A 62,843-nucleotide genomic window follows, 5' to 3' on the forward strand; every position below is an offset into this window, starting at 1 on the left:
TACAGCTGTGTCTGTCCCGAGCTCATCTGCTGAAATACGGGACTCAAATACAGCTGTGTCTGTCCAGAGCCCATCTGTGTGGGAAACTGTGAGGGCCCAGTTGAAACAATGTTGCAAGTTTGCTGGACCCAGTTGATACTGTTGCAAGTTTGCTGGACCCAGTTGATACTGTTTCAAGTTTGCTTGTGAAAGCTCAAGACAGACAGATAGGGGGAGTAGAAAGATGTGATTGAAAGAACCTGAACCAACTGCCACTTGTTTAAACCATAACATAGGTGTGGGGTGTTGATTTAATTTGGAATAAGCTTTTAATTTCATATTTACCACTGCATCAATACAACATTGCATTTTAAACAAGTAGGAGAGTGGTTAAATTAGAGACCCCCCAAAGTTAGACTTTAATTCGCACACTGTCCAGGCATGTGGGTTGGTGGTGCAGGTGGCTGCATGGCTTGGTAGATCTAAACTGCTGCAGGAGGCTGACCAGGCCTGTAAACTTAAACATAGCCTTGACTGTTATAGAGGCCCGGGATAATTAAGGGCCATTACACTTGGGCCACGTGGGACCCATCCTGTGAAATTGTGCACTTTTTTTGTTAAAGCAATATTTGTATTTTTTTTGTAAGACCTTGAACAAATTTCAAAGTTGTATGGGACTTCATGAGATTTTAAATGTAGCTAGTATTATATACATAAAAAATTGTGATGTGTCTCAAAACTGTGCTGTCAACAGGCTCATATAGTATTTTTGTGTTTTTTTTGTACTGACGAAGGCCATGCAGCCGAAACGCGTCTTTAAAAAAAAAACGTTGTTTCTATTGAACCATGCCATACTAATAAAGGCATTTTAATTAATTATATGAAGAGTGCCTTGGTCCTCCTTTCTTTTTGAGGCTCATATAGTATGTTGTAAAATGTCCGAAGGGCATTTATGGTTTATCAAATGTATGCCCCAAATGAGTTTGTCTTGTGTTTATTTTAGTTTTAAAACTGGGATCACAAAGTGTTCTATAAGTGCCATAAATATTATAAGTTGTATTCTATAAGCATTAGTTTGTGTTTATTCAGGACTCTCTCTCACAGTGTGAACTATGAAAAAAATGTGTAAACAAGTTATTATAGGTAGCAATTAATCCAACCGTTTGTATGATTCATAAAATATTATGTTTGCGTGTCTATCAATCAAATAACTGTTTTTATTAATTCTTTTGTATCGTCCTGCGAAATATCCTTTAAAGCGCTATTGCGCTGCTCTTCGACCACTGCGCCTACTTGGCTGGCTGGGAATGGTGGTAGTGGTGACGGGGGCTGCTGCATTGCTGCTCTTTTATATTTGGAAACTCCGAAAGAATCTCAGCTGGCTTTCATGTGCCGCCTTCGTCCAATAAAACAGAAGAGGGCCTGCCTGCAAGTCGTCTAATCTTGGGCGAGGTGTCAATCATGTTCATTCAGCGGTTGAAGTGCGGGTTTTGGTAACCGCCTCCTTTACGCTTGGAAGCGAGACGAAGGAGGGAGCTTTCTTCGGATCAAAGGCTGGTGTGGCGCTGTTGCCGTAGGATGTGCAGAGTGCAGCCTGCTGCTTTCTTTACGGACGCTTTTTGTATCGTCTGGATATCGCTGATTTCTGGATTATAAATACATTTGATGTTTTTCAATCCCAACTCAATGCAGAGAAATGGGTAAACTTCACTCGAAACATGGTAAGATATGATGTTTTACCGAAAAATGCCACCCCAAATCGTTGATTTGAATGCTCACTTGCGGTAATACTTTTGAGTAATGCCTATCTTTATGTTCTCTGTTTCTCTCGATATTGTCCCGAAAAGCTGCGATTTGTAAACCGAGGGAAAGTCCGGAGGGTGAGTAGCCCATAGGCCTACACTTAAGACAGGCTATACATTTGTTGTCTATATTTTATTATATTTGTTGAAAATATACATTGTTAAAAGTATGTCCAGTCGATCATCCCATTTATCCATGCACCAATAATGACCGACTCGTTGACAACATCAGACGAAGTCAAGAAAATTTATGAAAAAAGCACAATGCTGAAGAAATATGTTACATTGTAACCTAACCGTAACATGTTGTTTACATTGCAATAACGCACCTTTTTATGTTGTTTTCAGGCGACAGTTTTGTAGTTAATGCCTGTTTGGCAAGGAAAGGAATTGACGATTGGCTCGTGAAACAGAAATACTATTGCACGGGTTCGCGGCTTGAGCAACAGGACTGTCACCACACGAATAAGTGCGGCTTGTCTACTCGGGTAAGTTTAAAAAAATAAATGTTTAAATCAATTATTATGATTTCAAAAACAAGATTGTTAATCTCAGTTTGATGCTGATACAATGAAGCCTGGACGGTCCTAACTTTCTTAGCTTCCCTTTCGAGGCTTAGCCAAGGCTGCATTTATTTTTACTAGTCTAAAGTTTAACTGAGTTTATCGGTTGTTTCGAATTAAGTTCATTAAAAAAAATACAATGGTAGATTCTCAGTCACCTTATTGCAATACACCAATGGAACGATAATACCTGATAAATAGCCAACCAAATCTTCAGATGTTGCCTGCTTAATTTTTCTCAATTCTGCTTTTGACATAGACCTATTCAATGACATTCTCAATAAATGTTTCTTATTTCTATTTTTTTCTGTGCATCATGCAGAAGTTGAAAAGAGAACCAGAAATGTTGTAAAAAGAAAGTAGCAGTGTGTTTAGTTATAGGCTAGTTGAGGGAAAGTTATAGGCTAGACTAATAATCTCAATAAAAAAATGGTAAATTATTGATAATATAAAGCTGACATCACACGGATAGTTTGCATATGTATTGTTTTGTTTGTTTAGATAATCGTTATTTGCTTTGTTGGCTAGACAACATAGATAGACATTCTTGACTCTCATCCAGAAACATGGTAATGATTGAATGCAGTGGCACATTAGAAGTCTCATGCAGGTGTGGCAAGATAAAAGCTGCTATTCAAAATTCAGTTTGCACAAACTTCTTCCTCTTCTTTACCTGTGATGTTCTTATCAGTGTGTTCATTTCATTCCATTGCAAACAGTTTGTAAGGATGTTGTGTGTTTTGTGATTCTGGAGAATAAAAGTGTGACATGTTAACACAATGACATGGCTGTTGACAGTACACACTTGGCCCCATATACATGATAGACCAAATATTTAAGAGGGAAAACTTTGTAGAATTGTGTTTAAACCTCTCTATTAACAAATATCTTTACCACAGCACTTTTCAATCTTTCAGCCATTTGTTTGTTTCAACATACAGTACAAAACCGCATATTCTGGTACAACTTTTTACAAAAGGAGCCCTGACTTGCTACACACTGCTTGCGTTGGTAACTGTCTTATCATCAGACACTTTTGGTGCATGGGAACAAATGTCACACCACCAAGAACAGATGCTGCTAAAGTTTATACTCTAGGTAATAGATCACGGCTGAGTTGAAAGCATTGCAGTCTGACAGACCGGTGACAGGGCTGCATTGTAAGGCTAGGATAGAGGTGGTGGAGGTCATGTCTGTTTCAGATTTGTCATCCCGGTAAACACACAGTGGTTGTATCCCAAATGGTACCCGATATCCTATATAGTGCACTACTTTTAACCAGAGCCCTCTGGTCAAAAGTAGTGCACTATATAGGGAATAGGGTGCCATTTGGCACGTAACCTGTGTTGTTGTCGAGAGGAGAAATCCTTTTTTGGAAAAGCTTCAGAGGAGCCGGGTGTAAGCCTCTGGTTAGGGATGCTCACTTTTCAAAGGCAGCATTTTTGAGGATTGAGAGCTCATCAAAAAATCCACCAGGACTTTTCCACTTCTCAGCTACTGAGCTCACTCAGCCCACTGGAACAGAGGGAAGCTAATACACTCTGTCCAGCAAAGTGGCCATCATGTTGTGACCACAGACATACCACCATTAGGATGTTTACATGCTACATTTCGTGCTGCAGTTGCGTTCAATGAGAATCATGTCACACTATTTCATGGACATTGCATTTCTAGTGAGCTGCTCATGCTTGTGTGCATGAAAAGCCTTGTGTTAACTGAATGAGAGGTGTTCTAACCGTTTGCTGTTGTTTCTCTGGTTGGATTATCCCAAGCATGTATTACCTCAGCACTTTGAAGCTTTGGCAATGCACACAAAGCAATGTATCTAAACTGAATCTTTTATGTGATTGCATATGCCTCGTTTTGCATTGCTTCTTATGATTTATCATTATCATGTCATTATCATAAGGAAGTGACCGATAGCAGCGCATACCAGACCAGTCTGGTTCATTTCATTTAAATGTCTCTGGTATGAGGAAGACACAGGGATATGCTGGGGAGGAGCCAAGTCAAGGACTCCTTCAGGGAGTGACAATCATCACGCTGGCAAAATATCTTGATCAAAGTCCAACCTGTGTCTAAAGTACACAGTTGTTGTGAAGGTGAGAGGCTCTGTTAGCCCAGGGAGGTTGACGAGAAAAGCAGCGGGCTGAGATTTTTTTAACTTATGCCCAGTTTGTATTGACGTGCGAGTGATCAAGTGTAGCACTGAGTGCCGTGATGGGGTCAGCCTCAGGTCTGCTTGTTGCATGCACATGGTGTCAAAGCCACTAAGCCTGACATGCTGTCAGGCCTCTAATAAACATCTTCATATTGTAATCGGACCCTCCTTATGACATCATCATTGGGGTAGGAAGTGGTTCGGTGTTCTGTTCCGTGTAGTGTAGCAGCCCTCTGGGCACAGTTCGGGTATCCATGGGCCCTCTTCAGTTCAGTAGACTCACCAGAGGGCATTGTGGGATACATGTGAAAGGGTGGGATTGTTTTGTGGAGCTCTTTTTCATTCCCCAGATGGTGTGAAGTGATATTTGGCCAGGATGGAAAAGGAACCGTGCTGAAAAAGTTGGATGGTTTTGAACAATTTGGGCTCGCAGAGTTTTCTGTTTTATAAATAATTTAATTCTATGTGCCTAATGGCTTTCACAGCGCTGTGGGAAAATTAATAGAATAAGACTAAATGTGTTCCTGACATCAATATTTATTTGGATGCTTTTCCCTTTGTTTTTTCCCCTTCAACAAAGTAGTCTTTCGAACCTGAATATTTCATTGTAAAGTTTTGAATATTTTGTTTGCTTGCTTTGACATGGCAGTTCATATGTTGTTTATTTAGGGACCATTTGGCATTGTAGATTTTTTTTTTTTTTTTAAACGGCTAAGTATGACAATGCTTGAAATTACATTATATTTTTTTAAATAGTGAGATATTTACTAGCATATGTCTTTATAAATTATCTATAACTTAACCTTATCATGAAGCATTAGCATTACATAACTTGACAGGAAGTTTGTGGAAGTTACTGCTTTCCATACGTCGTAGTAAATACCCTAACCCCATAGTATTGTCAAATGAAAAGGGGCTAAAACCTTAGCTAGGTGAGAATGCAATGCAAACAACCCTCTTAGCCTTTTAAAAGCAGCCCATGTTGTATAGGATACATATACTTTATAGGCCGTGTTCTTTTTGCCTCCCGGCTGAACTGGGGTCCCGGAGAATGTGGGTCAGATGGTGGCAGCAGCGGGGAGTCTGAGACTGGAATCCTTTTGATCTGAAACCTCCCAAACTAAACTATCATATTCTTGAAAGGAGAGAGGGGATTACTGCCATAGCCTACCTCCATTAAAATGAAATGCCCATATATGGAACATGTTTGTTTTGTAGAGCTGATTATATTAGCACGGCTGTTATCATTGGTTAAGGTATATATGCATTGAGTTGTGTTATGTGGTAGGGGGAGAGATCGGAAGAGGAGAGACTCCAGAGTCAAGAGAACTTTTCTTGCATGTAGATTTAGTGCATATAGATGATTTTAACTCGTTCATATGTATTATTTGAAATCACAATGTAAGTTAACAGTTATTTTATGTGGAACTGAGCAGTAAGGACAGCTGGTATTGTCATGTGAAGTCCACAACAGGTGAGCTGGGTACATTTTCTCTCCAGACTATGGCCCTTTAAAGATAGAATCCACATTAGGGGAAACAGCGCCACTGTTTGCCCCAGCACCTTTGTTATTGTTTTTGTTTTGTTGACAAACGGAGGTGAGCAGCATCCAAATTAAATGAGCAGTTTGGGGGAAAAAATTGCAGTACTTAATCTGCAGTTCTATCGCGTGTGCAATAATGTCTGAGGGGGAAAAACTGTTTGTTCTTTGCAGTAACTTATTTGTTGTTGTGTTATCCCAAACAGATGTGTCAGTTTCACCACTAAGGATTCCAGCTTTAATTCTGACTCTAAGCACAGTTTGTTTTTTTACTATGCTGTTTTTATATCTCCCGTAACGTTTTGTAATTTAGATGATTAAGAAGTAGAGAAGTCAACAGTTTATGATTTGGCAGTTCCAATGCCTGTCTGGTCTGGTTTGTTGGGTCTTAACAAGTCTCTTAGCCCGGGTGTTGAAGGTCTCCTGCCCTCCCCGGTCTTCTCCTGTCCTCTTCAGGCAGTGTTATGAGTTGTACCCTAAGCCAGCGGTCTGTCTAGGGAATTTGCAATGTGCTGAAAGCAAATTGCAAAGAATTCATTTGATGATTTGTTAAGGCTTTTTCCCCCACACCCTTGCCAAGTAACTTTCCTCCTCCCTAAAGCCCCCTCCCCCATCTCACTCTCTCCTTTCCTATTTTCCCTCTCAGGCTCCATCTGTTTCTTGTGTTTACCCTGTGGCCTTGCCTGGTTGTTGCTGATGAAATTAGACTGCATTTGAAGTGGGCCAGGGAGGTGGATATATAGAGGCCCCCTCTTTGAGACCTAACCCTCTGTGTAGTAAAAGGAAGCCCCCAGTGATGCTACTGCTGGAGTCGCCAAACCCCTGCTCTGGGCTGACAATTCCAAAGCACATTTTCAAAACCTTCCATCTAAGGTTTAGGTTCTAAACCCATACAAAACTGGGACAATATATCTTAAGGTACATCTGACAACTAACAGCACTCCGAAATGAATCTCAGAGTAGAACTTCTGCCCAAATCCCTGTGTTTCTCACTGGGCGCCAGCGCTCTGATTTTTGAAGTAAAGCTTTTAAATGTGCTACCCTCAGCCTCTGAGTCTGATAAAATACATGGCAGTTCTGGGCTTCTTTTCTTACTTCTTCTCCTGTAGTGGTTTTTTATTGTCTTCACAAAAGCACAGGGTCCTTGTCTCAGCGCTGAATGCACCTTTCAAATGCAGACTCCTCTCTTCCTTTCTCGCTTTCTGTCCTCTCGCTTTCTGTCCTCTCGCTTTCTGTCCTCTCGCTTTCTGTCCTCTCTCTCTCGCTTTCTGTCGTCTCTCTCTCTCGCTTTCTGTCCTCTGCCCGTGCTGTTCCCACCAGCTGTCTCCCTGCGTGCTGTGAGTGACAGTGTGTCATATGCCCCTCTCCCACCAGGCCGTACCTCTCCACACCCCCTTGGTGTTGGCCTTTGGAAAGGCTGAGAGAAGTTTGGAGTTGTGGTCTATGAAAAGAAAGTGTTTGCCTTTGGGGAGAGGGCTAGGGAGTAGGGGTACATGCACCTGGCTCTGTGTTATTCCAATGAGAATAGAAGAGGGAAGAGGAAGTCTTCGGTTGTCGTTTACGTATCTGGGGGACTGGGAGGGAGAGGAGATGCAGGTGTCATTAATGTCACTTCCCCGATCGTGTGTCACAGATTATATATCTGGAGGAATTTCACCCTATGTGACAATGTGAAGCAGATAACCCTCATTGGGTGTTGTGAATGGGACTGCCAGAAATGGTTTTGGTGAAAGGAGGAGATGATAATGATATGCTAAATGAGGTAGAAATAATAATACACGATACACAGACATTAGAACTGTTGGCCCTGTTGTTTACAACTTTCTGTTGTGTGTTATGATACATCTCACATGGTTCATTTTAGGTTGAGTATCTTCAGAATATTGTTCCTTTGTCTCAGTTTATTGTTGGGTTCCATGTCTGTGTGATGTTTTGATCTGATTTTTTATATGTGTAAAAATAGTGATTGAGCATGTGAGTTATGGGGGTGTGCAGGGGGGACGGCATGAGACGTGTATGAGGATGCGCGTGTGTCTGGGATGGGCTGTCCGGATGCACTCAGGAGATCAAAGCAGTCCCTGGAATGTGCTCTGAATCCCCAGGTATTAGCAGCTGAGATTTGGGCTTAGTTTCTCCAAATATCTGCTCACTGTGGAGCTACAAATATCCCAGGATCAATTGTAAGTGTTTATCTTCTCCTCTCTGTTCTCTTATGATGCTTGACTTTCAGTAGGAGTTGTTTGTATGTTCAGTATGCCAATAGAGATACTTTTTTTAATGTAATTTTAACACTATGGACCACTGATAGATATTAGTGCTTTTTTCTCTTTGCCTTTTGGTTTGTGACAGAGTTTATAGTTTCCGGTTTTGAGATGGCTTTTCAAATTGATGTGTGTGCATATTAAGTATCAGTGAAAGGCCTAATTAGCAGATTAACCATCTAAATATAGAGCTAATCACGCTGACATCATCACGCTGAGATGCTCGCTTCTCTTTATCCTTTTGATGTGTGGATGCGTCAGACACAGAACAGATCTAGAAAGCAAATGTAGATGTAGGATCTTAATTTGAGCCAGTTTCCTACAGCAGGAAAATAATCCTGCAGAAAAATGAAATGTGGAATATAATTTTTTTTAAGGAGTTGATACATTTTTCATTAGGGATAATCAAGTCAAACTTTTTAGAAGCATTTTAAAAACTCAAATACACTACAAGTTTGCATTTCCTGCTTTGTAAAAGAGTGATCAAATTCAGATCCTACATATATCTATATCCCCATTTTTGTTTTACACTGGCTGATTGAAAAGGGATGCTCACAGAGAGTGTTGGTAGTAATGGATGTTATATGGGACAGGAAGACTTGGTAAAGATGGCGCGTGTGAGGCAGGAACATGTATAGGCTGAGTGGGAGAGAAGGAGAGGGGGAGATTGAGCGGGAAAGAAACTCCTGTAGTGGCGTTGGGTTCCGCTGAGCATTCCATGTGAAGCTCAGTGCCCGTTTTAATCACACACTTAAAAGGCTCTGCTGAAGTGGGCGTTTTTAAGCGTTTAAACCCTGAATAATTCTCTCGTTTGTTTATGTGGTCCCCCAGTGGGTTGCGCTCCGGCCCATGTAGTAAGCACTGAATAATTTGACTGAGCAGTCAAAGTTGCTGCATGTATACAGCTCTTATAAATAGGACAAGATCATCATCTGAATAAAACTGCAAACACACACAGTCAGTCAGGCACACACATAGACAGGCGCATACAGACACACAGTCAAGCACACACTCTCAAAATATTCATTTACTTGTTGATTTAGGATTAGTAACAGGCAAATGTAGAAGTAGACTAAATTGGTATGTTTTCATTAGTAGGATGACACCAATGATGGTCTCCAGTCTACAACTCTTGGAGTCGTTACTCTCTGCTTCAGACACAGGATGACCACTAGAATCCTGTGGTCACTTGAGTGACAGACTGAGATGGAACAGAGGAAGTGGGGCATAGATAAACATTAAACAGCTCTGAGACCATTGTGGCCTCCTCCTGACAGCCAGCGTGGGGGGTAGGCCCTTCCCATGGCGCCTGGGCCCTTCCCATGGCGCCTGGGCCCTTCCCATGGCGCCTGGGACCCAGGGTGTGTATTTGGGCCTGGATTGTCTGTTAGGGGATGTTTTCGGTCTGGGCTGGAGGGAGCTGGCATGGGTTAGAGGTGGCCTGGATTGTATGTTAGGGGATGTTTTCGGTCTGGGCTGGAGGGAGCTGGCATGGGTTAGAGGTGGCCTGGATTGTCTGTTAGGGGAATGTTTTTGGTTGAGAGAAACCCAAACACAGGACAGGAGCAGGGGGACCCAGCTGTAAAGGAAGGCCCTGCTCCCTGATGCTCTCCGGTGTGTTTATGCTCCACAGGTGCCTGAGTGAGGCCCAGAGAGGTGAGGACTTTACCCCACATCACAGCCTGTCACCGGGTCAGGACAACCAGGGAGGAGTCCCTGAAGGCCCATTTGACCTGGCTGTTAACCTTAAACCCATTACTCATGCTCAACACAGGCAGATGAACCTCAACCGGAAGAGTGCTTAACCAGAGATGGAGTTGGTCTGTGTGAACTCTGAATGGAACAATGTAAAGTGGCCACAGGTTGTCAAGCGTTTAACTGTGGCTACTGGTTTGTGGGGGTGCGTGGCTGGTTGGTTCTTCATCCATGGTCTCTGATTATATTGCCCAGATTTGTTTTTGTTGGTTTGTGTATGCATGTGGTGTATCTGTGTGGATGATGAGGGCAGCTGGGGGAATCTCCTGAGGGCTAATGACAGTGCTCAAGGGACAGGGATGAGTGTGTAGGAACATCCAGGGGCCTGAGCTGTAGGCCTCCCCACCAGGCAGATGTTAACACATGCCTCACTGTCTTGCCTCTGCTACCCCATTTCAACTCTAATAGCACAACTGTAATTACTAAACACTGTAACATCTATGGGTCATTTCTGCTCCAGAAGCTTGTGTTCTTCTAGCTTAAGTGTACCCAGCCATTGGACTGTGATGGGCCTAGCTTAAGTGTACCCAGCCATTGGACTGTGATGGGCCTAGCTTAAGTGTACCTAGCCTTTGGACTGTGGTGGGCCTAGCTTAAGTGTACCCAGCCATTGGACTGTGATGGGCCTAGCTTAAGTGTACCCAGCCATTGGACTGTGGTGGGCCTAGCTTAAGTGTACCCAGCCATTGGACTGTGGTGGGCCTAGCTTAGGTGTTCCCAGACATTGGACTGTGGTGGGTCTAGCTTAGGTGTTCCCGGACATTGGAATGTGGTGGGTCTAGCTTAGGTGTTCCCAGACATTGGACTGTGGTGGGCCTAGCTTAAGTGTACCCAGCCATTAGACTGTGGTGGGTCTAGCTTAAGTGTTCCCAGCCATTGGACTGTGGTGGGTCTAGCTTAGGTGTTCCCAGACATTGGACTGTGGTGGGTCTAGCTTAAGTGTTCCCAGCCATTGGACTGTGGTGGGCCTAGCTTAAGTTGTATCCCTCTCTGAGGTACACCTGGGGCAGATGAAAATACTGTTTCAAATGCAGTGTGTCGTTCACCTCCTCCTTCTGAGTGAGCTATCTATGTGAAACGGTTCTGCTTTAACTTTCTGCTGCAGTATCAGTGGAACCTCACAGATTTTGAAATCTGTGAGTGAAATACAGGGGTTGCCTGAAGGGGGTGGAAGTGGAACAAACTGACGGTGCCGATTCATATTTGATGCTTCAAAGCCAATCCGCCTGTAGGCCGTCGGTGTGATACTTTCACTTGAGATTATGAAGCCACTGCTAATGCTACACATTTCCCAAGATCTTTGAAACCAACAAAAGTGAGAGGTTCAATGACAGTTCTGGATTCTGTGAGTGGGGTGCTCAGAGATTTGTTTTGTTCCTTCCTGTTTGAGTGCCCGTTTCCTGATTGGTTTGTCACTGTGTGCTTGCAGGGGATTCAGTCAAGCACGAGCGTGAACAACATGCTCCACCAAAGTTCATTATCATGACTGACAGCTAACCCTGACCACTAGTTCTGGTTAGAGCTATGAATAGAAACCCTTAAACCTGCCACTGGCACCAGAGTGCTCTCTGGAGTTGGAAGTGCTTATTTCTGCCCCTGTGTTTATTTGCTAAGTTGAGAAGTTGTCTGTAATTAGAAATAATGTTTGTGTAAAGTTTTTAAAGTTCAACATGTGAGAGATGGGTTTTTACGTAGTTACACATGACGTGGACTTGGGAGGGTGTCTGTAATTAGAAATAATGTTTGTGTAAAGTTTAAAGCTCAACATGAGAGAGTTACATATGACGTGGACTTGGGAGGGTGTCTGTCTGGACTGGGCTGAAAAAGTCCTCATATAAAGTCCTCTAATAAAGTCTGTGTGCTCTAAGGTGTGGTGACTCTGTCTTCCAGGTCTCTGGGTTCCTTCTCATGTCAACCTTAGAAAGTGTTCACCTAAACCTCAACCCACCTTTGTCCTAGGTTTAAAAACTAGACACCGCTATCTGGAAGTGGCTGTGAATGGTCCCTTTAGATAATGGCTTGGGACATTGAAAGAAGGGCAGTCAGAGCAGATGTAGGCCCAGATGTCATTTCCTGACAAGGTAGAGAACAGAGGTGTGTTTAGCTGGATATCTCCCCAGTGCTCTGTCTGTGGTGAGAGGCTGAAGTGCCTGTCACTTTCTACTTCCCTTGAGGGCTGTAGACCCCCTCCCTCCCTCCCTCCCACATTCTGAACCTGCGTCTGAACCCACACATACCCCTACAGCACCGCCTCCTAAACCAACTCATGATACTTCAACTAATTACCCAGACTTCCTAGACACACTGTGTCAAGCCCTCTGGAACGCATACAGCTCTCACTCTCTGCTGCTGCTTGGCAGTATAGCTAGATGGTTCCAAAGAGCTCCATCATTTCCTGTGTGGAGATGAGAGGTATGTGATTGCAGTTTTATCCCCCAAACGACCTTCAAACAGAGATGAGGTGTAACACTGTCTCTGCTGCCTATACTGCTCCTCTCCCCTCATCTCTTCCATTCTTAAGAAATGTACTCCACTTCACTCTGCATTCAAAGACAAGGGCCATAACATAGTGATTTGCTACTCTTGGCAGACTGGGCCACCTGTAAATCAAGGCCAAGTGACAAGCAGTCTCCATTCCTTTCCAATCCTGGCTCCCCCTGGGAATGGAGGCTTTCTCCCAGAGGGTTCATCATGGCTGGGCTGGCTGGCGGAGAATGTGTTCGAGAGAGTGAAGAACAAACACCATTGTAAATACAACCCATATTTATGTTTATTTATTTTCCCTTTTGTACTATTTGCACATCGTTACAACACTGTACGTATGACATTTGAATTGTCTCTGATCCTTTGAAACGTTTGTGTAATGTTTACTGTTCATCTATTTCACATGCTTTGGCAATGTAAACATATGTTTCCCATGCCAATAAAGCCCATTGAATTGAGAGCGAGAGAGCAGTCCACCTGGAGTTCATATGGTCTATCTACTGTATCTCCATGAACACCTTCTCTGCTGCTGGGCTGGGGGGAACCAACTGCAGAATAACATGAGCTTTAAAGACCCTTGATCAAGCAGCCATTTTCTCCTCTCTATGAGACACTCGTTTGATAAACAGCCTGATAAAAGCTAATTGCTGTGGTTACATATTTTTCAAAGCCCTAATAAATACCTTGCTTTATGCCTTGAGAAACAGGCAGGTTACAGTGGTGTGTGTTGCTGAAGGGGTTAGCAAGCTAGCAGAGCTGTAAAAGATTATCTTTGCAGGTGTAAAGGTTTTGTAAATGGGTTATTAAAGCGTTGGCTAACTTCACACATGAACCACAAAGAGGGAAGGAGGGAGATTAGCTCAAATCAGCATGTTTCTGAAGTACAGAAATGAGGGCTGTAAATCTCCACTAATATTCTACTGAGCCTTTTAGGGGGAAGCCTTTGATGAGGTAATGTGACCAGCAATGTTAATCTGACTTGGTGAAAATGAATGATGGGCAGGTTGTGTACAATCAGACTATAAAAGCCAGAGCCAGTCATTAGGGGAGGAGTCTTCTGGGGGGCTGTCAACAGAGCTGCATTCATGTAGACGGGCACACATGCAAGCAAGCACGCCAATGCTCATGCACACAATTTTCTCTCTCCAGGCCCATGAGTGAAATCTGGGATCCAAAGGCATCACATTTGGCTATGTTATGCAGTTGGTCTGCACAGACACACCAAATGTCACTAAACATACCAGCATGAATCCATGAGGTTGGACACCACAGCTCCTCCAATCACAACTTTTTCCCCCTTCCCAGTGTTGAGAGAGGAGCGAGCTGTCTGTGTGACCTGTCCAGTTAACTAGAGATAAGATGGTAAGCCTGCTGGCATGCATCCTTCCAGGCCCCTCCACCTCTCCTATCCAGCCCAGCGTAGCCATCACCGAGCCCTGGTGCTGCTCACTGCATACCATACGCACCATAAGGCAGCTTCCTCCAACCTGACTGGCTGACTGACTGCTGACGAATCCCCAGCCTGTGGCAATAATTTCCTTCCTGGGTCACAGGCAGGAAGGGAAGACAAGTGGGTGTGCTGTGAGTAAGCAGTGTCGGGCATGGGGCCGCAGAGTCTGCACCGTAACCTCGCCGACTGCAATGAAGGTGCCTGGTCCACTCTGCTCCTTCAGAAGTGTCCAATTAGCCACCGTCATCCTCGGACCGTCTAGCATGGCGTTTCAAACGGGCGACCTGGTGTTCAGTCAGTGAGTTGTAATGGTCCAGTTAGAGTTCAAGGAAACATTCTTTGTTTCCTTGAGGGTTTTATCTGATCAGACTGAACTTGGCTCACAAGTTGAAAAGGACCTCAAGATCAAACCTCGGATTGCCTTGACATGCTTTGATATCAGCAAAAACGTTCAGTTGTGTATCAAATAGCATTGTAAAAGAAAACAGATATCTCTTTTCTTGGCATGTCAAACGGCCTCTCCTCTGCTTTTATGCAGTTATGCATAATAAAGATCTATGATGTTGGAGTCCGTCCAAGTATCTATGATTTTGGAGGGAACCCAAGAAATACCTCAAAGTATCATCAGATGTTTTGGCCCGAGAGGATAGGCTCTTCACAGTTGAACAACAACAGAACAGGTCTCTCTGGTTCTGGCTCATAGTTCTACATGCAGACACCTACATTATGTTTACTCAACACACACACACATGCACACAGAGATGGCTGTTCTAACAGATGTGTCTGCTTTCTCCTCCCTGGTAGATGTGTCTTTGTCTCCTGCCAGGTTCGCTACGGTATATGATTATCTGAGTTCTTAATTTCAGGTGTGCAAACCGATCCTTTTCGAAGCCATGCTTAGAGGCAGTGCTCTGTTCACTACCTCACAACAACACTTTCTATCTTGGAACCATTTCAAAACGTTGTGTTTTGTCGGTACTTGCCGCCCAGTCTGACTGTTAAATGTCGGGTAGAGACAAGTGAGGAGGAGGAGCGGTTCACATTGGGTCGTGTTCATTATGGCAGCAGAAAACACAAATTTGCATTTATTATAGGACAAGTCCATGTAGTTCAACCCCATTTGACTCAGTTTTCAACCTAGTTCGAAGCTGCTGTCTGGTGTCTGATGCCCTCTGTTTTTCCAAACAGTACCACACAATTAAAAGGGTCACTGCACTTTTTAACTCTGATCCAGATCCCCCTTCTCAAGGATATAGTCACAGCACCAGACCCAAACCTTTGAACCAGCCTCCAGAGTGTATCAGCTTACTCTGTTGGGGGCGGAGAGGGGAGGGGCATTTCCTCTCCAGGTCCTGCTTCTGTAACACTACACCTTAAGCTAATGTGCAGCCCTAAAACCAATATACGTTTTGTTGTTTTAGTTCGGCAATGTCTTGGCTTTAAAAACAAGCATTTTTAGTTGATTTCTTTCATTTATGAATTTAATTTATATATTTCAGATGTTCGCAATGGTGTGTTTTTCTTTAGGTTATTCATAACCCTGTCTTGACTCTGACATGTGGCCATGGCTGAGAGGAGCTTAGTTTCTGTAGACCGATATCACCCGGACAATTTTTACACTTAAAACCCCTTTCCTTTTTTAAAACCTGGGCTCCCAAATGGTGCAGCAGTCTAAGGCACTGCATCCCAGTGCTAGAGGTGTCACTACAGACACCCTGGTTCATATTCAGGCTGTATCACAACCGGCCGTGATTTAGAGTCCCATAGGGCGGCTCACAATTTGCCCAGCGTCGTTTGGGTTTGGCTGGTGTAGGCCATCATTGTAAATAAGAATTTGTTCTTAACTGACTTGCATAATTAAATAAAGGTTACATTTCCTCTTGGTTTTGGGTGAGGCCTATGGGCTGTGATCCTCTGTGTCTCTCTGTCAAAAGGACCAAGCAGGCCGAACTGACAGACAACCAGAACGATATGGCTACCAACCATTCCCTCGTTCTCCCCTCTCTCGTCTTCCTCGCTCTGTTTTTCTTCCTCACTCTGTTGTCTTCCTCACGTTCCCTAAATGGCCTTCCATGTGTTGTTTCCCTCCCTGCTCGGCATCGTGGGCCTGTCTTGCTCCAGTCTAAATGTCAGACCTGAAGGTGTTCTCCAGTTCCAGCACTGCCTGGGAGAGCAGAGCAGAGAGCAGCGTGAGGCTCCCAACCCAACGCTTCACTCTCATAATGAGATTTTTCCTGGGTTTTGAAGGATTGCCAGTAACTAGTAACACTGCTCCCGAGGCCTCCGGCTTGCCTCCACCTAACCCTGCGCCCTGGCTGGCTGGTTGGCTGGCGCACGATCAGGGGGAGCTGTCGTCGGCCGCCCGCTTAAATTGTCAGCCGCCTGTGTTGGGTGGAGGCAGACAGCGTTGAGACCAGGACCTTGTAGGACTTTCCACAAACCTACACTTACACACGTAAACACACATGGTAGTTACACACGCACTCATACACTGAATGCGCTCACAACCACACGGTCACACACAAACAAACACACACGCACATGCAATTACACACGCACTTATGCACACACACACAGTCTGTCTGTGAACACAGTGCCTGGGTAAGGCTGGCGGGCCCCCATGGCAACCTCATGCCATAACTTGCCAAACTTCAGTCAGTCTATGATTTGCTCTTCACCCCAGCAGTCAGTGGTTCCTTGGCTCTCTTGGCTCACTTAAACTCTCAATATAACCAATGTTATTTCTTAAATATTATTATTTGTAAATACGCAAATCTGGGTTTTCCTTTATTTTCCCTTTTTCAAATCCATATTAATGTGTCTCATTGACGTGGGTCGGCCATTTTGATTCAAAGGCCAAATCAAACAACCCTAGTAGACGGAGCGGGCAGCCTGTCCAGTACTGATGAAGCTAGCTGGGATGCTGTAATGTCACACTGTGTTCCTGTCTTATGCTGCTCTAGGAATAAATCACTTTCTGTGAAGGGGCTTTAACAACTTTAAAACACACTGGGGCCATACAATCCTCCATCCTCCAAGCCCAGAAGAGAAAATGCTCTGAAGGGTCTGGCTCCTGTTGAAAGCAAAATGCTTTAAACTTTGGATTCCACAGAACATTAAACATCATGTCTGGAAAATTGTTTTTGGTTGTCCCAAGCATTGGAGGAAAGAGGCTTGTTCATTTTGCTTACAGCGTTTCATGATGCTCTGGAGTAGCGCCCAAATACGTTCTGCAGAGCTGGGAAAGTGACACTTCACTGTAGTCTTCGTAAAACCTTCATAAACACTCCATAACACCAGTCGTGAACACACAGAAAAAAAGCCAAAAGACCTTTTACACGTACAGTGTCACGCAATGTTCATCATCTGAGCAATTCATTCTCCTAGACTATTTCTCAAATGAGCAGCTGGGCCTTCACTTTTTTTGTTTTGTATAGAGTTAGACCAGTGAAGCACATTTGATTAGCATATATAGTATGGAAGACGGTTACTGAAGGTATGAAAGATACAGGAAGAGGCAGTGTTCATTGAGATCTACTTGAGATGATCAAAGTGGTGCAGCTCTTGGCCTTGTCCCTGACTCTGTTTGCCTTAAGCTGCACTCCTATTGTGACCCTTGACCCCACATAGGTCACCAGACAGGCCTGTGATTGGCTCATTGGCCTGAGACGACAGGTCAAGATGGATGGCTCTTTTAAGGTCAGCTGATTACCATGCTTAGCCAGTGGAAAACACGGTCATTGAAGATAAAGAATAAAGGTTGGATGAACAAAAGATGCAATCACTGAAAAACATTTTAAGAATAGAATAAATTCTTCTTTGGTAACGTCACTTGTGTATTGAAGCCCACATTGGCCCTGAAGCTGAGAGGATGAAACAACTTTGAAATGTGAATAAAAAAAAATCAGTAAGCATCCTGTGTGAAATCTATCGAGCCAGCCAAGAATCCACCAATGAACAAAAACAAGTCCTAAACCTTTTTTAGAACCCCCTTAAAGAGGACAGAGGTCACTAGTCAGTATCCCCATTCCCTAATCCTCAAACATGGGAGCTGTGGGGTCCCTATGAGCTCCCCAGGAAGAAAAGAGCAGTCAGTCCCACAGAGAGGGGTGCGGGCCTGAGGGGTGCGGGTCTGGGCCAGGTCCTCCATTGATCTAAATGGAGATGCTGAGGTGGCAGGGAGGGGCTGAAGACAATGGAGTGCTCAGTGTGTCACCACCAGAGTCAGAAGTGAGGTTCAGGGGATTAAACTTAATTTTCATAGCGCTGAATAAAGCTGGTCCAGCCCTCTGCCTGCCTGGTGAGGAGGCGAGGACCTGAGCCTCACTGAAAGTGTTATTGTAGCTCCATTAAAGCCTGCTGACTGGACCACAACAGGCCCTGGAGCTGCTGGACAAAGAGAGTGGCCTTATTGTTCCTTTGGGACAAGGACATGAAAGAAAGAACGAGAGACATTGTCACTTCACTGCCAGGACCAGAGGAGTTTAAACATTTTGAGTGTTTGTCGAATTGCCCAGTTCTCCGAACGGCACATTCTAAAAAGTAGGAGAGAAAATAAACTTCAAATGATTCTTTCTGCCTAGTTCTGTTTGTTTCTCTTATCATATTCCTCCTGCCATTTAGCGGTCAGGTCTTTTGATGGGGCGAGGGAGTGGGAGGGAGATGTGGGGGGGAGGGAGATGTGGGAGGGAGACGAGGGAGACGTGGGGGGGAGGGAGATGTGGGAGGGAGACGAGGGAGACGTGGGGGGGAGGGAGATGTGGGAGGGAGACGAGGGAGACGTGGGGGGGAGGGAGATGTGGGAGGGAGACGAGGGAGACGTGGGGGGGAGGGAGACGTGCGAGGGAAACGTGGGGGGGAGGGAGACGTGGGAGACGTGCGAGGGAGACGAGGGGGGGAGGGAGACGTGGGAGGGAGACGAGGGAGACGTACGAGGGAGACGTGGGGGGGAGGGAGACGTGGGGGGGAGGGAGACGTACGAGGGAGACGTGGGGGGGAGGGAGACGTGGGAGGGAGACGTGGGGGGGAGGGAGACGTGGGAGGGAGACGTGGGGGGGAGGGAGACGTGGGGGGGAGGGAGACGTGGGAGGGAGACGTGGGTGGGAGGGAGACGTGGGGGGGAGGGAGACGTGGGAGGGAGACGTGGGGGGGAGGGAGGTGGGGGGAGACGAGGGAGACGTGGGGGGGAGGGAGACGTGGGGTGGAGGGAGACGTGGGGTGGAGGGAGACGTGGGGTGGAGGGAGACGTGGGGTGGAGGGAGACGTGGGGGGGGAGGGAGACATGGAGGGAGACGTGGGGGGGGAGGGAGACGTGGGGGGGGAGGGAGACGTGGAGGGAGACGTGGGGGGGAGGGAGACGTGGGGGGGAGGGAGACGTGGAGGGAGACGTGGGGGGGGAGGGAGACGTTGGGGGGGAGGGAGGGAGACGGACGTGGGGGGAGGGAGACGAGGGAGATGTGGGGGGGGGAGGGAGACGAGGACAGAGGGAGAGAGAAACAAGGGAGCGAGAGTGAGAGAAACAAGGGAGCGAGAGAGAGCGAGAAACAAGGGAGCTAGAAACAAGGGAGCGAGAGAGAGCGAGAAACAAGGGACCTAGAAACAAGGGACCGAGAGGGAGCGAGAAACAAGGGAGCGAGAGGGAGAGAGAAACAAGGGAGCGAGAGTGAGAGAGAAACAAGGGAGCGAGAGTGAGAGAGAAACAAGGGAGCGAGAGAGAGAGAGAAACAAGGGAGCTAGAAACAAGGGAGCGAGAGAGAGCGAGAAACAAGGGAGCGAGAAACAAGGGAGCGAGAAACAAGGGAGCGAGAGTGAGAGAGAAACAAGGGAGCGAGAGTGAGAGAGAAACAAGGGAGCGAGAGAGAGAGAGAAACAAGGGAGCTAGAAACAAGGGAGCGAGAGAGAGCGAGAAACAAGGGAGCGAGAAACAAGGGAGCGAGAAACAAGGGCCCGAGAGGGAGCGAGAAACAAGGGACCGAGAGAGAGCGAGAAACAAGGGACCGAGAGAGAGCGAGAAACAAGGGAGCGAGAAACAAGGGACCGAGAGAGAGCGAGAAACAAGGGACCGAGAGAGAGCGAGAAACAAGGGACCGAGAGAGAGAGAGAAACAAGGGACAGAGAGAGAGAGAGAGAGAGCGAGAAACAAGGGACAGAGAGAGAGCGAGAAACAAGGGACAGAGAGAGAGCGAGAAACAAGGGACAGAGAGAGAGCGAGAAACAAGGGACAGAGAGAGAGCGAGAAACAAGGGACAGAGAGAGAGCGAGAAACAAGGGACAGAGAGAGAGCGAGAAACAAGGGACAGAGAGAGAGCGAGAAACAAGGGACAGAGAGAGAGCGAGAAACAAGGGACAGAGAGAGCGAGAAACAAGGGAGCGAGAGAGAGCGAGAAACCCAGGGACCGAGAGAGAGCGAGAAACAAGGGAGCGAGAAACAAGGGACCGAGAGAGAGCGAGAAACAAGGGACCGAGAGAGAGCGAGAAACAAGGGTCCGAGAGAGAGCGAGAAACAAGGGTCCGAGAGAGAGCGAGAAACAAGGGTCCGAGAGAGAGCGAGAAACAAGGGTCCGAGAGAGAGCGAGAAACAAGGGTCCGAGAGAGAGCGAGAAACAAGGGACCGAGAGAGAGCGAAAAACAAGGGAGCGAGAGAGAGCGAGAAACAAGGGAGCGAGAAACAAGGGAGCGAGAAACAAGGGAGCGAGAAACAAGGGACCAAGAGGGAGCGAGAAACCCAGGGACCGAGAGAGAGCGAGAAACAAGGGAGCGAGAAACAAGGGACCGAGAGAGAGCGAGAAACAAGGGACAGAGAGAGAGAGAGCGAGAAACAAGGGACAGAGAGAGAGAGCGAGAATCAAGGGACAGAGAGAGAGCGAGAAACAAGGGACCGAGAGAGAGAGCGAGAAACAAGGGACCGAGAGAGAGAGAGAGAGAAACAAGGGACCGAGAGAGAGAGAGAGAGAAACAAGGGACAGAGAGAGAGAGAGAGAGAGGGCGAGAAACAAGGGACAGAGAGAGAGCGAGAAACAAGGGACAGAGAGAGAGCGAGAAACAAGGGACAGAGAGAGAGCGAGAAACAAGGGACAGAGAGAGAGCGAGAAACAAGGGACAGAGAGAGAGCGAGAAACAAGGGACAGAGAGAGAGCGAGAAACAAGGGACAGAGAGAGAGCGAGAAACAAGGGACAGAGAGAGAGCGAGAAACAAGGGACAGAGAGAGAGCGAGAAACAAGGGACAGAGAGAGAGCGAGAAACAAGGGACAGAGAGAGAGCGAGAAACAAGGGACAGAGAGAGAGCGAGAAACAAGGGACCGAGAGAGAGCGAGAAACAAGGGACCGAGAGAGAGCGAGAAACAAGGGACAGAGAGAGAGCGAGAAACAAGGGACAGAGAGAGAGCGAGAAACAAGGGACAGAGAGAGAGCGAGAAACAAGGGACAGAGAGAGCGAGAAACAAGGGACAGAGAGAGAGCGAGAAACAAGGGACAGAGAGAGAGCGAGAAACAAGGGACAGAGAGAGAGCGAGAAACAAGGGACCGAGAGAGAGCGAGAAACAAGGGACCGAGAGAGAGCGAGAAACAAGGGACCGAGAGAAAGCGAGAAACAAGGGACAGAGAGAGAGAGCGAGAAACAAGAGAGCGAGAGAGAGTGAGAAACAAGGGATTAAGTGAGTGACCCCTGTAGAGGAAAGGCTGTGCAACCACAGCAGACCCTGAGACGGAACTGCATTTCCTGACAAAATGTCAATAATATAAAACAATTTGAGTGTAATTTCCCCAAATTTGAAACCCTTATTCAAGGTTTCTAAGACCTCTTTGGTGAGAGTAGGCTACCCGTCCTCTCTCTCTGTGTAGATCAATCCCCCCTCTCTGTATCACTCTCTGTGTCTCTCCCCTCTCTCTGTGTAGATCTCTCCCCCCTCTGTATCGCTCTCTCAGTGGGAGAGAGAGAAACGAGAGAGAGAGAAACGAGAGAGAGAGCTGAAAAAAATAATCCGTTTTTTTTACTGAATGTATAAAAACATTAAGCAGAGATGCCAAGAGCAGATCCTGGAGTAACCCCAGCATACTAATAATACTGCTGTCATCCATCATCACAGACAACAACCAATTAGCACATTCCTCTTTCCCCTGTTCTCATGTTCTTGGCTAATCCCTTCATTTTGTGTCATTCATCAAAAACAGAAAATGTGCTGGACTCAATACCACATGTGCGTGTGATAGAGAGAGTGTGTACTTTGAGAGTTTGGTTGGAGGGATGTTGCTCATTGTATCTAAAACCCAGCCACCTTCGTTGTTTAATTTCAGAGCACAAACCCTGGTGAGAGAGAGGCTGGAGGAATGTTGATTGAGGGGTGATTTTTCTGGGGGTTTATAGGAGGCTGGGTCCTGGGCTGGGGTTACTGTACAGGCCTGGACCTTAATTGTGAAGAGTACTGTAGACCTGGAGCTCTGTGGCTGTGGTGCCAATGCTGGCTGCAGTACTGCTGACAATTAAGTTGTCAGCTGACGCTCCAGAGCCCTCCTCCTCTGACCTGAAGAACTCTGCCTGACCTGCAGAGACAGCCCTGACGCCACTCAGGGACAGCCATCCGACTGCAGCTCTCTCTCTCTTTGTCTCCGTCTCTCTCTCACACTCGCACACACACGTGCTACACAGTACAGCTAAATCTGTACAAGATTCAGAGCCCCCTGCTGAGGACCTGTAAGTACGAGGCATTCAGAAATGCGCTACAGATGTGTGCTGGCAGCAGGATTTCAGCAGTGTTGCGATATTGAGGTCTCCGAGTGTGTTCTTGTGTTGGCCAGGGATATCTTTTAAAGCAGCGTACACATGGAGAGCCTCTCCTGTTACTTACCCTGTCTGCTGCAGACTGCTCTGCTGGCTGCCTCGCAAAGGCAAAGCAGGGCCTGAGTGCTTAAGCAGCAACACAACACTACTTCATATAACTCTCGCCCCACTCTCGCCCCACCGCCCACTCCCTCCTATCTCCATCTCTACTCTCAATTCTTCCACACACTCAGTGTCTGATTTTTATCTCCTGGGCTGGCTTCTTTTGGGCCTGACCATATTAGTTTGGGCCTAGTTTAAATAGCAGGCTGGTAAGGTTTCAGCTCCATGGGGGAGAGAGGAACCTGGCTACATCTTGAGGAGGTTTTAATGATTCAGACAACCTCTGTCAAGCTGTGTCCCAAATGGCACCCTACTCCATATTTAGTGCACTATAGTTAGTCAGTCAGTCAGCCAGTGATGTGGTGTATACTCCTCCTGAGGTGCCACCCCACTGGGTACACTGCAGAGCTGCTCTACTAGGCTGACTGGGCTAGGATCACACCAGCTGAACTCTACCTCTCTACTGGATTAAACCCTAATCTCTCCTACACGTTCTCACTCTCATAAACCGCCCTCTTTAACACAGAGTGGAGAGGGGAGAGACACTGAGAGCGCGATACAGAGAGGGGGGAGAGATCTACACAGAGAGAGGGAGAGACACAGAGCGTGATACAGAGAGGGGGAGAGATCTACACAGAGAGAGGGGAGAGACACTGAGAGCGCGATACAGAGAGGGGGAGAGATATACAGAGAGAGAGAGGGGGGGAGACACAGAGAGGGGGGAGAGATCTACAGAGAGAGAGGGGGAGAGACAAAGAGAGCGATACAGAGAGAGGGGGAGACACAGAGAGCGATACAGAGAGAGGGAGAGATCTACAGAGAGAGAGGGGGAGACACAGAGAGAGCGATACAGAGAGGGGGGAGAGATCTACAGAGAGAGAGGGGGAGACACAGAGAGAGAGCGATACAGAGAGGGGGGAGAGATCTATAGAGAGAGAGGGGGAGAGATCTACAGAGAGAGAGGGGGAGACACAGAGAGCGATACAGAGAGAGGGAGAGATCTACAGAGAGAGAGGGGGAGACACAGAGAGCGATACAGAGAGGGGGAGAGATCTACAGAGAGAGGGGAGACAGAGGGCGATACAGAGAGGGGAGAGAGATCTACAGAGAGAGAGGGGGAGACACAGAGTAATACAGAGGGGAGAGAGATCTATAGAGAGAGAGGGGGAGACACAGAGAGCGATACAGAGAGGGGGGGGGGAATCTACACACAGAGAGAGAGGGGAGAGACACTGAGAGAGCGATACAGAGAGGGGGGAGAGATCTACAGAAAGAGGGGGAGACACAGAGCGATACAGAGAGGGGGGGGAGATCTACAGAGAGGGGGAGACAAAGAGAGCAATACAGAGAGGGGGGAGAGCTCTACACAGAGGGGGAGACACAGAGACCGATACAGAGAGGGGGGAGAGACACTGAGAGAGCGATACAGAGAGGAGGGAGAGATCTACAGAAAGAGGGGGAGACACAGAGCGATACAGGGAGGGGGGAGAGCTCTACACAGAGAGAGGGGGAGACACAGAGAGCGATACAGAGAGGGGGAGAGATCTACAGAGAGAGAGGGGGAGACACAGAGCGATACAGAGAGGGTGGAGAGATCTACAGAGAGAGAGGGGAGAGACACTGAGAGCGCGATACAGAGAGGGGGAGAGATATACAGAGAGAGAGAGAGGGGGAGACACAGAGGGGGGAGAGATCTACAGAGAGAGAGGGGGAGACACAAAGAGAGCGATACTGAGAGAGGGAGAGATCTACAGAGAGAGAGGGGGAGACAGAGAGAGCGATACAGAGAGGGGGGAGAGATCTTTAGAGAGAGAGGGGGAGACACAGAGAGCGATACAGAAAGGGGGAGAGATCTACAGAGAGAGGGGAGACACAGAGAGCGATACAGAGAGGAGAGATCTACAGAGAGAGAGGGGGAGACACAGAGCGATACAGAGGGGAGAGGGATCTATAGAGAGAGGGGGAGACACAGAGAGCGATACAGAGAGGGGGGGAATCTACACAGAGAGAGAGGGGAGAGACACTGAGAGAGCGATACAGAGAGGGGGGAGAGATCTACAGAGAGAGGGGGAGACAGAGAGCAATACAGAGAGGGGGGAGAGATCTACAGAGAGAGGGGGAGACAGAGAGCAATACAGAGAGGGGGGAGAGATCTACAGAGAGAGAGGGAGACAGAGAGCGATACAGAGAGTGGGGAGAGATCTACACAGAGAGCGATACAGAGGGGGGAGAGATCTACAGAGAGAGAGGGGGAGACACAGAGAGGGGGAGACACAGAGAGCGATACAGAGAGTGGAGAGATCTATAGAGAGAGAGGGGGAGACACAGAAAGCGATACAGAGGAGAGAGGGGGAGACACAGAGAGCGATACAGAGGGGGGAGAGATCTACAGAGAGAGAGGGGGGAGACACAGAGGGGGGGGGAGATCTACAGAGAGAGAGGGGGAGACACAGAGAGCGATACAGAGAGGTGGAGAGATCTACACAGAGAGAGAGGGGGAGACACAGAGCGATACAGAGAGGGGGAGAGATCTACTCAGAGAGCGATACAGAGAGGGGGGAGAGATCTACACAGAGGGTGATACAGAGAGGGTGGAGAGATCTACACAGAGAGAGAGGGGGAGACACAGAGAGCGATACAGAGAGAGAGGGGGAGACACAGAGAGAGAGAGGGGGAGACACAGAGAGCGATACAGAGAGGCGGGAGAGATCTACACAGAGAGAGGGGGAGACACAGAGAACGATACAGAGAGGGGGGAGAGATCTACAGAGAGAGAGAGGGAGACACAGAGAGCGATACAGAGGGGGAGACACAGAGAGCGATACAGAGAGGGGGGAGAGATCTACACAGAGAGAGAGGGGGAGACACAGAGCGATACAGAGGGGAGAGAGATCTACAGAGAGAGAGGGGGAGACACAGAGCGATACAGAGGGGGGGGAGAGATCTACACAGAGAGAGAGAGGGAGACACAGAGAGCGATACAGAGGGGGAGACACAGAGAGCGATACAGAGAGGGGGGAGAGATCTACACAGAGAGAGAGGGGGAGACACAGAGCGATACAGAGGGGAGAGAGATCTACAGAGAGAGAGGGGGAGACACAGAGCGATACAGAGGGGAGAGAGATCTATAGAGAGAGAGGGGGAGACAGAGAGGGGAGAGAGATCTATAGAGAGAGAGGAGACACAGAGAGCAATACAGAGAGGGGAGAGAGATCTATATAGAGAGAGAGGAGACACAGAGAGCGATACAGAGAGGGGGGGGGGAATCTACACAGAGAGAGAGGGGAGAGACACAGAGAGCGATACAGAGAGTGGGGAGAGATCTACACAGAGAGCGATACAGAGGGGGGAGAGATCTACAGAGAGAGAGAGGGGGAGACACAGAGAGCGATACAGAGGGGGGAGAGATCTATAGAGAGAGGGGGAGACACAGAAAGCGATACAGAGGGGAGAGAGATCTACAGAGAGAGAGGGGGAGACAAAGAGCGATACAGAGGAGAGAGGGGGAGACACAGAGAGCGATACAGAGGGGGGAGAGATCTACAGATAGAGGGGGAGACACAGAGGGGGGAGATCTACAGAGAGAGAGGGGGAGACAGAGAGTGATACAGAGGGGAGAGAGATCTACAGAGAGAGAGGGGGAGACAAAGAGCGATACAGAGGAGAGAGGGGGATACACAGAGAGCGATACAGAGGGGGGAGAGATCTACAGATAGAGGGGGAGACACAGAGGGGGGAGATCTACAGAGAGAGAGGGGGAGACAAAGAGCGATACAGAGGAGAGAGGGGGAGACACAGAGGGGGGGAGATCTACAGAGAGAGAGGGGGAGACACAGAGCCATACAGAGAGGGGGGAGAGATCTTCTCAGAGAGCGATACAGACAGGGGGGAGAGATCTACACAGAGGGTGATACAGAGAGGGTGGAGAGATGTACAAAGAGAGAGAGGGGAAACACAGAGCCATACAGAGAGGGGGGAGAGATCTACACAGAGAGAGAGGGGGAGACACAGAGAGCGATACAGAGAGAGAGCGAGAGACACAGAGAGAGAGGGGGAGACACAGAGAGCGATACAGAGAGGCGGGAGAGATCTACAGAGAGAGAAGGGGAGACACCGAGAGCGATACAGAGAGTGGGGAGAGATCTACACAGAGAGAGGGGGAGACACAGAGAACGATACAGAGAGGGGGGAGAGATCTACAGAGAGAGAGGGGGAGACACAGAGAGCGATACAGAGAGGGGGGAGAGATCTACAGAGAGAGAGGGGGAGACACAGAGAGGGGAGAGAGATCTATAGAGAGAGAGAGGGGAGACACAGAGAGCGATACAGAGGGGGAGACACAGAGAGCGATACAGAGAGGGGGAGAGATCTACACAGAGAGAGAGGGGGAGACACAGAGAGCGATACAGAGAGAGGGGGGAGAGATCTACACAGAGAGAGGGGGAGACACAGAGAGCGATACAGAGAGGGGGGAGAGATCTACAGAGAGACAGGGGGCGATACAGAGAGGGGAGAGAGATCTATAGAGAGAGAGAGAGGGGAGACACAGAGAGCAATAGAGAGAGGGGGGAGAGATCTACAGAGAGAGAGAGAGGGGGAGACACAGAGGGAGAGACACAGAGAGCGATACAGAGGGGGGAGAGATCTATAGAGAGAGGGGGAGACACAGAAAGCGATACAGAGGGGAGAGAGATCTACAGAGAGAGAGGGGGAGACAAAGAGCGATACAGAGGAGAGAGGGGGATACACAGAGAGCGATACAGAGGGGGGAGAGATCTACAGAGAGAGGGGGAGACACAGAGGGGGGGGGGATCTACAGAGAGAGAGGGGGAGACACAGAGTGATACAGAGAAGGGGGAGAGATCTACACAGAGAGAGAGGGGGAGACAGAGAGCGATAGAGAGAGGGGGTGAGATCTACACAGAGGGTGATACAGAGAGGGTGGAGAGATCTACACAGAGAGAGGGGGAGACACAGAGAGCGATACAGAGAGTGGGGAGAGATCTACACAGAGAGAGGGGGAGACACAGAGAACGATACAGAGAGGGGGGAGAGATCTACAGAGAGAGAGAGGGAGACACAGAGAGCGATACAGGACGGGAGACACAGAGAGCGATACAGAGAGGGGGGAGAGATCTACACAGAGAGAGGGGGAGACACAGAGAGCGATACACAGAGAGAGGGGGGAGAGATCTACACAGAGAGAGGGGGAGACAGAGAGCGATACAGAGAGGGGGGAGAGATCTACAGAGAGAGAGGGGGAGACACAGAGCGATACAGAGAGGGGGAGAGATCTACAGAGAGAGGGGGAGACACGGAGAGAGCGATACAGAGAGGGGGAGAGATCTACACAGAGAGAGGGGGAGACACAGAGCGATACAGAGAGAGGGGGGGAGAGATCTACACAGAGAGAGGGGGAGACAGAGCGATACAGAGAGGGGGGAGAGATCTACAGAGAGAGAGGGGGAGACACAGAGAGCGATACATAGAGGGGGAGAGATCTACAGAGAGAGGGGGAGACACGGAGAGAGCGATACAGAGAGGGGGGAGAGATCTACAGAGATAGAGGGGGAGACACTGAGAGAGCTAGTAGCTCCACGTGGACTAGATCAAGCAGCTCAGGTGTTGTTTTAGTGGTTTTTGATTTGATTGCTGTGTTTATCATGTAGTTAGTGTATGTCTAGGTTTATATCTGTGTAGTCTTGTGGAATGAGAGTGTTTTCAGTAGTATATGTGTCAATGCCAGAGAGAGAGCTTTTTCTGATGTGTGTGTGAAAGAGAACTCTCAGATCAGGGGTGTGTGTGTGTAATGGTTATTGGGCCAGATGACTGTAATGCCAGAGACACCTGAGTTGGCATTTTCCATGGTTAAGCCCTGTGCTCACATATCACGCAGTCCCATTGGTATGCACTCACAGACACTGCTGCCAGGAGAGGAGAGGGGGTCGGGTGGACTGAAAAAACAATCCCACCAGCGTATCGCTACCCCCAATGACGATAGACCCCGTCACGGAAATAACCTCACAGACAACCCACAATTCCCCACAGGAAGAGTGTGATTGTGACCAGTGATTTGAGGCCGTTCTTTGACCAACTCCAGTACTGTGTGTCAGTGACAGTCAGTCATACGCTCACTCTGTTTAGATTCTTCAATTACAGTACTGTCTTCTCTAATTTTCTGGCTCTGCTCAGCTTCAACTCACAGTTGTCAAACGAGCTCTAAATATATAGAGCTGAATAGTGTCATTTGGATTTAGCCGTGTCAGTATGTATTGGCGGCTCTAATGTATATCTCCAGTGTCCATCTAGAATAGTTTGTTTATATGGTGACTATACTCTTCATCTTTACTGTATGTATGACAACAAACATGGAAATAAACTCTGTAGCTAAATCTGGTGGAATATATATTTGTTGTGCTTGGTCCGTGACAAATACACTAAAATAAATGTGTCTGTATGTTTCTCTTTCTCCAGGATGTGTTGGACAAGGCGTGTGCAGAGGGAATCAGTGATGAACATTACCGTTTAGAAGGTAGGACACCCCCCCCCTCCCCCCACTAAGCTCCTCAAATGTGCTGAGGGGGATGTATGGAACCCCTCCCCCAGTCCCCCTCTCCCCCTTTACCTTCCTTCTCCTTTCCTCCCCCCTTTCTCTCACCTGGCCCTCCTTTCCCCCTCTGTGCTTTGCAATCCACCTCCATCTATTCTGTTTTCCCCCTGTGTGTTGTGATCCTTAATTAAGGAATTGGGAGGAAAGGCATCCCCCTTCATCTGAACTGAGCTGGAAAAGAGCACCAGAGCTCTGTTGTGCTACCTAACTGGCAGCAGGGAGACTGGAATGGGACCAGCCCAGAGCTCTGTTGTGCTACTTAACTGGTTGCAGGGGAGACTGGGATGGGACCAGGCCAGATATGTGGGTCAGGGTGTCTCGGCTGGCTAGTTTTGTCGTTGATTTGAGCTAGTTCAGGCTGGTTTATTTTAAGGGGTGGGCCAGGTATGCTTTGGTCCTCATAACGTTGCAATATCGAGTCCCCGAGCTGAGAAGGTAAAAATCTGTTGTTCTGCCCATGAACAAGGCAGTTAACCCACTGTTCCTAGGCTGTCATTGGAAATAAGAATTTGTTCTTAACTGACTTGACTAGTTAAATAGGTAAAAAAAAGGTAAAATAAAAATCACCATATACAAGTACCTTAAGACCTGGTGAAAAGCGATATAAATAAACCTATTATAGAACATGTAATTATGGTAACGTTAAATGACCATTCACACCACACCTTGTTCATGTCAAAATCCCTCCCTGTGTCCGCTTAGGAGCCATCTTGCTTCCTTTCTCCTCCCCTCATTCTCAGAAGAGTAGACACCATGGTTTTCTTACAGACTCTGTAAAAGTACTATTTGTGGTACATTTCAGTCAGAACTTATAAGAGACAACTTATTATCAAAGTAGGTCTTGATTACCGTTTGGTGCAATTCTTCTTCAGACCTGAGGGTTCACTAACAGATTTCTTAAATCACATTTTAACTTGAATGAAAGCCCTTATGGAGCATTCCGGCTTCTTGATTCTTTATAACCCTGGAAAGAAAGTGGTTTGTTGAAGGGGAAAGGGACAGACATAGAGAGCCAGAGAGAGGTTACAGATGATCGTTAGACCAAAGCACAGATAAAAGCTTGTCTTTCCTCAGGGCTTCAGTAAGCATTTTCAAATAAAGTTTGTGAGGATAAAAAAATAGCTTGCTGGCAAAATTGCAAAGCGGTGATGAAGCAAAAGGGATCCAAGATGGTAGTGTGTTTTGACTCTTTGGATCTTGCAGATACATCCTCCGTGCCTTTTCAAATGTAGTTTTCACAAGGCCATTAAGTGAGGCTTAGAAGTCCCAATCAGCTGTATAAACCTGTATCTTTGTGTCAGGTCACACTTGCTTGACTCTCAGACCAACCACACAGAGTTGAAAGCTGAGAGTGTATGACAGCGGTCGTGTGTGACAGCGTGTGTGTGTGTGTTATGTCAGGCCTGTTGGATCAGGCATGATGGCATAGTGCGAGTCCCTCCTCCCCCTCCCTTCAGATCACCAGCATTTAGTTCCCCTCTAAAGAGCAGGCTGACTGTATTTCAGTGATTAGGGGGTCAGTCTGAGAGGAAGATAGCAGATTATGTCGACATAGGGAATAGGGTGCACTCTGGGACATAGCCTATTCCTCTGGGTCTTTTAATTAGCCTGGCGATAAGCATCACCATCTCCACATTGGGCTTGTTACGCAACAGACTCCACCCCCCCACCCCGCACGGCACAATGGTACCTTTGAGCATCTGTGATGATCAAAAGACAGGGTTATTTTTTCCTCCTCCAAAAAGTTTTTGCTCCCCAGGATGCTGCCTTTCATTGTGCCTGCAGCCGAGGGGACGGGAGACTGGACAGACATGTTCCTCTCTCTTTGATCTGCTTGGATACGGAGGAAAGAGAATGAGGCTGTTGTGTCTGTCTGTCTGCTCCTTTGGCGACCACAACAAACGCTGTTTCAGATTTGACTTGGCTTAATTAATTAGTGATTCTGTTTTACAGCCGGCTGGTCTGATCCTCGGCCAAAAGGTTTGAGAATGGAACTTCAAAGTGCAACAGGGGGGAGGGGTTTGGGGGGGGGAGCTGTGTGTGTGTGTGTGTGTGTGTGTGTGTGTGTGTGTGTGTGTGTGTGTGTGTGCGCGCGCGTAGTAACCCAGCCATCTCCTGATTGGTTGGGCAGGAGCACAAGCAAAACCAAATGGCCACCAACTGCGTCCCAATGAAATGCCACCCTATTCCGTAAATAGTTCATGGCCTCTGCCCTTGGCCTATCAGTCTCTTTTTCATTTGTAGTACCCAGGTCTGAAACATCTGAGGTTTTAGTTGGATTCGGATGTGATGAGAGGATATGAAAGGACTGTGACATGTTACAGTAGGAGATGTCGGTGGGCTGACATACACTATACAGGTTTGATACTGTAGTTGGGGCCTACTGTTGATGAGGATGTGCGTAGCGGTGGAATAGGATGTGTGTGTGACAGACGAGGTGAGGCCTCCCTATGGACGCTGTCTGTCTGGGCTATATGTCTGGAAGCTATAATACTCAGTGAAACATCCAGCATTATGAGCTCAGCTACAGTGGGCACAGAGACCGAGGCAGGGCTCCCACGGGGTTCTTTGATGTTCAGATCAGATGATGTTCCCACTTTAGAATGTAATATCTTAAGCCACATTATACAGTAGCATCATGTCCTGTTCTTGGCATGTAGGGCATGTTGTGTCTGTTCAGTTCCATGTTCTATTCCTCCACCTCCTCTCCCATTCCTGGGGCTATGCTAGCACTTTCCCATGGCAATGATGTGCATCCAAGCCCCGGAGTATTTTGTGTCTGTGCCTTATGCTTATTTATACACTGGATTCTTGATGTAGCTTACTGTAATATATCTACTGTTGTACATATCTACTGTTGTACATATCTACTGCTGTAAATATCATTCTTAGTTGATCCTGTGTACATTCTCCCGGTGTACATACATATAGTTTGCATCTGATTACTGCTACAGTGCTCTTTGGGTTGTTAATCAGATTCGCCGTTAATGATTTGTCTTTTTTGTATTTTCTTTCCTTACATTTTTTTTACATTTTACTGCATCGTTAGGAGCTAGTAGCATTAGCATTTTGCTGCACCTGCTACAACATCTGCTAAACTGTGTACGCGACCAGTAAACTTGTATTTGATCATTTGGTTGCGTGTGTGTTCTTACAGTGGCTCTGCCCCCGGAGAAGACGGTGGACAGTTGCTGTGTGGAGGAGAAGATGCAGGGGAGAGCGAGCCAGGCGCGCACAGGCACACAGAAACAGCTCCAGTTTGAAGTGAGTGTGAAGTTTAACTGTGAACCACCAACATGGACCATTTATTAGTGCTTCTGGGAAAAACTAGAGCGACAATATTAATACTCTTTCAGGGATGGAAGGAGGCACACTTGCACACACAGTCGTGAATTTATTAAAACGTCAATTGCAATGCGATTCGTTTCAGGAGCTTGAGTGTGCCGTCTCTGTAGAGGAAGACAACAGACAGGAGTGGACGTTCACGCTGTATGATTTTGACAACAATGGCAAGGTCACCAGAGAGGTAAGGGTTCAAACACATTTTATATTCAAACATACTCTAACACATAACAGGGCACTTTCCTTTTTCCCCGCCCATGATCGTTTCCTCTTTCAAACTAATACACACATACACATACATAGACTAAGGGAGACACAACCAGATGAAGTTACATTCATCCATTTCAATAATACAGCCACTAGGAACCAAAGAGACTTTTTCCTTCCCAGCGATAGATACCTAGTGGCTGGCTTCTGCCTTGTAAAGATCTGAGCAGTGCAGTCAGAGAGGCCTGTATTTTTGGAGAGCTGAGTTGAAACGGTGTGAAGAGACTGAAACCGTCCTCTGTGTGGTGGGATGGTTGGATCTCCAGTTTCTTTGGCATCGCCCATGGCCCCGCGGCACATGAGACGGCAGGCGGCAGCTCACACAAAAAGAAGAAGAAGGAAATAGCTTTCTTCTCCAGCTCCCTTTCTTTATTTCTTCAGACGTATGAAAAAATGGAAAACTAAAAGTGACATAGGAAGCTTTTTTTTACGTCTTAGTGTTTGAAACGGTATCTGGAGCCAGTCCCCAAAGAGCTCATAATAGGCCTTTATGTTGCATTGAGAGAGAGGCAAGGCAATAGGAATGCAGGCATTTGGATGTTTTAGAGGAGCGAGAGCAGAAGCTAGGCTAACAGGCCCAAAAAGGTCCTAATTTCTGAGTGGTTTTGTAAGCCCCTTTTCTCGGCAGTGACAGTCCAGGGAACATTAGCAGAAATGCAGTAATTACCTTCAGAGGGAAAATGCTAACAAGACTTGAAATATGTATAATTAAACATACTATGCTATTGATCCATCTGTGGATGTTCATGTTGCTCTCTTCCCAAACAGGCTTTTAAAGACTTACGTGAGTGCAGATTTCAGATGTCTGCTCTGTGCTCACTGACTTTGTGTGTGGATGTTATTCGGCCTTTCTGTCTCTCCTACAGGATTTTCCCTCTTATTTTCCTCTCTTTCTCTTTCTTATTCTGTTTATGTCTGACTCTTATCCCTGGGGCAAAGGTCTGTGCTATGGCCTTCAGCTACTCAACTCTTTCAAAGAGCGAGAAAGAGAGAGATACTGAGAGGGAGATAATACTTTTAAAAGCTCTTAATTGAACCACTGCCAAAGTTACACTAACCACCATAAAAAGCCTACAGAGAGAAAGGGTAATGAAGACTCTATCTATTAAGAGCAGAGCTGCTATAGAGTGGGTTGTGCATCAGTTCATCTTTTAGCACTTCTCCTCCCACCTCCCAGACATATCTTGTCATGCATTTATCCCATCTTTGTACTCCCGCTTTGTTCTCCCTGCCTGATTACTTTACAGGTGGAACACTGAAATAAAACAACTGACAACTCTGCATGTTCTTCTCTTCATCTCTCCTGTTTTCCTGTAACATGTTAGACAGACTACAATAACTGAGTTGTCGGCTGTGCACTAACTCAGACCCCCCCTCAGGACATCACCAGCCTGCTCCACACCATCTATGAGGTGGTGGACACGTCGGTCAACCATTCTCCCAGCAGCAGCAAGACACTGCGGGTCAAGCTCTCCGTGGCCCCCGACTCCAGCCAGCGCTGGCAGAGCTGCACACAGGGCACCGCAGGTAACCACCAGGCTGGGGGAGGATCACAGGGCTGGGAGGGAGGGAGGATGAGGCAGACGGGGGACCAGAAGGGGGAGATGGAGGGGGAGGAGAGAGGAGCGAGGAGCGGTGTTCTTTGAGCTCCCCTACTAGACTGTTCTGCTGTCAGCACATCCAGAGTCTTGTTTATTGTCATGCGGAAAGGCACCTGCTTCAGGCATGTCAGACTCCTCTCGCTCTATCTCTCTATCTCTCTATGTCTCTCTCTGTCTCTCTCTGTCTCTCTCTGTCTCTCTCTGTCTCTCTCTGTCTCTCTCTGTCTCCCTCTGTCTCCCTCTGTCTCCCTCTGTCTCCCTCTGTCTCCCTCGGTCTCTCTCGGTCTCTCTCGGTCTCTCTCGGTCTCTCTCTCTCTCGGTCTCTCTCTCTCTCTGTCTCTCTCTCTCTCTGTCTCTCTCTCTGTCTCTCTCTCTCTCTCTCTGTCTCTGTCTCTCTCTCTCTCTCTCTCTCTCTGTCTCTGTCTCTCTCTCTCTCTGTCTCTCTGTCTCTCTCTCTCTCTCTGTCTCTCTCTCTCTCTGCCTATCTCTCCGGCACAATGGGGTTCATTTTTAATGATGGGAGTAGTGACAGAGCTGAGAACCCCCCAGTGCCTTCAAATACTCTGAAAGAAACCTTAAGAGATGCACCAACTCCTTTTGATAACCACAGCCATTTTATTTTTCTCCAGTGTTTCTTCTTCTCCCTCACCCCCCACTTCTCAGAGCTGTCGGTAAAATATAGCTACATTCAATGTAACTTTTCTAACTGACGACTTGATAAACAAGTATTGAGAATAAATAAAAAATTGCTACAAAATATGATGCCCTGTTTGTTTACTTCCTGTTGTTGGGGCTATTTATAATGTCAAGTGATTCAAAAGAAGCAGGCTTTGAAAACAAACCATTAGCTGGCTGTTTTCATGCTAATTTCAAACCACAACATATCTTACTTCATTAATAAACTCTGGGTTATATATACAGTACCAGTCAAATGTTTGGACACAATTTCTCATTCCAGGGTTTTTCTTTCTTTCTTTCTTTTTCTTTCTTTCTTTTTACTATTTCTACATTGTAGAATAATAGCGAAGACATCAAAACTATGAAATAACATATGGAATCATGTAGTCACCAAAAAAGTGTTAAACAAATCTAAATATAGTTTATATTTGAGATTCTTCAAATAGCCACCCTTTGCCTTGACAGCTTTGCACATTCTCTCAACCAGCTTCATGAGGTAGTCACCTGGAATGCTTTTCAATTAACAGGTGTGCCTTGTTAAAAGTTAATTTGTGGAATTTCTTTCCTTAATGCGTTAGAGCCAATCAGTTGTGTTGTGACAAGGTAGGGGTGGGGTGGTAAGCAGAAGATAGCCATATTTGGTAAAAGACCAAGTCCAAATTATGGCAAGAACAGCTCAAATAAGGAAAGAGAAACGACCGTCCATCATTACTTTAGGACATGAAGGTCAGTCAACCCGAAAAAATGTCAAGAAAGTTTCTTTAAGTGCAGTCGCAAAAAACATCAGGCGCTATGATGAAACTGGCTCTCATGAGGACCGCCACAGGAATGGAAGACGCAGAGTTACCTCTGCTGCAGAGGATAAGTTCATTAGAGTTACCAGCCTCAGAAAGAGTTCAAGTAACAGACACATCTCAACATCAACTGTTCAGAGGAGACTGCATCAGGCCTTCATGGTCGAATTGTTGCAAATAAACCACTAATAAAGAACACTAAGAACAAGAGACTTGCTTGGGCAAAGAAAAATGAGCAATTGACATTAGACTGGTGGAAACCTGTCCTTTGGTCTGATGAGTCCAAATTTGCGATTTTTGGTTCTAACCGCCATGTCTTTGTGAGATGCAGAGTGAACAGATTATCTCTGCATGTGTGGTTCCCACCGTGAAGCATGGAGGAAGATGTGTGATGGTGTGGGGTTGCTATGTTGGTGACACTGTGATTGATTTTGAATTCAAGGCACACTTAACCAGCATGGCTACCACAGTATTCTGCAGCATTACACCATCCCATCTGGTTTGCGCTTAGTGGGACTATCATTTGTTTTTCAACAGGACAATGACCCAACACACCTCCAGGCTGTGTAAGGGCTATTTGTCCAAGAAGGAGAGTGATGGTTTGGGATGAGTTGGACTGCAGAGTGAAGGAAAAGCAGCCAACAAGTGCTCAGCATATGTGGGAACTCCATCAAGACTGTTGGAAAAGCATTCCAGGTGAAGCTGGTTGAGAGAATGCCAGGGATGTGCAAAGCTGTCATCAAAGCAAAGGGTTGCCACTTTGAAGAATCTCAAATATATTTAGATTTGTTTAACACTTTTTTTTGGTTACTATATGATTCCATATGTGTTATTTCATAGTTTTAAAATGTATTCACTATTATTCTACAATGTAGAAAATAGTACAAATTAAGAAAAACCCTTGAATGAGAAGATGTGTCCAAACTTTTGACAGGTACTGTATATATTTTTTATTTGTGTCTTATGAGACCTGGAGTAAATAAATGAAGCGTTGTTTTTTGTCTTTTATAGATCTTCAAAGTAAAAGGCAGTGAACAAAGGTTTCTTTCTTCTGAGATAAATTGTGTGTGTGTGTGGCTGCTCTTTTTGATAATGTCCTGCTCTCTCACAGACATGCCCCACCCCAGAACGAAGACTGACAAGTGCATTGAAGACCTTAAAGGTTCAGAGAAGAAGTCTCGAGCCCTCCTCAGGTAACATATGTTCTACAACCTGCAGCAAGGTTTACAAGACAATAATGTACATCTGTACATCTTTGACACTAATAACAATCTTTATTTTGACACCGACAGAATGTATGTTTTGCAATGCATCTAAGAGAGCTAAAAAACTGCTTCAAGCTGTTGTAAAGTCGCATCTCTCTCCCCTCCAGGCGCCATCACAGTGACCACCACACTATCCAGCACCAGGTTCTGATCCAGCAGGGTCAGAGTCAGGGCTGCCAGCGCCACTGTGTGGATGAGAACCTGGAGCGCAGGAACCACTACCTAGACCTGGCCGGCATCGAGAATTACACATCCCGCTTTGGAGCAGGTGAGCTGGCCCAGGTGGGCTGGTCCGGGGGGGGGTAGAAAGCCAGAAGGATGGGGGGGGACTAGGGCCGATGATGGACAGATTGGAGACTAGAGGTACTGACTGATCACAGCACCGCGGTACTTTGAAGCTGTGTCCAGATAGAGGCCTTCATTACCCCCAGCACCTGCTTGGAGGCAGGCAGGTAGGTCTGGCCAGTAAAACATAGAGGCCTTCATTACCCCCAGCACCTGCTTGGAGGCAGGCAGGTAGGTCTGGCCAGTAAAACATAGAGGCCTTCATTACCCCCAGCACCTGCTTGGAGGCAGGCAGGTAGGTCTGGCCAGTAAAACATAGAGGCCTTCATTACCCCAGCACCTGCTTGGAGGCAGGCAGGTTGGTCTGGCCAGTAAAACATAGAGGCCTTCATTACCCCAGCACCTGCTTGGAGGCAGGCAGGTTGGTCTGGCCAGTAAAACATCTGGACCCACCAGGGCACAATGCAATGTCTTTAGGGGCCAAGCCTCATCATGAAGTGAATTCAATTATGTTTAATATGGGGCTGCTTTTGTTTAAATGTCTGTGTTGATGGTATTATTTTTTAGTGTGACCCCCCCCCCCCCTCTAGAAAAAAAGAAAGCAGAAAAAAATGAAGAGGTATTACAAAAGTATTGGAACTGGTAATTTTAACGTTTATGAGTTACGAACTTCTGTCTTTCAGTGAAGTTATTGATGTATCAATTGACCCATTATGGGTTATTTATCCTGACTTATATTTCTCCCCTCTCCAGCCCCCACCACAGAGCCTGTGAAAGCAGAGCCACAGACCCGACCATCGAACCAGACCAGGTCTCGCTCTCATGAACCAGAGAATGGCCACACCTACTCCCACCACCGTCGCTCACAGGTGGCCATGGAGAGCAGCGCCGCCCCAGGCCCTGACACCCTTTGTCCCCCACGACCGAGTAAAGACTCAGGTAAACACGCCCTGCGCTCCCCCAAGACCCACAGCCGGACACACCCCACACAGACCACCACGGGCAGGGTGATGAGGAGCAGAGGGGCCCCACCTCCCCCGGCCCTACCCAGCCAGGCCCCCTCTCACCAGTCCTCAGCCCCCTACCGCAGGCACAAGCAGAGGGCCAAGGAGGGCCAGCAGCAGTCCCGGGCCCTGGGGGCTCCAGTGGGGCCTGTGGTGGAGGAGCAGGTGAGGGTCCTACCCAGTGTGCGACTCTATGAAGGAGGGCTGGCCCAGATGGTTCAGAGGCACGAGCATCATCACCACCATGAACACCACCACCACTACCACCACTTCTACCAGTCCTGAGCCAGGCAGCCAGCTCCCTGCCCTGCTGCCCCTGGCCCCTGAGCACCTTCTCACAGTCCCACCTCAACCTGGCTACACTGCCAGCCCAGTAGACTCTACAGATAGACAGGCCCCTCCCACACAGCACAGCAACAGCACAGCTAGAAGTGTGACACTGTCAGGGGGAGTTGGGTCTTACATGGCCCTGTGGGCTAATAGGACAGGACATCAAGAGGAGTTGGACAGACAGGGAGAGGTGCAGGGTGAAGAGGGTTATTATGGGGTTGTCCAGGCATGAAGAGTCCCTGTGAGTCAGCGGGACAGTGTCTTGGTCTTCAGGTGTGCCAGGAACCTGGAGCAGGACACGGCAGAGGGATGTAACAGGGGAACCTGAGAGGAACAGAAGGAGAAAAGAGACTTGGCTGTAGTCCTCCAGAGGACTCCTCTCATCCCTCTCTGTCTGTCTGGTTCTCTGAAAGCCTCTACTCTGATGGACTAGGTGACTTGGATGGAAAGACTGATGTAAAAAGATAAAATATATGATGCTCAGTGTCCAGTGAGTTTGTGTCCGAGAGAGAGACTGCGTGTGTGTGTGTGTGTGTGTGATTTTTTTTTTACACACATTTGGGTGTATGAATATACAGTGTGTGTGTGCATTGGTTCATATGAATATTTGTGTGTGTGTGTGTGTGTGTGTGTGTGTATAGTGTCTGTGTGCATGTGTTACCTGTCTGCTGTGACACCCCTGTCGCCACTGAAAAGCACTTGTGGCTGCAGTTGCATTGGAGACACTTTGGGCTGTCAGAACAGAGGGCTGACAGGCATCGGCTGGATATGATGAAGACGAGATCATCCATCTCCTGAATCTCACATGCAATACAGGACCCTCCCTGAGAGAACGATGTTGAAATGTTCAGTGAGAATAGAAGACTGTAATCAGCTGCTACCTCTAGTGTTATTAATGGTGTTATTATTATTGCTATTAATCAGATGCTATTTTTCAGTTACATGTTGTTTTATTTTTTAAAGATGACACAATCTGCAGTAATGTAGTGTTGAAACGCTCCTACATGTTTTACCTACATATTGTATATATTATCAACATTATAATCTTTATTTATAATGTGATGTTTGTATCACCAATCTACATTTATTTCTCACTCAACCCCATTTTCCTGATGTACCCTATTGAAAGACCACTATATACAGTGCCTTGTGAAAGTATTCGGCCCCGTTGAACTTTGCAACCTTTTGCCACATTTCAGGCTTCAAACAAAGATATAAAACTGTATTTTTTTGTGAAGAATCAAAAACAAGTGGGACACAATCATGAAGTGGAACGACATTTATTGGATATTTCAAACTTTTTTAACAAATCAAAAACTGAAAAATTGGGCGTGCAAAATGATTCAGCCCCCTTAAGTTAATACTTTGTAGCGCCACCTTTTGCTGCGATTACAGCTGTAAGTCGCTTGGGGTATGTCTCTATCGGTTTTGCACATCGAGAGACTGACATTTTTTCCCATTCCTCCTTGCAAAACAGCTCGAGCTCAGTGAGGTTGGATGGAGAGCATTTGTGAACAGCAGTTTTCAGTTCTTTCCACAGATTCTCGATTGGATTCAGGTCTGGACTTTGACTTGGCCATTCTAACACCTGGATATGTTTATTTTTGAACCATTCCATTGTAGATTTTGCTTTATGTTTTGGATCATTGTCTTGTTGGAAGACAAATCTCCGTCCCAGTCTCAGGTCTTTTGCAGACTCCATCAGGTTTTCTTCCAGAATGGTCCTGTATTTGGCTCCATCCATCTTCCCATCAATTTTAACCATCTTCCCTGTCCCTGCTGAAGAAAAGCAGGCCCAAACCATGATGCTGCCACCACCATGTTTGACAGTGGGGATGGTGTGTTCAGCTGTGTTGCTTTTACGCCAAACATAACGTTTTGCATTGTTGCCAAAAAGTTCAATTTTGGTTTCATCTGACCAGAGCACCTTCTTCCACATGTTTGGTGTGTCTCCCAGGTGGCTTGTGGCAAACTTTAACCAACACTTTTTATGGATATCTTTAAGAAATGGCTTTCTTCTTGCCACTCTTCCATAAAGGCCAGATTTGTGCAATATACGACTGATTGTTGTCCTATGGACAGAGTCTCCCACCTCAGCTGTAGATCTCTGCAGTTCATCCAGAGTGATCATGGGCCTCTTGGCTGCATCTCTGATCAGTCTTCTCCTTGTATGAGCTGAAAGTTTAGAGGGACGGCCAGGTCTTGGTAGATTTGCAGTGGTCTGATACTCCTTCCATTTCAATATTATCGCTTGCACAGTGCTCCTTGGGATGTTTAAAGCTTGGGAAATCTTTTTGTATCCAAATCCGGCTTTAAACTTCTTCACAACTGTATCTCGGACCTGCCTGGTGTGTTCCTTGTTCTTCATGATGCTCTCTGCGCTTTTAACAGACCTCTGAGACTTATCACAGTGCAGGTGCATTTATACGGAGACTTGATTACACACAGGTGGATTGTATTTATCATCATTAGTCATTTAGGTCAACATTGGATCATTCAGAGATCCTCACTGAACTTCTGGAGAGAGTTTGCTGCACTGAAAGTAAAGGGGCTGAATAATTTTGCACGCCCAATTTTTCAGTTTTTGATTTGTTAAAAAAGTTTGAAATATCCAATAAATGTCGTTCCACTTCATGATTGTGTCCCACTTGTTGTTGATTCTTCACAAAAAAATACAGTTTTATATCTTTATGTTTGAAGCCTGAAATGTGGCAAAAGGTCGCAAAGTTCAAGGGGGCCGAATACTTTCGCAAGGCACTGTATACAATTTAGACCATCAAAGATACAACTCTGAATCCCCCTAATATGACCTCCTAATATCACCACACACAGTTCTTTCACACAAATGGTCAGTGTACACCTTCTCAAGTACATCTCTGCCTTCTGAACAGTGTCTGTCTAATCGTTGTGGTTAGCAGTTCGCAGTAAGGCTCTTTCTCATTAGCTGAATCATAAGTATGTGGTGGTTGACAATCCACAGCAGTCCCATGATCCTCCAGGTCTGATCATAACACATGACCCTAACCGCTGTCCCCTCATGAGGCATCCCCCTCTCCCCAGCTGTCAGCACCTGTTTCACCAGGCCGCCCTCACGCCATGTGTCCCCAGCACTCAGGCAACAAGGCTCTGTTTATGATGCTGGCAGGGTGGGCTGGGCCGGGGTGGAGGCTCTCAGCTGTCTGTCTCATTCCTCTGGTGCTAGGTGACACCAGGCCCAGCCCCTAGGCTCCACCAGGACCATAACTCACCCTGCTGAAGGCCTGCTGTTGGGACCGGCAGCTCAAACCACACAGGACCTCTCCCATCCTAGGTGAACCATCAGAGCCCTACACCACTGTTTAGGACAGGTCACTATGGTATGCCTGCATCTAGTCCAGGAGCTCTTGACTGAGTATCATCTGGTCAGGGTGAAGAGGAGAAATACTGTAATCCGCAATGTTCCCTCTATTTTTTTCGTTACTGAAAAAATGTCAGGTCTGCTGAGCACAAACTTGAACATTGTGAAAATTCTAAGCGTGTTTAATGTGAACACTGAGGCATCGTTATTCACATACCATTATTACAGGGAATCAGGTAAAATATGCTACCCTCTGCCCATTGGCTACACTGCTCCTTTAAGACAAATAAGCAATTTACCTGACTTTTCAAATATGTCTAGAAATGCACACGTTTTGTGCCTTTGTAGGAAGCAATCACTCCCTCATTACTGACTACAAACGATCTATAACTGGGCTAATAACTGACTAACTAGCGAAGGATATGAACACATGTACACGCGTTGCTACATGTAGCTAATATTGCGTTGATTTGATCACAATTCCCACAGTAATCAGAAACGTTAACTAATGGGGAAAACTCTAGAAAGTTTGCTTCCCTGTGTGGGCAGATATTTCTTCTGCATGGCAGTCCTGGGGGAGCTGGTAGCCCGTATGAGCTAATAGACCTCGCTATTGGCTATGCGTTGTGAGCAGGTGTGAAGAGTTCATGAATTCCCCTACAGGTGTGTTGAACCTCACACCAGGTGTGTAGACATCAAAGCCAACTTTACACTCTGGGTCATGTATAGGTTTAGAGCTTTTACTACAAGTTTCTGTTAGTGTGTGGGTCAGTTGAGGGAATCTGGTGCATTCCAGTCTTGTCCTGAGCTCCAGTGCTTCCTTCTCTCACATAGCTGCAAACTGTCCATTAGCAGAGGCACCAGTCAAGCTGACCTCACCACGGGGCACAGTCACCCACCTCAGCCACCCCCAAGGGGAACGCAGCTGCACCCCATTCCTCAGCCCCGCTCTGCGATCTGCTTGCCGCTGGCATCTGCCTGGTCTAGCATGGCAGCACCCCATCTGACAGGGCCCATCTCAACACTATAACTCATGTTGTAGTCTTCACACCACACCTAAACTGTGTGTGTGTGTGTGTGTGTGAGAGAGAGAAGGTGTCTGCAGTGATCCGCTCAGACAGACACTGTGGCTAATAGGCAGGGATCTGCTTGGGTTCTCATCCTCAGTTAAACTCCCTCCCCCCAACACCACAGACACTAGACGAATGGTGCCATGTGCCTCTAGAGTACTGTGGTATTAGTGGGGCAGCCGCTGGAACAGATATCTCTATGGTGTGTCTGAAATGGAGCCCTATTCCCTATATAATGTACAACTTTTGACCAGGGCCCAGGGTCTGGTCAAAAGTAGTGCACTGTCCCTCTTTAAAGGGACACTCCAGCTTCACTGGCATCTAAAGTTCTGCTCCAGAATGCTCCACTGTATCTTCATCTGTAAATGTATTCAGTTTTGGTATTTACAGACAAGACTGAATTAAATGTTCTCATTGTATTCCATCACTAAGTTATGTTTTGTAAAATTAATGTATCTCCATGTTAAACTAATGTAAATAGTATATGGACTGCAGAAAGGTTATACCAGTGTCATGTAGAAGGAATAAACGTATTTATAATAATTGAATGACTGAGCGAATATACAGTATTTCTGCCAAGCTATCACACTTGCCTGCTATTTTGTCACTTCTCTACAGAGTCTGCTGTGCCAATCAGTGCTAGCAGGGAAGGATAGTTGTCTCTTTTTCTCTCACTTCCTTCACTTCTTCTTGGTGATTGTTGTAAATGAAACATGTCTAACACTTGCTGTTCAGTTCCTCAATAGCAGACCAGACCCTTTCCCTCTTTTCCCTAATGGCTTTTTCATGACTTTGTTTTAGTTTATATAGACGATTTTTGATTAATTGCTTTATTTATTTGATAGCAGAACTGTGCCAAGGGAGATACCCTTTCATTAAAGTATGAACCTGTTCCCTAGAATACGTCTGCTGACTCCTTTGTGTGGCTTTGTGCTGTGCGTATATGTGTTGGATGAGGGAGGGAATGTGTGAGAGAGAGAGAGAGATCTAAACCACCACAGGTCTATCTGTGTGTCTTGGAATCTGTTTCTGCTGAACCTCTGTTCCTGTGGTGTTTTTTATGCATACATTTTCTCATTGTAGTGTTTGTGCATTTGGGTTTATTGCGGGTCGTTTTATCCGCTTTGTATGTGTGTGTGTTTTGATGTGCCGTGTATGTGTTTGTTTGATGTGGCTGTATGTGGGAACATGTGGGGATGAGAGAGTCAGAGGGCAGGGGAGGGGGGAGGATCCTTTCCATCCCACCCCATGGAGTCTCGGTGGGCTCCCAGATCTGGCTGCCAACAGCTGTCCTCCGTGCCACCCTCTCTACATGCACACCCTTTGATATGCAGCTTAAGCTCTTATCTCTCATTGGGACGAGCACAGAGTGTCCACGGCAACGTGTCTCTCGGCAACCTGACCTGCCATTCTCTCCCAAATACATGCCATTTAAATCAGCCACGTTTATGTGTCTGGAGAAGTCGGCATCATGATAAACAGTATCTATCCCTCTGACACTGACACATCAAACCATTTCAAAAGCCCCATTTCTTCATTTAATCTTTTAGTACATCAATTGTATTCTCAGCCCACTGCAGGGTCTACATAGATATATGTTAGCCAGGAGTGGGTATAGAAACCACAGCAATATCTAAGATCAGTCTTTCAAAGTCATTCTTTGGATTCTTGGAATCGTTTGATTTTGACATGTCTTTTTGAACTCACTGGTATTATGTTCATTAACTAATGCAGAAATTGGAAATTGCACTGCTATAATTTCTAAGGTGTTTGATTTGCCCTGTACTGTAAGTATCTGCTCTGCTGAATTTCTGTTCTCCTTTTTGCCGTCTAATGTATGTGTCATCTCCTGTTAATCCTCTCAGAGCAAAGCAGAGTGGGGCAGGCAGGTTGGTTTAGCATGATGAGCACAAGAGAGAATAATTAGACTGACCTCAGATCAATATCTGGCTCAGTTGCTTGCTTTGGCTCTTTCTCTGCCTATGTCTCTCTCTCTCTCTCTCTCTCTCTCTCTCTCTCTCTCTCTCTCTCTCTCTCTCTCTCTCTCTCTCTCTCTCTCTCTCTCTCTCTCTCTCTCTCTCTCTCTCTCTCTCTCTCTCTCTCTCTCTCTCTCTCTCTCTCTGTCTGTGTGTGTGTGTGTGTGTGTGTGTGTGAGCATTCAGATGAACCCAGGTCAGAGTGTTATTATAGAGCCCTGGTCATTTATAGATGAGCCCAAACTCCACTGTAATACAGCCATTACTCTGTGATGGCCCCTGAGAGACATGGGGAAAACAAGTTGGAAAGAAGGCAGTTAGGATGGTGCTCTGTTCACTCAGCTGAGGAAGAGCTCCATTCCCATCACACAGTGGATATTTAAAGTTACAATATCAAATCATTACTCATTCATATATACACCTCTGGTTACTCTAAGGGTGCGTTTATACAGGAAGCCCAATTCAAATGTTTTTTTTGACCAATCAGATTAGCTCTGAAAAAGATCTGAGGAGAAAATATCTGATGCAATTTGTCAAAATTCTAATTAGTGGAAAAAAATATTTTATAATACATCTTTGTGAACTCAGTGCAGTTTGCTTAATTTATTGTGCAGTGTGAACACTCCAAAGCAACTCAAACCCCTCAAAAGAGCCCAGAAGCAAACCGAACTGAGACCATCTTGAGAAGTGGTCAGGGTTCCATAGCCGCAGGCAGAACAATTTAAACTGGAGCAGCAGCACGACCAGGTGGACTGGGGACAGCAAGGAGTCATCAGGCCAGGTAGTCCTGAAGCATGGTCCTAGGGCTCAGGTCCTCCAAGAGATAGAGAGAGCATTAGAGAGAGCATACTTAAATTTACACAGGACACCAGATAAGACAGGATAAATACTCCAGATATAACAGACTGAACCTAGCCTACCACCCATAAACTATTGCAGCAGAAATACTGGATGCTGAGACAGGAGGGGTCGGGAGACACTGTGGCTCAGTCCAACGATACCCCCAGACAGAACAAAACAGGCAAGATATAACCACACCCACTTTGCCAAAGCACAGCCCTCACACTGCAACACCGTTTCCCCTCCCATTAACCCCTCACACTAGACTACTGCAACACCTTTCCCCTGCCATAACCCCTCACACTAGACGACTGCAACACCGTTGCCCCTGCCATAACCCCTCACACTAGACTACTGCAACACCGTCTCCCCTGCCATAACCCCTCACACTAGACTACTGCAACACAGTTTCCCCTGCCATAATCCCTCACACTAGACTACTGCAACACCGTTTCCCCTGCCATAACCCCTCACACTAGACTACTGCAACACCGTTTCCCCTGCCATAATCCCTCACACTAGACTACTGCAACACCGTTTCCCCTGCCATAACCCCTCACACTAGACTACTGCAACACCGTTTCCCTTGCCATAAACCCTCACACTACACTACTGCAACAACATTAAACCTGCTATAATCCCTCACACTAGACTACTGCAAAACCTTTTCCCCTGCCATAACCCCTCACACTAGACTACTGCAACACCGTTTCCCCTGAAATAACCCCTCACACTAGACTACTGCAACACCGTTTCCCCTGCCATAACCCCTCATACTAGACAACTGCAACACTGTCTTCCATGCCATAACACCTCACACTAGACTACTGCAACACCGTTTCCCCAGCCATAATCCCTCACACTAGACTACTGCAACACTGTCTTCCCTGCCATAAACCCTCACACTAGACTACTGCAACACTGTCTTCCCTGCCATAACCCCTCACACTAGACTACTGTAATACTGTTTCCCCTGCCATAACCCCTCACACTAGACTACTGTAATACTGTTTCCCCTGCCATAACCACACACTAGACTACTGTAATACTGTTTCCCCTGCCATAACCCCTCACACTAGACTACTGTAATACTGTTTCCCCTCCCATAACCCCTCACACTAGACTACTGTAATACTGTTTCCCCTGCCATAACCACACACTAGACTACTGTAATACTGTTTCCCCTGCCATAACCCCTCACACTAGACTACTGCAAAACCTTTTCCTCTGCCATAACCCCTCACACTAGACTACTGCAAAACCTTTTCCCCTGCCATAACCCCTCACACTAGACTACTGCAAAACCTTTTCCCCTGCCATAACCCCTCACACTAGACTACTGCAAAACCTTTTCCCCTGCCATAACCCCTCACACTAGACTACTGCAAAACCTTTTCCCCTGCCATAACCCCTCACACTAGACTACTGCAACAGCGTTGCTTTTGCCATAACCCCTCACACTAGACTACTGCAACACCGTTTCCCCTGCCATAACCCCTCACACTAGACTACTGCAACACCGTTTCCCCTGCCATAACCCCTCACACTAGACTACTGCAACACCGTTTCCCCTGCCATAACCCCTCACACTAGACTACTGCAACACCGTTTCCCCTGCCATAACCCCTCACACTAGACTACTGCAACACCGTTTCCCCTCCCATAACTCCTCATACTAGACTACTGCAACACCGTTTCCCCTGCCATAACCCCTCACACTAGAATACTGCTACACCGTTTCCCCTGCCATAACCCCTCACACTACTGAACCAACTTTTCCCCTGCCATAACCCCTCATACTAGACTACTGCAACACCGTTTCCCCTGCCATAACCCCTCATACTAGAGTACTGCAACACCGTTTCCCCTGCCATAACCCCTCACACTAGACTACTGCAAAACCTTTTCCCCTGCCATAAACCGTCACACTAGACGAATGCAACACCGTTTCCCCTGCCATAACCCCTCACACTAGACTACTGCAACACCGTTTCCCCTGCCATAACCCCTCACACTAGACTACTGCAACACCGTTTCCCCTGCCATAACCCCTCACACTAGACTACTGCTAAACCGTTTCCCCTGCCATAACCCCTCACACTAGACTACTGCAACACCGTTTCCCCTGCCATAACCCCTCACACTAGACTACTGCAACACCGTTTCCCCTGCCATAACCCCTCACACTAGACTACTGCAACACCGTTTCCCCTGCCATAATCCCTCACACTAGACTACTGCAGCACCGTTTCCCCTGCCATAATCCCTCACACTAGACTACTGCAACACCGTTTCCCCTGCCATAACCCCTCACACTAGACTACTGCAACACCGTTTCCCCTGCCATAACCCCTCACACTAGACTACTGCAACACTGTTTCCCCTGCCATAACCCCTCACACTAGACTACTGCAACACCGTTTCCCCTGCCATAACACCTCACACTAGACTACTGCAACACCGTTTCCCCTGCCATAATCCCTCACACTAGACTACTGCTAAACCTTTTCCCCTCCCATAACCCCTCTCACTAGACTACTGTAATACTGTTTCCCCTGCCATAACCCCTGACACTACTGCAACAACGTTTCCCCTGCCATAACCCCTCACACTAGACTACTGCGACACCGTTTCCCCTGCCATAACCCCTCACACTAGACTACTGCTACACCGTTTCCCCTGCCATAACCCCTCACACTACTGCAACACCGTTTCCCCTGCCATAACCCCTCACACTAGACTACTGCGACACCGTTTCCCCTGCCAATACCCCTCACACTAGATGACTGCAACAACGTTTCCCCTGCCATAACCCCTCATTCTACTGCAACACCGTTTCCCCTGCCATAACACCTCACACTAGACTATTGCAACACCGTTTCCCCTGCCATAATCCCTCACACTAGACTACTGCAAAACCTTTTCCCCTCCCATAACCCCTCTCACTAGACTACTGTAATACTGTTTCCCCTGCCATAACCCCTGACACTACTGCAACAACGTTTCCCCTGCCATAACCCCTCACACTAGACTACTGCGACACCGTTTCCCCTGCCATAACCCCTCACACTAGACTACTGCGACACCGTTTCCCCTGCCATAACCCCACACACTAGACTACTGCTACACCGTTTCCCCTGCCATAACCCCTCACACTACTGCAACACCGTTTCCCCTGCCATAACCCCTCACACTAGACTACTGCGACACCGTTTCCCCTGCCATAATCCCTCACACTAAACTACTGCTAAACCGTTTCCCCTGCCATAACCCCTCACACTAGACGACTGCAACACCGTTTCCCCTGCCATAACCCCTCACACTACTGCAACACCGTTTCCCCTGCCATAACCCCTCACACTAGACTACTGCTAAACCGTTTCCCCTGCCATAACCCCTCACACTAGACTACTGCTAAACCGTTTCCCCTGCCATAACCCCTCACACTAGACTACTGCTAAACCGTTTCCCCTGCCATAACCCCTCACACTAGACTACTGCTAAACCGTTTCCCCTGCAATAACCCCTCACACTACTGCTAAACCGTTTCCCCTCCCATAACCCCTCACACTAGACTACTGCTAAACCGTTTCCCCTGCCATAACCCCTCACACTACTGCAACACCGTTTCCCCTGCCATAACCCCTCACACTAGACTACTGCTAAACCGTTTCCCCTGCCATAACCCCTCACACTAGACTACTGCTAAACCGTTTCCCCTGCCATAACCCCTCACACTAGACTACTGCAACACCGTTTCTCCTGCCATAACCCCTCACACTAGACTACTGCTAAACCGTTTCCCCTCCCATAACCCCTCACACTAGACTACTGCTAAACCGTTTCCCCTGCCATAACCCCTCACACTAGACTACTGCTAAACCGTTTCCCCTGCCATAACCCCTCACACTAGACTACTGCTAAACCGTTTCCCCTGCCATAACCCCGCACACTAGACTACTGCTAAACCGTTTCCCCTGCCATAACCCCTCACACTACTGCTAAACCGTTTCCCCTCCCATAACCCCTCACACTAGACTACTGCTAAACCGTTTCCCCTGGCATAACCCCTCACACTACTGCAACACCGTTTCCCCTGCCATAACCCCTCACACTAGACTACTGCTAAACCGTTTCCCCTGCCATAACCCCTCACACTAGACTACTGCTAAACCATTTCCCCTGCCATAACCCCTCACACTAGACTACTGCAACACCGTTTCTCCTGCCATAACCCCTCACACTAGACCTCTGCAACACCGTTTCCCCTGCCATAACCCCTCACACTAGACTACTGCTAAACTGTTTCCCCTGCCATAACCCCTCACACTAGACTACTGCTAAACCGTTTCCCCTGCCATAACCCCTCACACTAGACTACTGCTAAACCGTTTCCCCTGCCATAACCCCTCACACTAGACTACTGCTAAACCTTTTCCCCTGCCATAACCCCTCACACTACTGCAACACCGTTTCCCCTGCCATAACCCCTCACACTAGACTACTGCAACACCGTTTCCCCTGCCATAACCCCTCACACTAGACTACTGCTACACCGTTTCCCCTGCCATAACCCCTCACACTAGACTACTGCTAAACCGTTTCCCCTGCCATAACCCCTCACACTAGACTACTGCTAAACCGTTTCCGCTCCCATAACCCCTCACACTAGACTACTGCGACACCGTTTCCCCTGCCATAACCCCTCACACTAGACTATTGCAAAACCTTTTCCCCTGCCATAAACCCTCACACTAGACTACTGCAACACTGTTTCCCCTGCCATAACCCCTCAAACTAGACTACTGCTAAACAGTTTCCCCTCCCATAACCCCTCACACTAGACTACTGCGACACCGTTTCCCCTGACATAACCCCTCACACTAGACTACTGCAAAACCTTTTCCCCTGCCATAACCCCTCACACTAGACTACTGCTACACCGTTTCCCCAGCCATAACCCCTCACACTAGACTACTGCGACACCGTTTCCCCTGCCATAACCCCTCACACTAGACTACTGCAAAACCTTTTCCCCTGCCATAAACCCTCACACTAGACTACTGCGACACCGTTTCCCCTGCCATAACCCCTCACACTAGACTACTGCTAAACCGTTTTCCCTCCCATAACCCCTCACACTAGACTACTGCGACACCGTTTCCCCTGCCATAACCCCTCACACTAGACTACTGCAAAACCTTTTCCCCTGCCATAAACCCTCACACTAGACTACTGCTACACCGTTTCCCCTGCCATAACCCCTCACACTAGACTACTGCAACACCGTTTCCCCTGCCATAACCCCTCACACTAGACTACTGCAACACTGTTTCTTTTGCCATAACCCCTCACACTAGACTACTGCAACACCGTTTCCCCTGGCATAACCCCTCACACTAGACTACTGCTACACCGTTTCCCCTGCCATAACCCCTCACACTACTGAAACAATGTTTCCCCTGCCATAACTCCTCTCACTAGACTACTGCTACACCATTTCCACTGCCATAAACCCTCACACTACTGCAACACCATTTCCCCTCCCATAACCCCTCATACTAGACTACTGCAACACCGTTTCCCCTGCCATAACCCCTCACACTAGACTACTGCAACACCGTTTCCCCTGGCCTAACCCCTCACACTAGACTACTGCGACACCGTTTCCCCGTCCATAGCCCCTCTCACTAGACTACTGCAACACAATTTCCCCTCCCATAATCCCTCACACTAGACTACAGCAACATTGTTTTCCCTCCTATAATCCCTCACACTAGACTACAGCAACACCGTTTTCCCTCCTATAATCCCTCACACTAGACTACAGCAACACCGTTTCCCTGCTATAATCCCTCACACTAGACTACTGCAACACTGTTTTCCCTCCTATAATCCCCCACACTAGACTACTGCAACACTGTTTCCCCCCCTAAATCCCTCACACTAGACTACTGCAACACCGTTTTCCCTCCTATAATCCCCCACACTAGACTACTGCAACACTGTTTCCCCCCCTAAATCCCTCACACTAGACTACTGCAACACCGTTTTTCCTCCTATAATTCCCCACACTAGACTACAGCAACACCGTTTTCCCTCCTATAATCCCCCACACTAGACTACTGCAACACTGTTTCCCCCCCTAAATCCCTCACACTAGACTACTGCAACACCGTTTTCCCTCCTATAATCCCTCACACTAGACTACAGTGGTGCCACAAATGAGAGAAGATGATGATGTGCAGGTTTGCAGAAAAAACCTGCGCTGTTTTTGGATATTGATTATCAATTGGTCACAGAAATTCCAAAATATGTGTAGTTTTTAGTACAGATTATTTGTTTGAAATATATGATCTATTAGTCTGAGAGCTTCATAAACTGTTTATTCGATTGTGGGGTTTAAATAGTGTGAGAAGACAACGTGATGAGAATCACAACATAGGATACAAAATAAAATCCAATCTCAATGGGGCACTAGCCTACATTGGGTGTACAATTTTAATTTACAGCATTATACCTCTTAAATGTAAAGTCCCCTGTTTTGGGGACCTGTGTCCTTCTGGTAACGGTTCCGACCAACATTTTCGCTTATAAATCGATCTGTTGACACCATACTGTTGATCGAAATGGCTTACGTTAAGCGGTAGCCCTGATTGTCACAGACACAGGAGTATGTCTCTCTTGCCTGTGTAAAGCAGGATGTAAAATCTGACACCACTTGAAGCTGTGATGTCCCTCCTACCATTTAATTCGGTCTTACGATCGTCTGACAGTCTGTGATGTAGGGTTCAGCCAGGAACCCTACATCACAGCCACTAACAACGCATATGCCTGGAATCCTTACATTGTAGCGCAGCAGGTGAGAGTTGTTCCTTCACTGTGTCACTTTCAGAGATTGATTTATAGCCAGTAATCTAAAATAATGAATAGATTTTAAACAAAAAAACACTTTGTCAGGAAGCCAAGCTTAAGCCCTGTGAGACGTTCACAGTGATGGGGGCAGATGTTTCGATCGAGAAACCTTTAGTAAATATGCACATTTGATGTATTTTACAGTAATAAGGAAGGTGAACTCTTATAGTTAGTCATTGTATAATTTGATTATACTATATTTAGAAAGCATGTAAGTTATGTCAAGCTTTATTCATACAGTTTTGTTGAATAGGAAATACATCATATAACATATTTCATATTTGTATCATATTTGTACTGTGTACTTGAGCTTGTGTCCTCAAATTATTCCACCTCAGCAATTTACACATATTTGCTACCAGAGAAGTCAGATTTGAACCTTTCTTAGATATGCAGCATTAGTATGCTCTCATGATAAATAATTACTTTTGAGGATTACATAGATTACATTTAGTTACATTTAACTTGTTTTTAAACTGCAAGTATTCTTCTGCTATTTATTTTGTTATTATTTTTTGATTATAATTGTCATCTTTCAACTAAATGCAATATGTTAGCTTCCAAAATATAAGTAGGTATGTACGTATATCTAGCTGTCTGATTAACACATTCTGATGGAATGGCTTGTCCTGCACTTTGTAAAAAAACAGAATGCATTGAGTGAATGTTGGAAAAATATCTTAGTTCCTTTCTAAACATAGCAATGTGAATGATATGCAAAGGGGACTCGGACCACAAAATAGGTGAAGTGAACCTGCAAAAGAGTCCTCATTCAAATCCAAGAGCAGTGTGAATACAAAGAAAACCTCTTTTGCTTTTTTTGACCCCAGAGTTCAATTGAAAAAGTACTGAGATCAGTTATTTTAAAGATGACACTATGTGAGAACACCCTTAGATTGTGTGTTGTTGAGCGATAGGAGTGGGAGTCGGGTGAGAGGAGGTGGGGGTGTTGGGGAGAGGGTGGAGATGAACCCTGTCTTGTTGTTGCCAAAATCAGGAGAGCAATGATATTGTGGAAAATGAGAGGCTGCCATATGTGTTCTCTTTGTCTCCAGCAGATAGGCAGTGAGAGCTTTGAAGTGCGGATTGGCCCAGTGGGGTGCTAGCTTCTGTAGAGACGAGATGCTAAACGCTAAGGATGAGAAGGACACGAGGTAGTCTATTACCAATACAGGAGCAAAGAGAAAAAAGCAAATCCAATGATAATGTACATCTGTTCCAGCGTATTTATGGGCTTTGAAATGTTTTTCATGCGGGATAAGTGGGCCCCTATTTCTTACAGCATATCAGAACTTCAAAGCCCAGATTCACAGGATAATGCAAATTATTGGAATACGCCGATGTCTGCCGATTCAAGAGCATGAAAAAAGAGAGAAAAAAGAATGAAAGCTGATTAGTGTGGCAGCCTTTCATGTGTAGAAAAGAAAGGGTAAAAAATAAAGCCACTTCAATAATTATCAAGTTCATTGAATTAAGGAGCTGACAAAGTGCTAAAGTTAAATCCGTCTGCCCCTGATTACAGTCACTGGCACGGAATATCACTTTTCGCTGTCTGTTGACATTTGCAACGGGACTCACTTGTTCAAAATTTTATGAGATGACAATTGGATGGATTAAACAGCCGTCCCTGTAATCACTCGGTGGGTGTGGGGTGTGTATGGGTGTGGGGTGTGTATGGGTGTGGGGTGTGTATGGGTGTGGGGTGTGTACGGGTGTGGGGTGTGTATGTGTGTGGGGTGTGTATGTGTGTGGTGAAGAAGCGGCATCTCCCCCTCATCTCTGATCCTACAGTGTTGATCGTTGGTCATCACTGTTAGCCCTGACCTAGCCTCATCCACCAGACGGCTCGTTAGCAATTAGCCTGGGACAAGGTTAGCCGGGACTTGTTCTCCAGCTCCGAGCGCACGCTTAGCTGTCACTCAGAAAGGGAGGTGAAGTCATTTCTTAATGTCTTTGGACCAAAGGTGCAGTATCTGAACGTTTACAAATCACAATGAGTTTTACACCTTTAAACAATCAGAATACACTTTTCTCTAAATTCATAATATTTTAATGCAAGAGGATGATGGATGTTTAATCAGTATGAAAAGTAAGCGCCCAATCGTCACAGTACTAACTAAATGGTCCAGGTGTTCTCATGCCAGGAGACTCAGTCAGTGAGTCAGTACAGTAATAATAACATTTCCACAGGTTTGCTTGCCGTTGGATTTTCCAGCCACTAAGGATATGTTTGTAATGGAGGAAGCCTGATTGCTAATGAACTCTGCTGTGGTGAATTATTCAGTGTCTGGGTGGATGGAGGATGAAGGGTGCCAGTAGCTTCAGGCCTTTTATATCCAACAGACTGTAATTGCCGCTTTTAGATTGGAAATTACTCTTGATTTGAAAAGGAAAAAAATCAACAGATCTCAGCACACAGATCAAAGCGGGAAATCAATGTAGATGCACTTGTTGTCTGTGTGTTGAGGTGTGGTTGGCTGGTGGGAGGGGTGGAGGGGGCGGCCTAGCCTTCACAACCCCAGCCTCTAGTAATCCAGCCTGCCCTGCCTCCCTGCTCCATCTTCCCAGGAGTGAGGGTCTGCAGTCTACACACATGGTCAACAAACTGGCCTTTTGCCAATTTCCCAGCAGGGTTTTAGATTAAAGATGGCCGCAAGCCAGTCAAGAAGAACGCCTACTTTCTCCTTTTATATCTGTGATTTCTGCACCAGATTTAAAGGCTCCTCCTCTGTCACAAACAGGAAAAACAAAAACACATTTGTCATTTCCACAAGCTTACAGATCCTTTGAAAAAACTGCAAATTACTGCAACATTGGAGTCAATGGAAACAACTGGTTTAGATTGGTCCCAGATGGACGAGTGCGTGCGTTTGTGTCTGTGCACGCCATGTGTATTTCCTGTTACATGGCATCATTACTGGATTCTGGAGCCATATATTATGTACCGCAAGCTGGCATTGCATGTAACTATTTTATGACTGAGTATGATGATTGAAATAGTCTGCTTTGTGACTGTTTGTTTAAGTTTAAATAAAATGAAACGATCAAATTGTGTAGGTTAAGTTGTAGGGGAGACACTAATCTCATTACAGCAGCGTGACGAGGAAAGACCTTCGATTATGGGAGGAACAGACAGAGACACTGTACATAGACACTGACATTTGAAATGTCTCTATTCCTTTGGAACTTTTGTGAGTGTGATGTTTACTGTTTATTTTGATATTTCATTATCCATTTTACTTGCTTTGGCAATGTAAATATATGTTTCCCATGCCAATAAAGCCCGTTGCATTGAATTAACCACCTGCTCTGGTGTCTTGTCTCTAAAGAATGCTAACTTGGGTTTTCTGTGTTTGCTGGATCTGCAAAGAAAGGACTTGCAAAGTAAGGGACTGCAAAGGAAATACTTTCCATGGACAGGAAGAACAGAACAGAGGTTGGACATTAAGAAGAAGAACCCTTCTCAAACTCAAAGACAGTGAGCTAGTTGGAGATGAATAGCAGCCAGCCTGCTCCCTCCAAAAAGTTGCTGCATTGGTTTTAGTAGATCATTGAGGTTCTTTCTTTTTGCAACATCAAAGGCAGTTCTTCCTCTTTGAAGTGGCAGCATGCTGTTAAAGGTACAGCATGAATGGAGAGATGTCAAGCTGCAAGGTGCCTCTGTAGTTTACGTTGAGTGCTGCAGATGAAAGGAGCAAACAGAGTTTGATAATGAATGTCCAACAAGTAGGACCCATCTCAGACAGCACAAGCTCAGCGGGGTCCCCAGCGCTAACCTTGAGCGGCCGTGCCCTCCGCACCCCAAACCTCGGCCAGGCAGGCAGGCACTGGAGAGGAGACCAGACTCTCCTTCTGTTTTCGACTTTGCTGGCGCCCGGAAAAAGCTCCTTCGTCTCTCAGATGTGAGCTTTAATCTTCCTGTCAATTAAGTCCCAATTGACACCCACACTTGCGGCCACACACACATCCTTGCTCTGTTCCCTTTAAAATACGTTTTTATCTTGTTCTTCTTTTAAGTTCCTCGCTCACCGGCCTTGGAGAAAATTGACTAATTGGACATATGAGTCAATAAGAGACAGAAAACCAGTCTCCCATTCTTACCATTATGACAGCAAGCTGTTATCATTTTGATTAACACACACACTTTGGATGTAATATTCCAGATGTCCATGAACTCTCTTTTTTGAGTGAGGAACCTCTACACTGCATTTAATGATTTAATTTGTATCTATGCACCACAAGTTCTCAGTGCAGTGATTTAAAGAACCAATGAATTTCAGCAGTCCATAAAGTTTAATATGATGATGCATACTCTGACCTGACAGTGCACTCGGTTTTATTGTATGTCTGGGGAGAAAGAAAATAAAAGAAAGATGGCCGCTTGACATTTACAGCTACTGATGATGGCTAAGGAATCATGGAACCAATTTACAGACCGGTAGTAATAGGTACCAGTCAGAGATAGCCTACAGTACATTCCTGTCCAAACACTGATAAGGAAATAGAGAATGTCTCTGTGACTGATCCTATCAGGTTCTGGATGGACCTACTCTACCCTTCCAGTCCTATCCTTGTCTGACTGATCTAACACCAAGCACAAAGCAAGAGCGGTCCAGATTTATTTTGAAGGCACATCCACAATCACACATCTTGTATTACAGTATCTTAGTATTGAAAACAACCCCTAGCCTACATTTTCTCTTCCACATTACATGCACACTCGATGCACCTGGCCTAACGTCAAGCTCACCACATGTTTTTGATATCTTAAGAGCAGAAAAATGCATGATGATGAAACGACTGTGCAGAACTACGTTATTCACTGCCATAGGCCTGCAATGGCTGGGCTGGGCTATGTTATTCATAGCCATCAGGTTAAAATGGCTGTGTGGAGTTAAGTTATTTAGTGCTTTGCAGCTGCTTTAGTGCAGCTCAGGGAGCTGAATTGAGTCCATATGGAGCAGGACCTTACTTTAATGTCCAATAAACCACATGCTGATGAACATTTCCGCAATGTCGGGTTTGGCTGGGGCTCTCTGTGGGTATTGTGGAAAAATGAACATTATCTCCCTCTAAAACACCCCTCTTCCTCTCTCTCTTTCTCTTTCACAGGGTGATCTGGAGGACCATAGAAACTTGGAGTCCCATCGCTGTCTTGATTCCCCTTTACTGGTCCATTGCTCAGGTCCAGGGATCTGTACGTAGCTGGATACATAGACAGTGTGGTTGCAGAGCTCACAGGCCTGCACCACATTGTTAGATCAACCAATGACCTAGAGCATAGGAGGTTGGTGGTGGCGGGTGTGCCAAGACATTTGCACCCAAACACTAGTCCCTACTATCGTTTTACACTAAAGAACAAGCATAACAGTGACCGCTAAATCCTAGCTCTTCTGTCATCTGACTCCCTGTTTGTTTGTTCAGAGATTTGTAATTGGCATGAGAGATACAATTAGCTCCTAGATGATGTCAGCAGGACTGTATAGACTCCAGGAGTTAACAAGATATATTACCCTCCATTGCAAACAATTTGGGGATTTTATTCCGCACCCCATAAGCATCAGACACACAATGCAGCCAGACCTTCTGTAACATATCTGTGAAATACATTATTATACGTCTGAGCAAGATTCAAGAAGTTGTCCCGCACTGTTGGAGACCCTTATAGACCCAAGAATCACCTCATCACTGAGGGAGGAAATTAGTAGGAATGGTCTGTAGAGACTTGGCACGCATCATTGCTCCTGGAATGGTTATGGTTTCAGCTATGAGAGAAGAAGAAATAAATCCGTGATGTCTGCCAAATGTTGTATATTACTCTACAATATGTATTTTGTCTGCTTTCTAAATTCTACATTTGACACAAATCATAAAGCTGTGTCTACAGTTACAGTGCATCATTTAGAAAATGCAAAGACCGTGTATGAACAACACAATAACATCTGTACGTACCACATCCAGGAATTCACAATAAACAACTTCTCATTAAATGGTCACAGATATTCATGCCCATTGTCAGACGGGGTTAAATGAATGGTTACAAAACCACAGTGTAAAATTGAATTGAAATTGACTCAGACCAGGCCACAACCCCTAGTTCATATCACAGAACATTAGATATAGCAATAACTATGCTGTGCTGGTTGGATAAAGACAATTGTGTGACAATGCATGTGTGACACTCTGCTACTCCCTGTGGTAGGATTGCCTCCTTGTCATATTTAGGAAGAAACTGACTTTAAAATCACCCAGTCTGCCTTTCATTACATACTTCCTTTGTCTGACTTTTGAAGATCTCGCCCTCAGAACATAATGAAAAAGACAATGAACTAATCATGGTACACAGGAGGAAACAATAATAATATAAAAATAATAAAACAACAGACATTCCTCCCCAAAAAATGTTCTGCTGATATTTTATTTCTAAGATAAAAGAATGCATGAGGAGTCGATGGCAATCAGAATGCTGCTGTTTCCATGGTTGTGTTTTTATGAGATTACATCAGAAACACAGCATGTGAGCATGATGCATAGATACATGCTCCCAATGGCTAAACTATTTATTTCTCCCACACCTCCACTGCATACTGTTAGTATTCATAAGAATTGTAGTATTTTATTGATATTGGAAGAAACAGCATTACAATTTCTACCTGAGCTGTTTTATTTAGAATGAGTTGTTAATCCTCGTCTCAAGTCAAATGATTTCCCAATTTAGATGAATGGCAATTAACTGGCTAAATGTCTGGGTAAATGATAACAGCGCACGCTGCACACAGTTATGATGTGGGTGAAAAAAACATCCTCTATTTCTGGTAGTTTGTGCATCAGTCATTTCTGTGATTGAGTTCTGTAGAATGTTTAAAGCTTATAGATAAATATATATATATTTCACCTTTATTTAACCAGGTAGGCCAGTTCTCATTTACAACTGCGACCTGGCCAAGATAAAGCAAAGCAGTTCGGCAAAAACAACAACACAGAGTTACACATGGAATAAACAAACGTACAGTCATAACACAATAAAGAAATCTGTATACAGTGTGTGCAAAATTAAGTAAGGAGGTAAGGCAATAAATAGACCAATAGTGGCAAAGTAATTACAATTTAGCCATTTACACTAGAGTGACCTTTATTTAACCAGGCAAGTCAGTTAAGAACAAATTCTTATTTTCAATGACGGCCTAGGAATGGGGATGAGGTAGGTAGTTGATTGGATGGGCTACTTACAGATGGGCTGTGTACAGCTGCAGCGATCGGTAAGCTGCTCCGATAGCTGATGCTTAAAGTTAGTGAGGGAGATATAAGTCTCCAACTTCAGTGATTTTTGCAATTCGCTCCAGTCATTGGCAGCAGAGACCTGGAAGGAAAGGCGGCCAAAGAAATTTTGGCTTTGGGGATGACCAGTGAAATATACCTGCTGTAGAGCGTGCTACGGGTGGGTGTTGCTATGGTGACCAGTGAGCTGAGATAAGGCGGAGCTTTACCTAGCAAAGAATTATAGATGACCTGGAGCCAGTGGGTCTGGTGACGAATATGTAGCGAGGGCTAGCCGACTAGAGCATACAGGTTGCAGTGGTGGGTAGTATATGGGGCTTAGGTGACAAAACGGATGGCACTGTGATAGACTGCATCCAATCTGCTGAGTGGAGTGTTGGAGGCTATTTTGTAAATGACATCGCCGAAGTCGAGGATCGGTAGGATAGTCAGTTTTACGAGGGTATGTTTGGCAGCATAAGTGAAGGAGGCTTTGTTGCGAAATAGGAAGCCGATTCTATATTAGATTTTTCATTGGAGATGTTTAATATGAGTCTGGAAGGAGAGTTTACAGTCTAACCAGACACCTAGGTATTTAAAGTTGTCCACATATTCTAGGTCGGAACTTCCAGGGTGGTGATGCTAGTCGGGCGGGCGGGTGCGGGCAGCGAACGTTTGAAAAGCATGCATTTGGTTTTACTAGCGTTTAAGAGCAGTTGGAGGCCACGGAAGGAGTGTTGTATGGCATTGAAGCTCGTTTGGAGGTTGGTTAGCACAGTGTCCAAGGAAGGGCCAGAAGTATACAAAATGGTATTGTCTGCGTAGAGGTGGATCAGGGAATCGCCCGCAGCAAGAGCGACATCCTTGATGTATACAGAGAAAATAGTCGGCCCGAGAATTGAACCCTGTGGTACCCCCATAGAGACTGCCAGATGTCCGGACAACATACCCCCCCGATTTGACACACTGAACTCTGTCTGCAAAGTTGTTGGTGAACCAGGCGAGGCAGTCATTAGGAAAACCAAGGCTATTGAGTCTGCCGATAAGAATACGGTGATTGACAGAGTCGAAAGCCTTGGCCAGGTCGATGAAGACGGCTGCACAGTACTGTCTTTTATCGATGGCGGTAATGATATCGTTTAGTACCTTGAGCATGGCTGAGGTGCACCCGTAACCGGCTCGGAAGCCGGATTGCACAGTGGGATTCGAAATGGTCAGTGATCTGTTTATTAACTTGGCTTTCGAAGACTTTAGATAGGCAGGGCAGGATGGATATAGGTCTGTAAGAGTTTGGGTCTAGGAATCCGGTGATGTAGTGGGAAAAAAGCAGTCCGATATGCTGAGGGCTCATATCGCTCTGTGCAGACCGGCAGGTATTATCTGGGCTATCCGGGCTAAATTGGCTGGTGTCTGAGCTAAAGGTAAAGACCACTAACAATGACTAAATAGCTAGTAGCTAATTAGCTGGCTAGATTTTGATGGAGGTTCCAGTTATAAGGTCTAAAAAATAGCAGATCCGTACCACAGTGGGTGAGGCGGGTTGCAGGAAGGTATATTTAATTCGAAAAAGGAAAAAAGAGATTGAAATATAATTAAATGTATACAAAAAAACTGAAAAAGACTGAATATTTACATGGGACAAAAAAAACATGTCTTACTGCTGCGCCGTCTTGGAAAACTGAGATGAAAGTGATGGATGAAAGGTTAATGTCAGGGGAATCTAAAGCAAATGTGTCATAGGAAAACGGTAAGAGATGGGGCCCTACAGTCCAGTCTCATCAACAGATAGCATGCTCTAATTTACACAACAGTTCCCTCAAGTGGTTGCATTAGACCACTACAGCATATATTTTTGTGTATGACAATTTGACTGGCGCCCTTATCTGTGCTACACATTTCCTAGGACCTAGCAGAATTATGTGAGGTCCTTCACATTATGCATTTAAAAACTACTTTAGCTACTCAATGATCATTTGGGTAATAAATCTGTTTTTATTGTTAGACATTTCCTCTTCATAACAGCTTCTTTTTGAGGAACACATTCCCAAAACGACCTTCAAAGAGGATGTGGCCTCTAGTCTGAGCTAATGCCTTTCCTATATGCATGGTTCAGAATACCAGCAGTGATGTCCTCTTACAATATGGGGCATTCAGTATGAGGGGAACTCAAAAAAATGTATTGAATCAATGTCAGCAAAGACTGAAACAAGCAAGCTTTAAATCAAACTTGAAACTGTAGGCCAGTCTCTTGAATGAACAATGTTCACCTGTCAAATCAAATGTACAGCAGTTAAGGCCTAGATTCCATCAGATCAAGTGTAAACCCTCGCAAGCCGACAACCTCATTGCTGATGTTTTGGCGGTGTTGACACTGACGGTTTCTCGGAACTGATGACGT

General features: G+C 46.3%; 1 protein-coding gene across 1 annotated transcript; it reads left to right on the plus strand.

The window, feature by feature from the left end:
• The first annotated feature begins 1,329 nt into the window (after positions 1-1,329).
• LOC110526967 (protein naked cuticle homolog 1) lies at positions 1,330-39,577 on the plus strand. Its single transcript, XM_036980977.2, has 10 exons — positions 1,330-1,700; positions 1,827-1,859; positions 2,130-2,269; positions 29,349-29,406; positions 32,642-32,748; positions 32,915-33,010; positions 34,473-34,620; positions 37,278-37,359; positions 37,539-37,699; positions 38,470-39,577. Exons 1-10 carry the CDS (start codon positions 1,676-1,678, stop codon positions 39,003-39,005), a joined length of 1,386 nt encoding a protein of 461 aa, XP_036836872.1. The 5' UTR covers positions 1,330-1,675; the 3' UTR covers positions 39,006-39,577.
• Positions 39,578-62,843: the final 23,266 nt, after the last annotated feature.

This window comes from Oncorhynchus mykiss, chromosome 6 (genome assembly GCF_057628025.1).
Source record: "Oncorhynchus mykiss isolate SJ-2025 chromosome 6, ASM5762802v1, whole genome shotgun sequence".
NCBI classification, from domain to species: domain Eukaryota; kingdom Metazoa; phylum Chordata; class Actinopteri; order Salmoniformes; family Salmonidae; genus Oncorhynchus; species Oncorhynchus mykiss.

What these genes read in the sequence shown, in the direction of transcription:
- LOC110526967 (XM_036980977.2), top strand. Translation starts at nt 1,676, where the DNA reads ATGGGTAAACTTCACTCGAAACATG. An exon ending in ATGGCAAGGTCACCAGAGAG is followed by an intron (nt 33,011 to 34,472) that starts GTAAGGGTTCAA and finishes ACCCCCCCTCAG; the next exon opens with GACATCACCAGCCTGCTCCA. An exon ending in AAGTCTCGAGCCCTCCTCAG is followed by an intron (nt 37,360 to 37,538) that starts GTAACATATGTT and finishes TCTCCCCTCCAG; the next exon opens with GCGCCATCACAGTGACCACC.